The sequence below is a fragment of the Rosa rugosa genome, chromosome 5 (assembly GCF_958449725.1).
Source record: "Rosa rugosa chromosome 5, drRosRugo1.1, whole genome shotgun sequence".
NCBI lineage: Eukaryota > Viridiplantae > Streptophyta > Magnoliopsida > Rosales > Rosaceae > Rosa > Rosa rugosa.
The window spans coordinates 34,998,365-35,070,453 of NC_084824.1; the positions used below are offsets into that span (position 1 = coordinate 34,998,365).

The following is a 72,089-nucleotide window of genomic DNA, read 5'->3' on the forward strand; positions in this document are numbered from 1 at the left end:
TCTACGGCACCCCCGAGCTTCCCACTCATGAGCTCTCACGCTCACTCCTCCACGGCACCCACGAGCTTTGCGCTCATGCCTTCCTGGCACCCCCGAGCTTCCCGCTCACGCCTCCGCGGCACCCACGAGCTTCGCGCTCATGCCTTCACGGCATCCCCGAGCTTCCCGCTCACGAGCTCTAATGCTCACGCCTCTAAAGCACCCCCGAGCTTCGTGCTCATGCCTTCCCGGCTACCATCGAGCTTCCCGCTCATGAGCTCTCACGCTCACGCCTCCTCGACACCCACGAGCTTTTCGCTCATGCCTTCACGGCACCCCGAGCTTCCCGCTCACGAGCTCTAACTCTCATACCTCTACGGCACCCCCGAGCTTCGCGCTCATGCCTTCCCGGCAACCATCGAGCTTCCCGCTCACGCCTTCCCGGCACCCCCGAGCTTCCCGCTCACGCCTCCGCGGCACCCACGAACTTTGCGCTCATGCCTTCACGGCATCCCCGAGCTTCCGGCCCACGAACTCTAACGCTCACGCCTCTATGACACCTCCGAGCTTCGCGCTCATGCCTTCCTGGCAACCCCCGAGCTTCACACTCATGTCTTCCCTGCAACCATCGAGCTTCCCGCTCATGCCTTCCCGGCAACCATCGAGCTTCCCGCTCATGCCTTCCCGGCAACCCCCGAGCTTCCCGCTCACTCCTTCCCGGCAACCATCGAGCTTCCCGCTCACACCTTCCCGGCAACCCTCGAGCTTCCCGTTCACGCCTTCCCGACACCCCCGAGCTTCCCGCTCACGCCTTCCCGGCACCCCCGAGTTTTCACGCTCTGGCCTTCCGGCATTCCTAAGCTTTACACTCACATCCTCTCGACATAATACACATTAATGGAACATTGAATTCTTCTACCATTTGTCGTTTGCGACAAATCGAATTCTTTTCGTGTTCCATTAATACGAGCGAAAACCAAACAAACACATGCATTCGCGTATTCATAGTTCACGAATTACAAACGCTTGCCTTCATGGCACTCATGTAACTTACACCGAGCGTAACCTCGTCAACTCGGCCTCGTTCGTTCTCTTGCGAGCACCACGCGCATCATATGCAATCGGTATATTCATTCTTAGTATGCTCAAACAACCATATGCGTTCTCGAGCCTATACGTCATATATGATCATACTCGACGGCATTCTCATGTATACATCAATATGTATCATGCACCTCGTTCATTCATATATGCCAATGCATATCAATGCAACTCACATACGTTGCCCAATACAACAAGCATTCTACATATGCGCGCTTTTGTCTTTGTTGTGCAGGTTAACGAGTCCCTTCTTGCTTACGAAGTTCGGGGACTTGTAGGGGCTAGGCGCCTCTCGGACGTCACTTATGCTTGATGACATCATGTTTATAACTCCCCAACCAAGAAGCTCCTCTTAATTGGGGACTTCGGGGACTTGTAGATACCTCTACTAGCAAGCTAGTTTGCTATCTCACCAAGCATAAGTAACACTCTCTTAGGGGGGCCCACAAGCCATGGTGGGCCCAACCGCGACATGCATACCGTAGCCTGACATACGACCTATCCCGTGGTAGTCGGAAGTGGCCAAGACCTCGCCGGGAAGCAACCTTTTTGGCCTTGCCAATATGCCTCCATAATATGTATTTCTAAACTAGAATGAGACTTCTTGTCCCACATTGAAGAACATGTAAAGGAATGAGCCTCCCTCCCCTATAAAGGGAGACTCCTTCCCACTTACTCAACACCCCATTACATCTCATGTAATCCTCTTGGGCCGCAAGGCCCAACACACATAGTTAAGCTTGCAAGTGGACGTAGTCTCCAGCTAAGGCGGGAGACGAACCACTATACTTCTTGTGTCTTCTCTCTCTCACTCTCTCTCTATCTAAAGCTAACTAGAGCCTTCGGTTCTAACGTTAACAGGTGGGTAGGTGTAGACGTGAAAATCATCATCAAAATCCAAAATCAATTTCGAAATACCTCCCCTTTACTCTCAAAGTTTCGGCACCTCTCCATTGTTCAAGACTTGAAGCCGTGAAACAAGTTCCATCTTCTCCATTCTATTCCTTGCCGTGAGCCTCATCATCCTCCACCACCTTTGAAGATCTTCCTGCATCCTTGAAGCTTCTTTAAAAGTGTAATGATGACCATCACTCTTGTATTTTTGGTTTTATGTTCTTGTGACGTTAAAAACAATTTCAATAGCGTTCTATGTTTTAATGGATGTTTCAAAAATTTGTTAGAATAAAGAGTATGTGTTGATGTTTAGTTTTAGTAAACCTTGAAGGATGAAAACGTTTTAGGAACTTTAGATAATAATTTGCGATTTCCATATGTGTTCTTGGATGTTTGTTGATTTTCTTCTTGAATCCCAACTTTCATGTTTTTGATTTCTATGATGGCCAACTTAGGTTTCGAATTACATGATTCAATCCAAATTAAGATTACTAGCGTTGTAGGTCGTAGTTGTTATGTGGAAAACCTATAATTTTTTAGGTAAATCAACGAAGAGATTTGCATGCTTGATTAGCGTTCTAACTTATGTGTTTTTCTTAAATCAATCAAACTTTCTAGGTGCTTATTGCATTGAATATGTTTTGTTAATGGATTGATTATTCACTAGCATTGCATGTTTAACAGAGTTAACTATGATGCGTTCATTTAGTTAATTTAACTAAGGAAAGTAAAAAGAACAACTTTGTATGCGTTCATTTCTACTCTTGATTGATTTCTTCCAAGTACATGTTTGATACGTGATTTGTTATTTGATATTCTGTTTTCATGTTAATGGTTGTTGACTACATCATACATCTTAGCCGTCCATCTTATCTCCTTGATTCATGGTTTGATTGATCATTGTAATTAGTTTAATTAGAATAAAAATAAAAACTTTTTGAATTTCCCTTAATATTTTGTAATTTTCGTAAATATTGTACACATGTCACTACTACAAAAAGTTAATCACACAACACTAATCACACAACGGAACAGAAATCGTCTGTTGTGTGTTTAAGTAAACTCTATTGTACAACGGTATTAATGATGTTCTGTTGTGTGAATGTCAACAAAGTGATAACTTTTTTCTCAGAACTACATTGCACAACGGAATTAAGCATTGTCCGTCGTCTGAGTCTTAAAAAATTTAGCGGCAGATTTCCTTCCACTTTGGAGGCTTGGTTGCCGCTTGAAACACTTAAATTTGGGCTACTAGGTACAACAGGTTTCACTATTTCCGTTGTGTGATTGAAAAACTGAGCAGCAAAGTTTGAGGAAGTTTGCTTAAATGTGCAAGCTGTAGAAATTATACAACAGATTTAACATTTTTTGTCGTGTGAACTAGAAACATTGGCGACAAGATTTTGAGCCAAAATACACTAGGCGGCATGATTCCCTCCACGTTTTGGCATTTTGAATTTATGTAATACACTCGTACAACAGTTAGTTATGTTTCTGTTGTGGGAGTGGCTCGAGAATTTATCGAGGTTTATAGACCTAACAAGACTTGGCCAAAGAAAAAATAAAACAAAACCTCTCGACCCTCCGCGAAACCTCTCTCTCTTTCAGGGAGCAGCATTGAATATATTGTTCTTTATTTTTATTTTTATTGTGGGTACTTTGCGAAAAATTCAGGAAGGAGTTGGGGTTCTCTGGACTGGAATTGGACCTAACATTGCACGTAATGCTATGATTAATGCTGCTGAACTAGCCAGATATGATCAAGTGAAGCAGGTTAACTCATCCTGAATATGGTCATCATTCCCTTTTGAAGTAAAACTCTTGTTACTCCATTTTAATGTGCAAAATTTCTATGCAGACACTTCTGAAAATTCTCGGGTTAAAGGCAATGTTGTCACTCATCTTTTTGCTGGTATGGGGATAAGTTTCTATGCCAATGATTTTATTTTATTTTACTTATTCATTTTCGACTATGCATATATTTGATCCTCTATTTTCTTTTTTATCGTAGATTATATGGTTGAAAAGCTTGGCATAGAGTTTGTTTTTGCAGGTCAGTGTGGATTAAAGATGGGCAGATCTGGTACCTCTCCCTTAACAATAATGCAGGTAAAAAGGATTGAAACTTTGAATATCAATAATTTCAAAGATTAGTTTCCAGTTTCATTGCTAAATCAAGTAGCTATTATTGAATAGGGTATAGTAGCAAGTAAGGGATTTTTAATCTTAGATTATGGCTTTCTTGGGCTGCACTTGCTGTTGTAGGATGGTGGTGACAATTGACTGCTCATACAAGGAAACCAAATTGGCAGGGTGCCTGCTTTGCAGTACTTAAATGCTTTGTATATTTAACAATTGCATCTGAGGTCTAGTAGTTCAGTATATCTATGGAGATTCTATGACAATATATTGCGTGTTTTGGCTCATTGACTGCAATAGCATGATTATCTATTCTCTGCATTCTTTTCAATTTTCATAAAACTGATATATCGTTGTTAATATATTGATATCTTTCTATTCTCTGACAGAATGGTTGCCCTTGCTTTTCATTGTTTTCTTTTTCTTGTATGGGGCTAAGGGGTTTTATAACTACTCCTTCCCATTTAGAAGGTTTGTAAAAATGTGCACCTGCCCCCTGCCCCCCACCAAAATTACCTCTATTTATTTATTGGTTCTTTGTGTTCTCTTTGATTCTTCTTTTCACCCTCTGTCTTTGTGTTCTCTTTGATTGGTTTTTTTTTTTTTTTTTATAGCACATACTGATTTGGTAACCCATTTGATTGTCCAACTTGCAGGGTTATTCCTAGTCCTTTTTCATATGACACAAGGACTATGCTGATATATGATAGTGAAGACTGGGAGGAAGACTTTAGAACCTTAACCAAGGATGCCCGCTCTGGTGTAATGATCCAAAGCTCAAGAAGCAACATAAATGAGTTGGAGTGGGATTTTAGAGCTTGAGAAGCAAGTACTATGGATTACCTCCTTTCAGCATGTGAGCTACCAAGTTTGATTCATGGGTCTAGCTAGCAGCTAGGAATAGCTAGGGATGCTTTTGATTCATGTGTAGGTAGCAGCTAGGAATGCGTTCTTGTTTGATATATTATCTAGTAACTTGAATGTTTGGATGTTTGAAAAATGCTACTTGAATGATATGGATTAGAGTGTGGTTTTATATGGTAATATGGAGCATTATTTTTGGGTAGATATTCCAGGTATGAATTACATAATGAACAAACAGCACCTCAAAAACAATGTTGTGAGAACCATTCTCAGACAACAAACCTTATATTGCTCACACAATGTTTGATACAAAGAATTTGTTGTGTGAATTAACAACCAACAACAAAAGAAAACAAAATTATGTTGTATGAAATTCATAACACACAACATAAATAAAATCATCTCTGTTGTCTGAGTGAATCAACAGATAAGGGAGATAATTTCACTTCAGTTGTGTGTTACTTACCTCAGACAACAAAAAATGAGTTATATCTGTTGTCTGTTATTAATACCAGACAACTAAAAATGAGTTATATCTATTGTGTGTTATGAATCTCAGACAACAAAGAATGAGTTATACTTGTTGTGTGTTATGAATCTCAGACAACAATTAATAAGTCATCGCTGTTGTGTGTATTGAGTCTCAGACAACAAGAAGAAAATTCTAGTTGTTGTGTGTGATGGATTTCAAACAACAAAGGATGAGTCATAGCTATTGTGTCTTACGAATCTCACACAACAAAGAAAGAATTATAGCTGTTGTGTGTTATGAATCTCAGACGACAGCAGAAATTATCTTCTGTTGTCTGGATGGCTCGACACATCCCTGCGCATGCCATGGCAGGCACCTGCTGCGCAGAATTCACACAACAGAAAAATAGCTATTTTGTTGAGCCAACTACTATCAGACAACGGTGGAATTACCGTTGTGTGATTTTTCAATCACACAACACCGACTTAGATAACGGTGGACTTCTTCATCAGACAACAGAAATCCACCGTTGTCTGATGAACTTTTTGTAGTAGTGTGTAATTAATATTTCTTTCTTTGATGTTTTAAATGACAGGAGCACCCTCAATCTTCGGATAGAACGATCCCCACTTGCTTATATACTAACAATTGTCAACAAGGTTAATTTTGAGAACTGAATTCGAGTCTATCAATGTCGGCAAGGCCAAACATTGTGCGCCGACAAACAAGCGCAATCACACAAAACTCGACCCCTTTTCCGACTCTAGAAGAAGGACGGCTAGGTCCTGCTCTTCAAAAAATAATAAGAATTAATCATTAGAACAACTCATAGGAAAGATATGTCCTTTGTCCAGAAGCTAGATATTTTTCAAAACTAGACAAAAAGACAAGGAAGTCAAAATCATTAAAAAGAGAAGAAGAAGAAACTACTACATATTGGAAAGAGTAGTGATCTACAGATATGTCATTTGTATAGAAGGCTGGAAGCTAGATATTATTCAAAATTACAAAAAGACAAGTCAGTCACGTCCTTGGTGCCCTATTTGATCTGCGGCTTGGATTGTCACCAAGGCTGCCCAGTAGCAAGGCTGGGCCTATTAAATGCCATGCATAGGACTTCACCTCAGACTCTCAAACCGAATCTTAGGAGATAAACTTTCAAGAAAGGGATGAGACTCTTTGAAATTCGCTCTCTCACACCAATAATTTATACACAACTTATAATTTTCACTTGGACTAATGATAAAGGTAATGTTGCAGATATTAAGATGTTCTAGATAGGTGCTTTTGCACACTTCTATCGTTATTGAGATATCTGCTTATTTTACTTATTTTATTATGTTGGCTTGTTGTTTGCAGACTTTGTTTGTTTTTGATAGTATAAGACATATATATTTTTTTTTAATGAGCTTCTTAAGAGATGTTTTCTTGTTGAAGCATCTTATTATTTTAGGAGACTTTAATTTATTTTTAGATTTACCAATAAGGTTAGTTAGTCGGTGCAGTAATAAGAAAGTGGTTGAGTTTACTTAGGAGTCCGAAACTTATCAGATATTTTGTGCTAACTTAATTGAACATAGAGTTTTGAGAGAGAAGGGAAGTTTGTTGATGTGTTTAAAGTGGGAGAAAAAAAAAGGATATAGGTTTGCGTGCAAGGAGGGAGAAATGAGAGAATAAGTTATACTACGTTGCTAGAGGAATTTTGTGAGGTTAAGGAGAGGTTTCAAACTAAGTTTCAAAGTAAAGTCATTTCTTTTCAGGGTTTAACATTCAAATGAGCTCATTAGTCGTCTCATAGGGAGGTTTCATCTTTTTGAAAGAAAAGGAAGAAACTAATTTTGTATTCAGATTGTTGTTACAATTGTGAGGTCAGGTGATTGTGTTTCAAGTTTGACTAGGTATTTCCCCATCATCGAATTTGGTTCTTTTAATATGTAAAAGTAGACTAATCAAGTGTTGTTTTGCCGTTAGTTTTTATTGTGGTTTTCAAAGCTAAAACAAAAACCTTATTGTTTTTCTGATAGATTTTAGCAATAATTTAAAGTTAGTGAACGAAGAACCAAACAACTTTTCTATTCTTGAAACTTTCTAGGTTGAGTATCATTGTGTCTAGTATTTGTGTAAAAATATTGGGGAGTTTTTATGTTGTGTAAAATTATTTAAAAATCTGTGACCAGTTGAACCTTGCTATACTGTCGAGATAGTCAGTTTTGGACTTTGTATTGGGGTGCCTTTTGGAGTAGAAGGAGAAATGTTCTTATTCTAAGTTTTTATTGTGGGAAATATATAGAAGTTTTGGAAGAGTCTTTGGCCATGAGGGTTATTTTTTCTACAACAATAGTTGGCGGATTTAGAAAATTCTTTGGATGAGTTTTTGACCTTCTTTTGACATGTAATTTTTACAGTAGGTATTTTAGGATCTCTTGTTATATTCTTGTTAATTTTCAAGGTCTTTAACTAAGGTGTTTAACAAATGAAATTTCTATTTTGGACAAAGGTTCTACTAGGTTCATTTTACCCCAAGTTTGAAGGTTATTGTTTGTGTCTCAGTTTGAGTATTTGTATGCTTTAGGCCTAGAAACTAAGACTTAGGACGCTCTACCAATTGCTTATGTACCTTGTTGACCTTGAGGTAAGTAACTTTTGTTTGCCCTCAAACCATAATAAATATATTATCGATGATATGTTACTATATATTAAATACACATGATTTTGAATGCATCGATCATTTTGTTTTTGTTATGATCATTATTAGGAGTTATCTTTGTACATTTGCATCATGCTAAATTTGATAATTTTTGAAATAAATTACGGCTAGGTGCTTCCTAGGCACATCAATACCAGTACACTGCGTGGGGAGACATGTTTTGCGAGTACAAGTTATGCACTAATCTGCATTTGTAGGTTCTGCATTGTTTGGTATATAACCTACACCGTGGGTGTCACTGACTGGTGACATAGAAAATTTAGTTTGATTTGCTTTGTGTGCACTTCATCTATCATGCATTACTATATCATTTATAAGTATGAAATTATTTCTTGCTTTGTGTGCACTTCATCTATCATGCATTCTACTATATCATTTATAAGTATGAAATTATTTCTTATTTATTATTTCTGATGTATTATAATTACTTACTGAGTTTATCTCAAAAGTAATTTGTTGTAGTTTCAGGTATTGAAATGGAATTAGATGCTAAAAAGCATCTAGCGGTTGTGTCAGAGTCCCCTAAGATAGAAGTTTAAGTATCTCATTGTGGCTTGTTACATCATTTTGTCAATTGGGGCATAACTTGTTGACCTAACTGCCACTTTAAATGATGAGATTATGTTAACTTATAAACAATTGTTCAATTTTAAGTTAACCACTGTGGGAAAAGAAGGAAATAGTGGGAGAGCCACAGTGCTTTGGAGAAGTAAGACCTCACAAGAAGGTTTTTAAATCCACTTCTACGAGAAGTTCAAGTGTGCACTGATAAGAGAAGAGAAGTCACATTATCCATTGCTAAATGGTATATTTGGGAAAGACAGACATGACTGGAGAGGCATAAGAACATCTCCAATTAATGGAAATGTCAAAAGGAGTGTGGCAATTTTGTTTTTGAAGGCTAGCATGGCCATTGAACATTTTGTTATGCTTCGTGCCATTCATAATGTCATTTAAATGTCCCCTTTAAAAAAAATGTCATTTAAATGTTTCATTTACCCATTATTTTATTAATTTGTTAAAAAAATTTACATGCATAAAGGAAGGATAAAATATAACAAAATTGTTTAAGGACACCTAGATTGTGTATCTGACCCAAACTCTAGTTACTTATCTGAGTTATAGTAGAGTTAGTCTTACAGATATTTTCGGATACATCTCAATAGATATCCAAATTATTGTACGATTATGTTTCATTGTAAGACTCTGATTCTATGCTTGTAATCCTCTATATAAAGAGACCCTTATTATCAATGAAAGCACAATTCATTCTCTCTCAATTCTCTCTACTATTCTCTCTGCATCTCTTTTTCTAAAACAGGTTATCAGCACGAAGCCCTAACCTTGAAACAAATTGTTGCGTCCCGAACCTAAATTTATCGGTTTACTAGTCATTTGGAAGGTAAACGACAATTACTTTCACTTTTTACTCTGTTTCGATACTTTTATTGGCCCTAAAAGTTGACATTTTGTTCGGGTCAAAATTTGAGAAAATGTTCTCCATGAAAGTTGTAGAGGACGTTAAACCGAGCGCGTGCATATGTGGTACGTAAAAATCAGAGTTCGTATGTGAAAGTTATAAGCGAAATACTAAAGTTACTGTTCATGTGGTAAGTTTCTATAAATAGTCAAGTTACTGTGGTAAGTTTCCATTTTTGGAAAACTTACACTATGCCAATAATGCCTTCAGACGACACACTTCAGACGACATAATTCTTGTTTTCTGTTGTCTGACATGTTTCAAGTTTTTTAGACAACATAATAAACTAATTCTGTTGTCTGAATAGCATGAAAACCCATACTAGTTCATTTTTGCCAGCTTTGAATAATTCAGACAACAGATAATTGTTGTATGAATAAGCCAAGAAATTCTCACTTTCAGTTGAAAAAATAAGACAACAAATTTATGTTGTCTGAGTGAAACAGGGAAATTAGTACTCCTTGTGTGTCCAAAAATTATTTTTTGTTACAACGTAAACTTATCAAATTATTGATGCCCTAACAAGCCGGTGTTTTTCCCACACTTCGCCAAAACTCAAAACATCAAGCACACATTCTCTCGCGCCTAGCTCTATCTCGACCCAGCAGCAACCCTAAGCTACCCAGAGCAGCAAACCCAGCAGCAACCCAGAGTAATATCCCATCCATTACCAACAACCCAACCCAGATTCCCTTGATTCCTCTCCATCAGAATAGACAGAAGATTCCTTTGCATTCCCCGAACTAGGTTTTCCCAGAACTGGAGTTCTTCGATTTCAAGAGCTGGAGTCCAAAGTATTCAGTATTGTTAATTGCATGGTAAGCTCGTTCTTTCTCTTAGGGTTTTAACCTCGATTCGATTTGGGGGTTTTGCTAATTTCCTTTGAAATTAGATTGGGATGTTAGGGTTTTTGTTGATTTCCTGATTGGGGGTGACTGAAATGGAATTGGATGTTACTCAGGGAATTGGTGACGGTAGAGTCCATCAGGGAAGGGTTTCTGCAATTTCAAAACGACCCGTCGCAGAGTCGGTGGAATGTCGAAGTCGGAAACACTACCGTTTCGGGTCCGTCCTGGCGAAATTGAGCTTGGGCGACCAGGCTTTCTTTCTCATGGCCTTCATCGCCTGCACGGTATGAGCTCAATTAATGGAACTTATGGATTATATCGCTCATCTTCGTTTTTGTCGCTATAACTTGTTTCGTGAAAGCAACAATATATCCAACTACTAACTGACCCTAACACACAGGACACAGTAATGACACTCTGTAATTTTCTTTGTCCGTGAATCAAGTTGGGTTGGCGGTACCTTTCTTTCCCCCCCCCCCCCCCCCCCCTTGTAATATCAATCTCTTTCCTTGGTTTATCCGTACTCCTATTCAACCTCAACATGTTCTATATATTATATATATAATATGCTTGTATGTCTCTTGCTGTAATTCCAACTAGGTTGAGGAGTGAGGAGGATCATTTGGCGTATATGAATGGCAGGACCATAAGTTTGATTTTGAATCAATTACTAGGGCAGTAAGTGTGTTTATGTTATGTTGTTGTTTTACTAGTGTTGAACGCGTCTGTAGTTGTTCTAGTCTTGCTGCAATGAGAATTCTGTAGTGCATTATTGCAGCCTGATTTTGGTTTGAGTGGGGATTCCATAAGCAAGTTGATGCTATTGAAATCAAATGCACACCATCTAGAATATCACATACTCGCAAGGTCTGATCTCGGTCAATTAGTTTAGATGCTCGATTTAATCTTCATTATTGCTTCTGTGTGCATGAGATCATCATTGAAATTAATCTTTGCTTCATTTTCTTTTATCTTGGTTTTGTTACTTTGTTGTTAGATGATTGATCTCATTCACACATTAATATTCATCTTAAACTTTTCAGTGATCTGTGCATTCATCAATCTTGCAGTACTGGAAGTAGCAGTTTATTTGTCTCTTCCTCATCAAAAGTGAAGTTGAAGGCACATGCTTATCGAGCTTCATGAAGGAGTGGAACAGATGTTCCATCCTGGTTCTCTGTTGCTTATGGAATCACTGTGGTGAGTAGATATCCATCTTAGATTGTGCCTCCATTGCAAATTAATTAGGATATATCCACTGGGGCATCACAAATGTTGAAAGAGCAAGTACTTCTAGTAACACAAGGTTTAGTAGCATGCACATTAGTATACAGGAGCAAGGGATTTCGATCTTAATGTAGTTTTCCATGGATATATGGTGGCATTTCTAATTTTCTGATGTTTTCTTGAAATGTCTGACATGCATATCCTTTTTTCAGTTTTTGTTAGTCTACTTAAATAAAGTCTAGTGTTATTTTCGAATAAAGTCTAGTGTTATTCTCGGTAATGGTTAGATTTCCCAGGCCCAAAAAACCTGCTATAATCTTAACTATATAAGCTCATTTCTCAGGTTGTGATTGAGTTGCAGACATTCTCGTTAGGACATACCTTAAATATTCCAGTTCCTCCATACTTGCTAGTCTAGTTTATTAAAGTATTTTCTGTTTCCTTGAGATCAAAGTCTTTAAAATATACTTGTCAGATGTCTTGCTTTGTATAAGATATTTGATCTGCCATTTTGCAATTTGACCCGATCTCTGAAGTTTCTCAAGCTGCAAAGCGATCATTTCAGGTTAGTTTGCAAATATATCCTCATCTAGTGTTTTTGTGCTTAATGTTAGAAACTGCCCTAAGAAAATCCCTACATTGCCACAATAACTTTAATCTTAGCTGTTAGAAATTTGTGAGTTCTATCCCTATCTCAACAAAAGAGCAGAAACTTAAGTGTAGCTCTTATATAAACAAAGTTCAGAATCTTTAAGTATTTGGCATTGTATCGGATGGAATCCAATTATTTTGAATGTAGAAGAGTCAAATCAACTAGGGAGCTTTTGTATGGCCCATGGTAAGATCAATTCTTCCAGCTACTGTTTATTATTTTTCAGAGTGAATTTGTGCTGATTTAATTCAAAAATATAACATCAGAGCTTACTTGTCCAATTTTATGTTTTTGTTTTCATACCCTCATCTGCATTTTTGTTTTCTTTTACTTCTGCAGGTTGCAGAGCGTCTTATAGTTGCAATTCATGAATCCTCCAATCCACCATTAAGTTCTTTATTAATTACAATACTGAAGACATTCTAAAGCAAGCAACCGAATCAACTCTTCGGTATGAAAAAGGTACATGCAGACATAGAAACTGAACATATTCTCAAAAACTAAAACAATATGCCAGCATTTGAGATTAAATTAACAATATTGTAATGCTTTACTTGCTCTGGTAATAGTAAAATAGAGTTAGAACTGCCATGTCTTTATGTAGCACTTAATATTTTCAGTCTCACGATGATTTGATCCATAATATAATGCATCTATTATTTCTATTTTTGGAACTTATGGAGAGATGTTACTTGTAGGATCCACGGCAATGTAGATTTCGGAATGCGGATTCTGAACGAGCTTCTGTACATTCTAAAAAAAACCATATTCTTAAGTGCAAACCTGCCAATAATCTCTTTGCAACGTCCTGCCGTAATTGGAGCAGCAAAGAAGACTTCTCATGTTGTTGGCCAAGTGACTAAGAAGTTCATGAATATAATCTCTCAAAGGATTATATAGCTAGCTTTGCTTCTGTTTCTGGTAGGTTCTGAGTAGCAGCATTTAAGAACTGCTTTTGTGCATTTTGACATAACTGATGGAAAATGTTGAACAATATTATGCATGCAGTTGCTCTATGTACTTATAGATGCCTACAAGGTTTGTCTCAGTTAAATTAGGATCAAGATATTATGCTGATGACAACAATGCTAGTTTAGTATTGTGGTACTGATGGGATTGTATTCTGGTAGGTTAATTGATGCAATGAGAAATTTTCTGATTTTAGGTCCTATAATATTCCTTTGATGACTGTTCAGAATGAATGAGGTTTGATATGGTTCAAATCCAACACATGCAGGTTTATGATATGTTGTACCACAAATACAGTAACAATAAAAAGGAACAACTGTCTGTCGTTTCTACATACTTGTAACAACATAAAACTGAAGTTCAATTCATTATCAAACAACAGAAATACTTCTAACAAACAACAGAAAAGCAAAGTCCATTTAATTATCACACAACAGAAAAGCTTGATACAAACAACAGAAGAGTGAGTTTCTAACCTCAATCAAACGACATAATTCGATTTCGTAATAACGTTGATCTCAGCTTATATCAACAATTATATGTCTTTGAAAATGCATTCAGACAACAGATTGTTAAACAAGCCTTTATTTTGTTAACTTCAGACAACATATAAATGTGTTCTTATTACATGTCAGACAACAGCAGTTTTATTAAAACTGTAGTTTGTAGTTCATTTGAACAACATTAATCTGTCGTTGTATGTGATTATTAACGACAGAAAGTCCCAAATCCTTCAGTGTTGGGTTGTTCAGACGACAGAGCCTTGTGAAAGTTCTGTTGTCTGAGTGAGGAAGAGACGACGGAGGATATCTGTCGTCTGATGCCGTAAGAGACGGCAGCTGGATACATAACAGATAATTTCCATATCAGACGACAGATCTGATCTGTCGTCTGAAGGGTTTATTGGCATAGTGTTACCCAGCTTTTCTCTCTCCTCTCCCCCGATCCTTTCTCTTCTTCGGCTCGATTTCTTCTTCCTCCAGCCACCCCACAATGGAATCCGGGCACAGGCAAGCTCGCCTCTTCATCCTTGTCACACCTGTGGTGGTGTTTAGCGGTGACTCGACCGGTGGAGCTTGGAATTGAGCCGTGAAGTTCACTGTAGCAGTTTGGGAGTTTGTAGATTTCCGGTGATTTCGGCCGCCTCCGGCCACCAAACCTGCGTCGAAGGTGGGGTTTTCGTCAAGGATCATTTTCCCCCTAGCCTCGAGCCACGTGTCGCAGTGGAGAGGAAGAATTGATCAAAACCCGATCCTTGGGTTCTTGAAATTTCTGGAAATTTTTGCACCGGCCTGTTTCGACTGTTTAAAGGTAAATTGGGATGTGTTGTAGTTGAGAAAAATGATCAGTGTGTTGAGTAGGTGCTGCTATCAAATTTTGGTGTCCATTGGAGTTGGTGGCAGTGGCGGCGGCGCCGCCACTGTGGGCGGCTAGGGTAGGTTTTTAATTTCAATTTCTGGCTAGTTAAATTCTATAATTATCATAGAGCTTGTATGTGAAGTTTGGTGAATTTTGGAGGAGTTTGGAATTATTTGTGAATTTCCGAAGTTTGAAGTTTTGTGATTGAATTGTGGGAAATCCGGCCGTCGGATTTCCCTCGTTTTCGTTGTGGAATATGTAAATTGAGGAATTGGTGTTGTGGAAGAGATTTGGGTTGAATTTGAGAAGTAATGGAGATAGGGATTTTCGGGTTTCGTTTAGGTTCGTAATTATTTTATCGGATTGCCGTTTACGGAAATATAATTGTGTACAGGGCAATGTCGCGAGCTACGGCTAAATGAAGGAACTCGTTGCGTGGTCGCCCAATAGTACTGTGAGTGGACTTTTGTTTTTAAATAATGATGCATGCATTTATTTCTTAAAGTTTGCTCTATTTAATTATCATATTACATTTCGAGCATATGATTTAATTTCGGAGATTGATTTCACTTTATCTCATATAATTTCTTTCGATAATGATTTGTTTCCGAAGTTGGTTATGATTTATAATCCTATTTGATGAATTATTTATTTCCGAGGTGATTTCCGGAATTATACTATTTATATTATGTTTCTATTCGTCGATTTGAGATTTTATAAGAGATTTTCGAAATGAGATTTCGATGGAGTTAGTTTTCATATTTATTTATCGACCTTCGGTTTTGGCTTTGGGAATGCCTTGATGATGATCTAATTATTCTTTTAGCGTGTGGGACACGCTGTTGATTTATGTGACTTTTTATCGAGAATTTCCGGGTACGGTTGGAAATCATACTCGTGTTTTTGTTTTATTCGTGGGACTTATGGGGAAGCCTTACTGATTTTCGATTTTCGTATGATTTTAACCCACCATACTTGGGTCGTCATATTTATTGCTAGCTAGCCTATTAGTACTCCTCCCTGCTTACTATGTCTTCGTGGGTGAGTAAGAGCAGAGCATGAGATGCGCCAGAGTGTGGGACACTCCGACCCGAGCCTGGGAGGCTCCCATCTTTCGTATGGTGATACCACTTCCCCATATCTTATAGTTGCTTGACTAGCGGGGCTAGTCCGATTTTCACTGTAGCCAGCAGGGCTGGTCTTATTTTCTTGAGAAACGAGATTTCGGTTTTACGATATATTTTTCGAATGTTGTGACTAGCGAGGCTAGTCGGTTTATCGTTTTGAAATTCTTGGATTTAAAGCTAAATGTGTTTTGTAATTGTTGCATGCATCGGTTTTTAAAGAGAATAAATGTGGGAAAGTATGAAATCCTTTTTCTTTTAAATTGTTTATTTTTGTCCACTCACGCTAACGTTTTTCGTCTACTTTCCCCTGGGCCTTTCGGTTTCTAATGCCCAGTTTGCAGGCGAATTAGTGGAGGTCGGGCGTACATGACATTTGAGGCATAGTTGTCACTACTTCCGCAGTGTAGGATCCCTTGATCCTTTACTCTTCTTTTTATATCCCTGTGTATAGTAGTATTGCTCTGATAACCTTTGAGATTAGTATTGTTGAGTTTTGTGTTTTGTGAAAGTGGAGTTGTTGGTAATTGGGAGCAGGGTGGCTCCAAGAGTATAAGATTGGTTTGCTTGAAGTGTTTTTGTGTGTTTTACAGGTTTTTGGGTAGTCCATTTTAGGGGTGACTCTGCCGAATTTTTTGTAGAGCTATCCCTAAGGTGGGCCCCACAGGGCCACCTCGGATTTCAAGGTGAAATTCGGGGGCGGGTCCTGTCACAAATAACCAAACCCTGAAAACAAATAGCCAAAACCTAAATCTGAAAAAAAAAACCTTGAAACCATTTTTGCCTCCGCCGCATACCTTGAAGATCATGACCCCAGGAGTCCAGAACCTACGGCGTAATCCTAAGAACCGGCCAGAAAAGTACCAAACTGGCCCCTTGAAGCAGAAGTAAGTTCTCCCCCGGTTCGCCGCCTTCCAGACCACCTCTTACCACCAAATTTTGTCAGCAGCAGCACTTAGATCCCAAGATTCAAGAACCGCAAGCAAAAAAATAGGACAGAAGCCATTTAGGGCAGTTCTGGCCAATTCCGACCACCGCTGGCCAAAAGCACCTTTTTTCGGCCAACTTCCTGCCAAAAGTTCCGGCAACCCCCGTTTGCCCTTTTCAAGGTAATTTTTCATTAAAGTTCCCGCTTTTGTGTACTTTTCTTTAAGATTCCAATTCTTTTCTTTTCCTCGAGGACTTGCAACCTCCCTTCTTCTACCCCACTTTCTTCTTCATAGGGGAGACCTAAGCCAAACTGTGGGTTGTTCATGCTATCTCCAAGCTTGGACCATGTTGAGACGTCCAAACTTAGAGTTTGTTGAGCATATACGATTGACCACACACATCATTGTTTCGATCTAATCCAATACCTCTTGGAATCGAATTTTTTGGGAGCGACTACGCTAAGAAATTCCTTATTTCTTGGGAGCGATTACGCTCATAAATTTCTTTTGTTCCGTGGTAGCCTTTTTGCTCCGAAACTAACCCCTTTTCTTGTTCTCTTTCAGGATGAGTAACCTGAACACACTGGATTTTGCTCCATTAGGAACAACTAGCTATGGATATCACAAGTGGGTTCGTGATGTCCGCCAGCATCTTAAGACCCAAGGAATCCTGGGTATGATTCTTAATCCTAGCTAGGACGTGCTATCTATTGAGCAAGCTCAAGTTTTGGAAGCAAATAGAGCAGCCTTGGAGGCAAATAAGGTGAAAGTCATCATCCTAATGACTCGTCATATAGATAATTCGCTCCAGTACGAGTATCCGAAATGCTTTGGCAACGTCCATGACTCCCTACTTCCTAACCTAAAAGTGAGATGGCATAATCTCTGCTTTTATGATTTCAAGTCAGTTATTGACTACAACTTGAAAGCACTTCGCATTAAATCCTTGATGGAATTCTGTGGAAAAGATATCACAGATGCGATGTTGATTGAGAGGACTCTCTCTACCTTCCATGTCTCTGCTTTGATGGTTGATATGAACTATCGAATTGATGTTACTGTGGGATGGATCACAAGGTTTCATGAGCTCATTGGAGCCATGAATGTTGCTGAAAAGTATGACAACATCCTTGTCAAGAAATATAATTCGAGACCCGTGGGAACATAGCATATTCCGGAGCCCCTAAGAGAGGGCGCCAAGAGCGAAACCCTAAATCTAGGGACAATTATGGACGTTCTGGTCCATATTCCTACTCTATTGAGAAAGGTATCCGCCATAATAGGCGGACACGGAATCGAAGAAGTCAGCGTGGAAAGAGAGAGGGCAGCAACTCCTCTGGCCATTTTAATGGCGCCACCAATACTAAGGGCCATCCTAATGACGCTTTCAAAGTGCCTCGATCATGGGAGTCTAAGCAAAGAGATCTATGTTCTCGATGTGGAGCATCTAGTCATTGGGCACACATTTGTAGAGCTCGTGAGGATATTGCCACCGTCTACAAAGAATATTGTGAAGCAAGAGAAGCTTATTATGTGGAACACGAAGATCAAGAAGGGGATCTCGAAGTAAGGGTTGAAGACTTCAAATCTGGTTGGGATCAATAGATCGCCGATTTTGAATAAGTCTTTATTTTCCAAGAGATGTAATAGGCAATTGCCATATATTTCATAGTAAATGCCATTGGTTTAGTTTCTCTCCAAGTAGGCTCATCCAAAAGGAGTATGATGTCTAGGAAGGTTTTGAGATAAGTGGTACTTACACGAGCTTTGCTCCACCGACATATAGACTCACCTGGTCATATTTATTTTGGAGTTACCAAAAGAAGTCAAACGACTACCATTGTTTTGCATTAGCTAGTAGTTGGATTAGATTCTCTTAAAGATTAAGAAACAATGATGTACTCCATTGGCTTATGAATAAAATTTTGAGTTCTTTTCATTATGACTCCATTTTAATTCTGAGCATATTCCTCTGTGGCCACGATGGCTGGGCCATAGGGATTAGTTCAAGGATATGGAATAGCCCAAATTCCCTTGCCAAATGGCACCTTGATCACAGAAACTCTCTACGCTCCTGGGGCGAATCGAACCCTATTCAGCTATTCGAGCCAACAGATTCCATGCAAAAATGTATGTACAAAACAAAAATGAGTTCCTTTGCAATACCTCTAATTATTACGAATAAAGGCGCATCTTAGAGAAACTTATGTGTCTCACTATTTGAGTTATTAAATCCAATAAAGTTATGAGAGAAGATCTTTTAGATTTAGACACATATTGGCTTTGTCATGATAGGATAGGTCATCCTAGTCATGATATGATGTTCCGTCTACTAAAGACTTCACACAAACATCCATTCTTTCGAGCGAAACGGAGCATGAATCAAAGGTTGATTCTTGGACTAAGTGTGACCGCCGTCACTACCTCTAGCGCCGTCGCCATCCACCACCAACCTAGGGCTAGCGCAGTCTATATCCATGACGCCATGGATGGCGTCCATCATGGTGATGATGCCCCAGGTGATGATGTAATCACCAACTTTGCTTCCAGTAGTTTTACAGACGTTCGGGCCCAACCAAAATCCTCATTGGTTGCTTCTAAGGCCCTTCGCTCTTTCTACAAAGCCTTTTCCTTAGGGAATGACTGAGATTGTCCTATTCAAAGGATACGAGAATACTCATTCTGTTCTTACATAGAATCCGAAGGGATTCAGTGGACCGATTCAATTAACTTGTGGATGTTTAAATATTTCATGATGTTGGTTGACACGTAAACACGCTGGTCACGTGTTGTGCCATTGTCCACTTGTAATGCTGCTTACGCTACACTCCTAGCACAGATCATATGGCGACGGGCTCACTCCCCAGATCATCTCATTCAATCAATTGGACTTGACAATGCTAGAGAGTTTACATCGAAGACTTTTGATGATCATTGGATATCACTGAGACTGATGTTGGACATCATATTCCTATGTACACACCCAAATGGTCTCGCGGAAACGACTATGATGGTAGCTCATACATTGGTAATGCGCACCAATCTCCCTATATTTGCTTGGGGTGATGCAATATCGTATGCAGCTATGCTAATTCGTCTACGACCCACAGCCACTCAATCTATTTCTGTGTTACAGCTAGTGACTGGGTATAAGTATCTCATACTTACGGATAATGTGTGAGCCATTTATGTGCCTATTGCGCCGCCATAGCGCACTACGATGGGTCCTCATTGACGAATGGGTAAATACTTTAGATATGAGACTCCAACAATCGTCTGCCACTTAATACCCTTGCTAAGCTATCTCTTTACCGCTAGATTTGTGGATTGTTACTTTGATAAGACAGTCTTCCCATCGTTAGGGGGAGATAAGAACACAGATGTTTAGCAAGAATGACAGGAATTGTCGTGGTCTATCCCCACTATGTCTCATATCAATCCCCGTTAAAGTAACGAGATCACACATATCTGCTGCAAACATGCCTGCAAGGATGGACGTCCCTACGAGTGGGCGTAACGCCACCCTACACGGAGGTAGGCATGGCACCAACGCCATAAAGAGTGGCACTCTGGCGTTATAAGCCATGGCCCCAGCTAGGATGTGTGGGAGGCCAGTGGGTTCGAAGGGTACTTTGGCACAATCTAATCCTTTGATCATTGACACTTAAAATCCGTCTCAAGAGAATGTTCCGGATTATGGTTATCGTTGGGGGACGCCTCAATGTCAGAACCTATTCCTGATAATATAGAGCTCTCTGAAAATTACACTAGTGTACATGAGACATGGGATAAAAGCTCCATCATGATTGATGATCTATTCGTGCATTTTATTGCACATGAGTTTGTTTAGTCCGATGATATCGAACCACGCTCCTTTGATGAATGAATGTCAACGTAGAGAAAATTGGCCTAAATGGAAAGATGCGATCCAGGTTAAGCTTGATTTCTAACGAAGAGGAAGGTTTTTTGAGCTAGTGATGCCGACACCTCCTAACATAAAACCTATTGACTAATGAGTCTTCATAAGAAAGCGTGATGAGAAAAAGATATGGTAATCTCACCTTATGGCGTAAGGTTTCTCACAAAATGCTCTAGAATCGACTACGATGAGACATATTCTCTTGTAATGGATGTTATTGCACTCCACTACCTTGTCAGTTTGGTAGTTTCTGAATAACTGAACATGCAGCATACGAATGTGGTCACTACGTATCTCTATGAGGATCTAGAATGGAATATACATGAAGGTTCTTGGTGAACTTCATTTACCTAAGTCAAGTGGCTCTAGACCACTGAGCCCGTTTGCAAAGAGGTTGAAACGCTCACTAAGTGACTACATGATTGGGAAGGGATATGTAAATGCCCGCACGTTTTCATAACAAGTTCCAGATTCTATCGCAGTATATGTTGGTGACATGATCTTCATTGGAAGCCCTTAAAGAGTTAAGGGAAACTGCTGAACACTTGAAATCCGAGTTTGAGATGAAAGATCTTGGGAGAACACGATTTTATCTCGGTTTGGAACTTGAGCACCGTGTTTATGGATGCTTAGGCATTTTGACAAGGTCAAGCCTTCAAGTACGCCCATGATCGTCGGTAGTCTTGATCCTAAAAATGATCCTCTTCATTCGAAGGATGATGACGAAGATGTGCTAGAGGCAGAAGTGCCCTACTTAAGTACAATAGGCTCATTATTATACTTAGCTCAATGCACAAGACTGGACATCTCATTTGCAATGAACTTGTTAGCTAGATATAGCTCTACGCCAACACGACGCCATTAAACTGGTGTAAAAGATATCTTTCCATACTTGAGATGTACGATTGATATGAGCTTGTTCCATCCATACAGAGAGAAGATGGATTCGAACCCATCACACACCAGGAACACCACCAACACTAGCCTGTGTCCTTTATCCCTATCCCAAAACAACATTAGTGTTTTGGAAGATTTTGCTGATGCTGAGTATCTCTCTGACCCACAAAGGTCATTCCCAAACTAGTTATGTATTCACTATGGGTAAGACCACGATACCTTGGAGGTCTACAGAACAGACCCTAGTTGCTTCTTCAAACCATGCACAGATTATTGCTCTTCACAAAGCGGTTCGTGAATGTATATGGATTGGATCCATAGGTACGCATGTTCGAAGCAATTGTGGTTTGAAGTCTAACACAAATGATCCTACAAGCATTTATGAGAATAATGCTGCTTGTATTGAACGAATGAAGTAAGGTTACATCAAAAGCGACAACACCAAGCGTAATCAGCAACAACAGACTCTCCTCAAGATCAGAGTGAACTAGATTCGATCTGAGAACAGTGTGGCAAGCTTGTTTACTAAGTCATTGCCCAATTCCACTTTCGAGAAACATGTTGGTAGCATCGTTTACGGAAGTTATCCGAACTCTCATGACCGTAGTCATCAGGGGGGAGATGCAGACATCAGGGGGAGATGTCTACATGTATGGTCTCGAAATATGAAGGGTGTGTTGTACTATTTTTCTCATTTGACCGAGGTTATTTTTGTCCCACTGGATTTTTGTTACTTGACAAGGTTTTTGACGAGGCGACGAGAGGAGCACCGCATTTGGGCGACACAAGGGGGAGTGTTTAAGGACACCTAGATTGTGTGTCTGGCCCAAAATCTAGTTACTTATCTGAGTTGTAATATGGTTAGTCTTACATATATTCTCGAAGATATTTTCGAAGATATCTAAATCATTATACGATTATGTTTCCTTGTAAGACTCTGATTCTATGTTTGTAATCCTCTATATGTAAAAGGTCCTCTATTATCAATAAAAGCACAATTCATTCTCTCTTAATTCTCTGTATTATTCTCTCTGGATCTCTTTTCCTAAAACAAAAACTTATATATTATTGTGGGACCCATTATTAATCTAACAAGAGAAATAAATGATCATGCTAAAGTTGGGTGTCAAATTTGATATGAAGACTTCAATTTGTTATTGTGCATCGCCATATCAACTTTGACAAATGGGATGGAATTATGATCAGCCAAATACATGTCCACCAGGCAAGTAATAACTCTAGTGGAGTTGCTCTTAACAGTTTGGAGGTGGAGTTCATTCTCCATGTTCTTGAACAAAAATAAGGAGGTATTGCGCGTACACTGATATTGATGAATAGTTAATACCAAGTTAACCACCTTGCTTGAGGTAAAGATGATCATGATGACATAATAGACAACTCATTAATCATTTTTTTCCCTTCCTGGTAAATTCTGAGATATTGTCAATACTGGCTTTGGTACAGTTTTCAACCATGGTTGGAATACATCAACCACTTTCCCTCTCTCTCTGGTTGGATATTAGCTGTCAAATAAACCTCAAAATATAAAACAACAAAAAAGAATTAACTTTTTTGATTTTATTTCGAAAAACGTTTTCTTTCGACTTTATAAAAACACTTTGAAAGGTATAGTTTTTCCTTCTCTCTCCCGTCTTCCCCCCCCCCTCCTCCCAGCTTTCATTTCAGACTCTCTCCCAAACTTCCGTCCTTCCTTCGGCTCCGATCTCTCTCTCTCTCTCTGTCTCTCTCTCTTAATGTTCATTCAATTTAAGTCCTGCAAGTGAAATCCCATGTTTCTTTGTAATTCACTGATTGAGAGAAGTTTCCGGTACGAATAGTTTGACTTTTGTGTAAAGTTTCACACTTTATAAAGTAAAATCCAAGAGTGTGAGCCATAAAGTTTCACTCTTTAAGGAGAAGAGAAGACACTGAAATAGCTACAGAAGGAAGGAGTACCTTTTGGATGTGGGTTTTCAGGGACTCTCTCTGCCTTATGCTTTAAACCCAATATGATTGCTAGCTCTCTCTGCAATGCAACCTCCAGGTTCTCGGTGAGTTTCACACAACTTTCTTTTCAACTTGTTCATTTTTTTGAGAAAAAAGAAAACAGACGCTACTTGTTTAGCATACAAATTGTTGTAATTGTCTGTATCAAATAAATTCTGCAAATAATGAAGAAGCTTCTTTGTGATGTACTGGATCAATGAGCTTGGTTTTGTTGCGTTATTGTTATTCTAAAATTTCATCTTGCTTTTTCTGCAATATGTGTGTATTTGGTATTAGTAGAGATACTCTTTGATATTAAATAGGTAGGAAGATTGTGTACGCCAATTAAAACTATGTTCATCGTTCAATTCATGCACAGTATATAAGTCTGTTGTCTGGACCCACACCAAAAATATCATTTGATTGTTTCAGTTTGTTTTCAATAATCCAAATCCACTCACAGGAGCTAATCTATGATTCTGATCTTGTGTTTTTTTTTTTTTTTTTTGGTATTATATACTAAAACCCCATTCAATTTAGCGTTTGGTTGGTTAATGTCTGTGGATTAATGAAATCATGGATCTTTGGTCCATTGTAAAAGACTTTGAGTTTTCAAATATAAAATACCCTGCATTATTCTTCACCTAAAAAAGCATGGTATTAGTTTATTATGAGTAGGTGACTGTGTTTTTCATTCTACGATAGAGCTGTTGTCTGTTTGTTAGTCTACTAGTTTTTAATTGGTGATTTCAATTTTTTTTAATATGCTAGCTTCAATGGTCTATGTATTTTATATTACATCCCGAGTATGGAATAGAGGGTAAACCTCTGACCAAAATAGTGAATGTCTTGTTTATAATATAAACATTAATAATGGAGTGATAGCTTGCATGCCGTCGTCGTGTATAGTTTGTATAAAACTTAGCTATCTTTGGGGGAAGATTTAATTTGATTAATTTAAAGAAGACAGAGAATGACATTAAGCTTGTTAATAGACTAATTACGGTATTCCTGGATTCTTCGTTTATCAAGATCAAACTTATCAGAGGGTCGACTGTTATCTTCTATTCCTCTAGGCAATGCCACACGGGTGCCTTCCTGCAGGTTGTACCCATGTGCGAGACGATTTTCTTGTGTTATGTACGACTTTTATTGAACCTTTTGCATTAATAAGCCACATTGGAAGTGAAGGATGAACCGTCATGCACAACACCCTCATGCATATCCTTCCTAACAAACTGAAAGATGTGTTCCTTCACCATTATGCACAACACCCTCATGCATATCCTTCCTAACAAACTGAAAGATGTGTTCTAAATGTGAAACGTTATGATAAAAATGTTAGATAGTTATGTATACCCAAATTACAGATTGCTTGCTACACTCTTTAGTATTTTACTGGCATTAGAAGGACCTTGATGACTTGTTTTCTTCTGGAGACTGTCATGTTGTATTGGAACTGGGAAAAGTGTCAGGTTAACAATGATTGTTTGGATGTGAGCTTTTGTTTATACTATTCTACTCTTAGGCATAGTGATTTATCTTTCTGCTGTTAAACTAGGGAGAAGAAGGGATTGATGTAAGAAAGATGACAGAACACAAAAGAAGCCCCTGCTCTGTTGACCAAAGCAGTGTTACTGCTCTTGCATCTAAGCGACATAAGACTGATTTATCCATGTCAACAAAGGTTTATTTTCCTTCCTTTCCCTCCTTTTAATCTCTGTTCTTGAGTTGTGGACCTTGTAAATTTATTTGATATCTGTGTTTTTATGTCTAGAAAAAAAAATTGTTGTAGAAATTTATTGATGTGCAAAACTTTCGTTACTCTTTTGCAACTTTTTTCTTGTTCCTTTTTTTCTCTGTGTAATGGGTGTTTGGGAGCCATTCTGGCTTCAGACAGCCACCAGTTTAAGCTTTTGAAGTTCAAGGTTTCACCTTGAGGCATCAGAATTGTCTTTAATATGTCAAATACAGTTTCAATTACTACATTTGATTTTGGTTTAGATCCATGCTAAGTTGCTTATCATTGCTGCTGTTGATTAGAAACTGCTCTACTTTTTATGTAATTTCTTAGATGCTTCAGACGTTATTTTTGAAACTGCAATAGTAGAGAACAGGGGACAACCTTTAGCAACCAATGTAGTGAGTTATTTTGAAAAGAATATCTCAAGGCAATTTCCCCAATGTTAATACTTTGATGTAGATCAATGGGGCGGAAAGAAAAAGAACTTGAAATGTCACTTCTTTTTCTTTTAAATATTACATTCTACCTACGTTTCAGCACTTATCCCCACGCTACTTGTCTTTTGATGCTTTTTCTTTTTGTTCTGCTTTTAGGAGAGAAAAGAGAAGTTTGGTGAACGAATTGTGGCTCTACAACAGCTTGTTTCTCCATATGGAAAGGTACATAGAATAAATGAATCATTCACTTTAGTGCATGAAACTGTTGAAGCATAATTCAGAATTGTGGCATCACGGCATTAATCGTTTCCTATCAACTCATCTCTTGGAATTAATATTTTACATTTCTTGGGTCCATGAGATTTCCGGTATAACTACAAAAGTACAAAGTGATACAGAATGTTCATGCTATATTTCTTCTCATTTAGTTTCCAATACTAAAATGTTATTTTTATATATCTGTGCCTAAACTCCAAAGTTGCCTTCATTTTATTGCAGACAGATACAGCTTCTGTCTTACTGGAGGCAATGGATTATATACGCTTCCTTCATGAACAAGTCAAGGTTAGTTAGCCTCAGTTCCTAACTTCCTAACTGGTATAAACTTGTGTAAACACGCGCCGTATTATGAGATTGTTTATGTCAACTTTTGATGGTATTAAAATCAACCTTATATCCTTTTCTTTGTCCAAAGAAAAATGTAAATGATTTCACCTACAAATTTCAGATTTGAGCAGTTAGGTCAATTGGATTTTGCCTTAGTTTCTAATGCATAATGCCATTTCATGAGTCTAAAATTTGCAGGATTGATTGCTGCTATAGGACAATCTTGCTTCATATCTGCCAGAAATCACAAGGAATGATTTTTACACGTCTTCACTTGTTGTGCTATTTCCGCACAATGTGAACATAGATAAATACATAACTCCATATGGTTGATTACACGGTAAAAACAATCATGTAAGATTGGCTGAGACATGTCCTTTTTATATAGACGGCTTGATTCATAAGTCAAAGTAAAAACAATCAAGATGAGAGTAACTTCAATTTTGTGTTATTTTCAGTGTTTGGGTCTGTAACTATATGTAGTGATAGGGTTTGCATTTTAAAATTAGTGATTATTTTACTTTGCGAAGCGTGTCTTCAGTACCTACTGTGTGAATGGTAAGAGATTTGACTTTCTTCTTAATGGATATAGGTGTTGAGCGCTCCATACCTCCAAAGCACGCCAACAGCTAAGATGCAGGTGAGCTTGAGTGGGACATTATAGCAAGAATTGCCAATTATATTTTGAAATTTTCTTTGGGTTATATAACATTAATTGAATGTCATATGCTGTGATTAGGAGACTTCCTAATCATCAGTGATGGTATTGGACTAAAATCAAAGTGGTGTGAAGCTCATGGATCAAACATGCTGCTCTTTTCTTCACACTTTTTGTGTTTACTTTATGGTCAGTACCTAATAGGTTTAATTTTGATTTTCATTTATCAGGAATTACATCCATACAGCTTGAGAAGCAGAGGTCTTTGCCTTGTTCCGGTCGATTGCACAGTTGGAGTTGCTCAAAGTAATGGTGCAGATATCTGGGCTCCCATTAAGACTACTTCCCCCAAATTTGAGAATGTGACCTCAAATTTCCATTGATAGATAATGTCGAGCTCAACCATTCAAAAATCAAAAGGATATTGAAGAAGCTGAACTGAGGCAGTGTAAAGGGTAACCAATCGTTTCTAAAGGACAACTAATTTCCTGAGACAGATGAGGATTCATAACTGAAATTTTTAGCATGACGCCCTTCAAATGTAGTCATGCGGGAACTTCATCTAATGCTTTCCCCAACCATTCTAGTTTTATGATTGGTCGTAGGATGAGCTTCTAGTACTCCTAGGTCTACAAAATGTATATTTATAAACCTTGGGTTATTATAAACGTATTTTTTATTTGGGGTAAATTCCTTTTATGGTACATGAGGTATGACTAATTGGACAATTTGGTACCTATTAATTTGATACTTGAACTTGGGGTCTGTTTGACCTTTTAGTATTTCTGTTAATTTTTCAGTTAAATAAAAGAACAAAATTGACATTAAGAATCTATTAATAAAAATGAAATAAAAAACATGAGTTTTGTGGGTTGATGACCATCAGCTAGGCCTCATCAAAAAGTCCGTGGATCAAGTGGGTCGATGGAGGTCCGCCGGCCCGGAGGGCCAAAAGCCTGGCCCGACCAGTCAAAAAGCCCGCCATAGGCCCGGCCCGGTGGGTAGAGGGTCGGGCTTGGTTTAGGGGTTTGAAACCCAGCCCGCCAAAAGCCTGTTAGGCCCGGCCCGGCCCGTAAAAGCCCGTTAGGTCAGGCCCGTAAAAGCCCGCAAACAAAAAATATTATATAAATAACACAGAAACTGTTGTGTAGAACACCTGACTTCGCTGAATTACTGGGAACTGCTCGGATGGAATTAGGAGCTGTACTCTATATGTACGGATAGCCCCATGTGTCTAGTTTCTGAAGAATTTTACGGTTTGCGATTCTGACTTTTCTAGGAGTTATGGCAATTTAAGTGAAGACAGTTCAGCTTGAATGAGAATCTGCAACACAGAAACTGTTGTGTAGAATACCTAACTTCGCTGAATTACTGGGAACTGCTAGGATGGAATTAAGAGCTGTACCCTATATGCACGGAAAGCCCCATGTGTCTAGTTTCTGAAGAATTTTACGGTTTGCGATTCCGACTTTTCTAGAAAGAGTTATGGTAATTTAAGTGAAGGCAGTTCTGCTTGGACGGGAATCTGCAACATCTTTTACAAGTTCATGTCTAGAACCGAACTTCGCTGAATTACTGGCAACTGTTTGGATAGAATTAGGAGCTGTACCCTATATTCATGGAAAGCCCCATGTGTCTAGTTTCTGAAGAATCTTACGGTTTGCGATTCCGACTTTTCTAGAAAGAGTTATGGCAATTTAAGTGAAGACAGTTCAGCTTGGACGGGAATCTGCAACATCTTTTACAAGTTTATGTCTAGAAGGCCCAACACATATATTTGGAAATCTTCAGTGTGCCACATCATCATTATATGTGTGTGTGTGTCTCTTTGTGTGAGTGTGAATTTGTTGTAATTTGGCTTATGGTGAAATTGGACGTTCTCATACTTCTATATAGAATATGTGCATATATATTTTACATGTCATGACTACGGTTCACCAATTCGATCGGATTCGAAAATATGGTGAAATTAGCTAAATTTTTTACCACACTGATAATTTATTATAATAATCTCATCTAACGGTCGGTTTTTCTATTTTATTTGAATTGATAGAGGTTGCCGGCCATTTGGAGTGTATGATATATAAATATAGGTTTATAAGAGTAACTAAGTTTGACCTAGCTGATCGAATTCAAAACGAGAACCAAATTGGCTGGATTTTCTACAACCACCATAAAACATTACAATCTCTCCATTGAGCGGTTGGTTTCTCCAAATTCATTTTCCACTTTGCTTTAGAATGAACCTCAACAATTTAAATGTAATGTATAAGTTATACAACTTTAGGAGGAAAATTGGTATAGACCAACGTATTTGTAATTAAAATTGAAATTTTTATCTTATGTCCACGCACATCCATTAATGAAATATTTACAAATGTGATGTAAAAAAATAAGCACGTTTCGCGGTCATCACGCCATCGGTTAACCAAGAAAACATACAAATGACTACGGTTGACCAATCCGATCGCCTTCAAAACTATGGTGAAATTGACTAAATTTTTAACCACACGCATAATTTATTGTAATAATCACATCCAACGGTCAGTTTTCCCATTTTCTTTGAATTGATAGAGGTTGCTCTTTGGAATGTATGATATATAAATATAGATTTATAAAAAAAATTAGTGTCTTTAAATATTTATTATAAGTAAAGCCCACAAGGCCCGTCCCGAAAAAGCCCGTAAGGCCCTTCCCGAAAAAGCCCGCAAGGCCCTCTTTAAATTGACGGGCTTGGATCATTCGATTTACAATAAAGCCCGGCCCAGCTTAGCCCGCCATTATTTAAAAATATAGTAAGGCCCGGCCTGACCCAAATCCGCTATGAATGGGCCGAGCCGAGCCCGCCCCCGCCCGTTGACGAGGCCTACCATCAGCCCTTGTCTTCATCATTTTTTGAGTCCTGGAAGCAAATGAACATGTTAATACTTTTAGGTTATGTTGAAGATGACATAATTGAATTTTATGTTTAAAAAATTTAGTCGTAGTGACGAGACTAATTTATGTGGATTAGACATAGCTCGGTGAAGTAGTCTCATGGGTGTTCAAATAATGATGACTAGAATTCTTAAACATAAAAGTTGATTATTTCATATTTAACATAATCCAAAGGCCTTACCTATAAAATAACGAAGAACAACCATCAACCCAACAAACTCATGTTTTTTATTTTGTCTTTATACATGTATTTTAAATATCAATTTTATCCTTACAATTAACTGATAGGAGCACAAAGTGTGATGTTTTAATATGTATTTTCCCTCATTTGGCTAAGTTATTCTCTCTTAAAATTACTAACTCTAACATAGTTTTTGGTTTTAGGTACTTTGAGGTCAAAAATGGAGAAAAGGGGCGAAAAAGAGCATAAATGAGCGTAAATGAAGGATGAGTCATTTTAGAATCTTTCCTATTTCATTTTAGGAAATATTTCCTATTTTGTTTTAGGGAAACTTTCTTCATTTGGACTTTCCTATTTCTGATTTTCTTGTTTTAAAGAGAGAATTTAGGAGTCCATCACTTTAAGAACTCTTGACTGATGAAATCAAGGAAAACTTAAAAGAGAAGAAGACTTACATAAATAAGGAAGAATTCAAGGAGATAAAAGGGAGTGTTTATAGTTAATATTTATTCCTAATTATCTTATTTTCTATTGATTATAGACACTAATTAATTTCTGATTTTTCTTGATTATAGGAATTCGTTGTGTGCACAATTCTTGGAAGAAGAAATTAGTGCAATTCAAAGGAGAGGAATAAGGGATGTATCTGGTCACTATTCAAGGGAAAGAGAAGGAGCATTGCATGATTAACTCTAGAGATATCCAAGGAATATAGTAAGGGAAAAAGAGATATAAAAATTCAAGACTCTGTCATGAGAAAATCAAGGAAATTTGGAGGAGAAATCACCTCTAGATGAATGACCATGATTGCATCACAAGAGAGGAGGATTCCACTATAAATAACAGCAATTCTTGAAGCCAAAACCATCACTTCTTCACGCAAAATTCAGTTCATTAGCCAAGCTCTCTTCTCTCCAAAACCCTCTCCAAAATTCAGGAAAAGCCTCTTGTCGTGAAGAGCTTTAGGACTTCTCCAAGGCTGTTCGTGTTCTTGAAGGCCTAGCCCTGTGTTCTCTTGACGTTCTCCAAGCTTCCTTGAAGATCAAAAAGTGTAATCCATGACCCTTATTTCTGTTTTCGTACTCTTTAGTATTGAATTTCAGATTTTGATTATGAACTTTGTTATTGGAGTTGGATTTTTGTTAAGAACGAGTTTATGTTAGTAATTTTCAGATTCATTTCTTTATGTTTTTGAGTTGTTTATGATGTCTCTACAATCTGATTTCGTGCCATCCTTTTATATCTTTAAGCATATGATTTTGGTTGAATAATGATGTTAATCTGCAGGTTAATAAAGCCAAATTTGTGTTCTAATTCACCTAATCGTTTTAGGGCAGAAATTAAAGTGGTAAAGGCCATGTACAATGGTCGAGATTATATTATTTAATGTTGACGGATGCTCTTCAGTATTAACGTAATGTTTTATATGAAATATTTTAAGTTATGGACTTTTCCTAACTTAATTAGGAGTTTAAAAAGAAGAGTTAAAGTGGTACTCGATCTCTTCAGACTTGTACTTCGAATTCATTTTTGATATTTAGTGTTGGCTTGAATTTAGGTTGTATAGATTGAAACAACTAGTTGCATGTTGATATGGTTTGAAAATTCTGATTTGAGTGTGAAGAAGTCGATCACATGTATATAATTATCTCTTTGTTTTATTTCGTAGGAACTTCTGAATCCCCCTTTTTGTCTCTTGTGTAAATTTGTAGATAAATACTTGGTAATACTTGTTTTAATAAGTACTAATTTAAATTGACCCATCTTTGCAGGAGTACCCTCAATCATCGGTTAGAACGATCCCTACTTGCTTATATACTAACGAATGACAACATGGTTTTAAATTGAGTGCCTATTTTGGCCCCATCATTAACTGGAAAATTAATAGAAGTACAAAAAGGTCAAACAGAGCCTAAGTTCAGGTATCAAGTTGTCTTCTTTTGAAGACTAGGTACCAAAGTGTCCAATTGGCTATACCTCAGGTACCATAGAAAAGAATTTACTTTTGCAAATACTTGTGTAACTATTCATGTGAGGTGTTGCATGATAGATGCCAATCAGGATTGATTGGTGATTGGTGATTGACAAACTTATAATTAGTGATTGATTGAATCGTAATTGTCCTATATAAACCTTATGGTAAGATGAATAGAAACACACTCTATTCTCTGCATCCAAACTCTCTCTTTGAAATTGTTTTACTTTCGTTTTACAGCACTAATAGCTCTGAGATTTGGATCAAATAGCTATGGGATTCAGATTACCTACCAGAAGAGGCAAATAGCTTTTAGATTGCAGATTGCCAACGAGAAGAGGTGAATCATCATTCAATCAACGTCACCCTATTAGCTTACAACAAAGTAGGTTTTATAAATCTTGAATCGTGTATTTACATGCTTATTAAACGATGATTGCATGTAAAAGTCCCCCATGATATTTGTTGTTTTAATGATCTGCATAGCCCTGCCGACCAAGGAATAAACTCTAATATTTTGTTCTCAAATCAAGCCCAAAAATTAGCCCAACAAGCCTTTGACATGCTTCTGTCCCCTCCAGAACTTGGACTGAGCCCGCTGACCTAGCCTAGTAGACTCCTAAGTCCTCAGTAGGCCATTAGGCAGCAAATGGAGCCCCAGCAGAGCCCAACTGACTACTAGGTTGAACATGCCCACAGATAGAGTGCATCTAAGCCGAGCCAGAAGCTCAAGCTCACATCGTGAGGCCCGCCTCCAGTGCACCATGTGTCACCTCGTTAGAGATGCCAATGCACCAGAATTTGGACCGAATTCAGTAGGCCAAGCCCTAGTCCAGTAGACTGCCTAGGCCTTATATTTTGAAGCACTTGTCCTTATGGGGGCCAAGCTGTTCAAATCCAGATCCAGAAGATTACTACACTGCCAGTATCAACACTGCTAGCTCACTATTACTTTGGAGCTATGCATGCCTAAGTTTCAGGCTTCTCCTTCTTTTCTTTGGCAGCCCAAACCAAACCCTTAATCGAGTTGGGCCTAGCCCAATTGGCTAAGTGTATCCAAGTCCAGCAGCTTGCCAGGCTGCTGCTTATTCGGTTGATCATGTCAGGCCCAATCTCTTGTTGGCCCAAGCAGAATCAAAATTAAAAACAAAATATTTCTATCTTTCTTGCCACTATTGGGATTTGAACCACGGTCTGTGTATGTGGAGAGGTGGCAAACTGACCACTCTACTGCCGTGGTAGATGTGAATATATCCACACTGTTTAATATATGATTAACTATCCGAAGCATTTATTTAAACGATTGTATGAGCTATTTTTATGATATTATTAGGCATGTTAAATTAGTAGCATACGATTAATATCATAAATTGATTTGTGAGATATTATTCCAATTTGCTTTGTTCATGATTGTTTTGCTACTTGTTTAAAATTTTTGAAATAGAATATGTGTAGAAAATGCAGGTACTATAAACCACAAGTTCATAAATGAACTAGTTGTCTATACTTAAATATCGAACCTGTAGTTTCGATAAAGCCATATCTCTACTACTATAAAACCAGGCGTGGTTTTTGGTGTCAAATGCTTCACCAATTTTTGAAGTCCCGAAAATGTCCATGCTAGAGACAAAATTGACTGAAAGAAATAACATCTATAACGGTTAATATGGTAAACTACAAAAAAGAAGAGAAAAATAAAATTTAGAAAACGATGTGAACGTGGGAGATCATAAACTCGAGTGGAGTAGGGAGATGGCTTCACGCCTTGACCCACGTTTCAATTTTAACTGCCCATTGCGGTTTCGTAAAAAAAATGAAAACCGCAATGGGCAGTTATAAAATACCCACTTCCTTACCAAAAAAAAGAAAACACTCATGGAATGTGGGCACATGTTAGGTTTTTTTTTTTAAATTTTTTTTTTTTTTTTTTTAAAGAAGTATGCCAATAGAACGATACAATGAAATACTACAATATTAAGTTAATATGTTAGTTTTGATTTATTAAAATACTACAATATCCCAATAGAACGATACAATGAACTACAAATGCAATTGATGTCCTATTCAAACAAATTATAGAAGATGTCGTTTATTGGTAAGAGACATACAAATGTCTTTAATTAAAGTATTAAACCAAATAAAACCAATTTCCAACGAGCTACAAAATCATGAACCCATTGAACATCAAAACTTTACCCAAACAAAATTCATCTGACCATATCAAATTAGTTCATACTTTCAAACGTGATGCGATCATATCAAAAATATGTGTGTAGTTAATTAAAATAAACTTTTAACCAAGATTAATTATGATCAATGAGCCCCAGAATTCTTTTCACCAAGCTCAGAGGTGGTACAGAAAGATTTTGGGGTCATCAAAATTACTCTCGGTCAAAACTTATTTCATCAAAACTTTATTTAAATTAATTGCACACATATCATTGATATAGTCACATAACGTGGATACCAATTGGAAATTTATGACTTGTGCTAGATTTAAAGGGAGGTGTGTGCAACATGATGAGACCAAAGAAAAGTTTTTTAGCAATATGTATTATTGTACATTTTGAGATATTAGAAGAAATTAAACTGTTTGACATTCATTCTTGTCAATCTTGTTTATTTTATTATTTTAAGAATTTTATTATTTAATCTAACAAAAGAAAAAAGAAGAATACAAAAAAGGACTTTAAGAGTCCGCTTAGGAGTGTGTACTTAAATCGTAATTTGGGTAATTACCCTTGCTATATATATTTTACTAATCGTAATTTGACTTGAACGGTCTGCTTCTCAAAAAAAAAAAAAAAATATTGACTACGCTCTCTCTCTCTCCCCCTTTCTTGTACCTGAAGCTTCAGTCATGGACTCACCACCTCTACAAAGACCCCCCACCCTGGTTCCAGTACCGTTCATCAGACAGAAGAATAATTCAATTCTTGTATAATGAACTTGAAGTTTCCTTCATAAATTCACCATTCATTAAGTCACAAAATGTTATAAATATTCTCTAACTAGGTTCATCCAATTAGATGCGATGTCTAGGTAAGGTTTGGGTGAGACTGTGTACTTAAGTGAGCCTCGCTCCACCTAAACCTCATCATTCTTTACCTGATCTTATTCAATTGGAGTTACCGAAAGGGCTAGTAATATCCACGATTTAATGTTGAATTTCAGCAATTGAAAGTTTATGGAAGAAATTATCTAAAGTTGACATGTTTTCTTGCCTGATGCAAGAGCTTCTTTACCTGAAGCAAATATTATTGCTCATCGCAAATGTAATCGCGAAAGGAGAAATTGGGGCCGTGGAAGGGATGAGAGATTCAATTGTCCAAGACGTGAAAAGGTAGGCCTAGAAATGGCCCATATGACTGTGAACCACGTAGCCAAGGCCCAAGGAGTTAAGGCGCATGTAATCCGGCCCCATATGACCATGGCCCACATGGTGGGAACCATGGTGCCCCTGCCCAACAAGCTCGAGTGGAAGGGCACACTGGTCCAGCCCTTCGCCACCAAAATTAGCATGATCTCTATTATTGATGTGGAAGAACTGACTACTGGTCCCGTACCTGCTGTGCGACAGCGGAAGCTGTAAATGAGTATCACGCCGGTAGCGGAACTTGAAAGACTAACTTTGTTAAAGGGTCATTTCCTATAGATACCATACTAGAGTTTATGAATTTTCAAGCAGTTACTAGATACACCAAGGATTAGAAACTCAAAGACATGGATATGATTGACCCCTTGCGCCATATCTATTACATCTTAATGAATGATGTTTCAGTCTTCGGATTTTGGTGATTTATGTTTTGGATTATTTTGGATTATGGAAATGTGGTTATGTTCGAATATATTTAATTCAATATATTTATTTATACATGTGATCCATTGAATTAAATAAATGAATAGGCATGTTCTGTGAAGAAGTTTATTGTCTAGCTAACAGTGCTACTACGCATACCATACTCCGAGATTGAAAATATTTTTCATACTTATTGCCTACTCATACCTGATGTGCTCATATTTTCCTATTTTGTTATGCCTCTTGATCTTGATATTTATGTTTAGTTCTCCTTGTTTATGGTTCATTTACTTAGTTTAGTGTGTTTATAGGTATGAAGAGCAAGGATGAGAAAAAGAAGGAAAAAGAGAAGAAAAGGATTGAAGGTGCTTTGCAATCCTAAAAATTGAAGCAGCCTCTGCAGAATGGCTAACTTTGAGGATTAAACTGTACTGATCCAGAGATAACCAGAAAACTAGCCTTATATGCACGGAAATCCCTGAATGTCTAGTTTCTGGAGAATTTTACGGTTTGTGATTTCGATATCCCTAGAGAGAGATATGGCCATTGAAGTACAGGCAGTTCAGTTGATACGCGAATCTGTGATGTGTTTCTAAGAGCTCGAGTTTTCAAGGCCTGAATGACTTAGCAAAATTCTGGGAAAATTGATATAGCATTATGGACCGTCTGAGAGCCCAACATATGTTTCCTTGGAATTTTAGAGTGCCACATCACCTTTCTTTTGTGCTAAATGATTAAGGAGTTCCAGAGGCCTAAAGCAAGAAGGAAAAGTTGCATCTTATAAAAGGAGAATGTGTCAAGATGGAGGAGGGGGATTCACCATCAGATTCTCATCAAAGAAAGCTGCTGCCATCACGTGTTCACCTTCCATCTCCATTCAACAAGTTCTTTTATGTTTTTAAGATTTTCTATTATGTTTTCTTTGAACATGAGTAGCTAAACCTCTTTTCTAGGGCTAGGATGAGGCCCTAGCATGATTGTTTACATGTTTTGATATTCAAATGATGGATTATTAGTTTCTTTTCAGATGAATTCTTAATCTCTGCTTGAATTGTTGCTTATGTTAAAGTTCTATTGATTCGCGACCTTTAGGGCTTTGTATCTAGTTATCAGAAGATGAATTTGAGGCATAGCTGCAATATAATTCATATTAGCTTCATGTGATTAAGAATTGTAAATTACATTATACTTGAGAAAGAATAATGATTTCCTTGATTTCCTTGTTTTCTAAAACGTAATGAGTCCTGCATGTTAAATTTATACCTGAGAAGGATAAACTGCATAGTTAGGATATACAACCTTTACCCGAGAGGGAGAGAATCATGCACTTAAGGAAAACTATGGTCTAGAGTACCTGAGAAGGACTTAGATACGGAATTATCATATGGAGAAACGAAAGAATCCATTGGTTGGTTCAAAACGTAGATAAGATTGCTTGTGGTTGATTCCGACACCCTAGGCTCATCATCATCACGTTCTTACTTCTAATCATTAGAAACTCTTTTCAATTTCAATTTATTTAGATTTACTTTCTAAGTTTCTGTTTTCAAGAAATTTTTCCATTATCATAATCTCTTTCAAAACTGTGAAAATCATAAGTCCTAGTTTGAGTCATTGTTTGTTTTAGTCGATTTGTGTTTCTTGTTTTGTGTATTTGTTAGTTTAGTTAACTTAATTAGGTTTTCATATTGTGAGTTGAACTAATATCCTCGTGGGAACGACAACCCCTCTTCTTCCATACACTATATTACATCCACCCTGTATACTTGCAGGAATTCCATCAAGTTTTTGGCGCCGTTGCCGGGGATAATTTAGTTTAATTCAAAATATTGGATTCCTAATTTAATTCTAGTTGTGTTATTTTGATTTGTTTTTCAAAATTTTATTTAGTTTTTGGAGTCGAAAAAAAAAAAAGAAAAAGGTTTTGATAAAATAAGTCAGACCAGCTTTTATTTCTTTTACGTTCTGGAACTGTTTTACAAAGCTGATTACGAACTGATATTTTCATATTTTTCTAGGAGTGTGATACATCACTGGAAAGCTACACGAGTCTAGTTTCCAATGCTCCAAGCAGATCATCATTCTGAGCTGCGAGCTAAGAAATATTTGAGAAATACTAAACAGTACTCAATCTGCGAGGAAATCAGAGAATTTTTTGTTTCAAGCTGCAAAGAGTAAATTTTCATGGCTTTCCCTGGGTATTATTCCGAGCAAGTATACCACTCCAACACATATTCAATGTCCGAAAATAATTCATATTCATGGGATGATCCTTCATGGCCACAACAAGAACCATCTAATAGCAATTTGGGATGGGGAGATCATTCTAACAACTCATGGTCTGAAAATCCATATTATGAAACCACACAATGGTCATATCCATCTAGCAATTTCCCATCATATTATCAAGCTCCAATTTATTAACAAGAAGATCCTACTGTTAAGGAGACGGTGGTTGAGCTATTCAAGAGATCAGAAAAATTTGATCACGAGGTTGAAAGGCTTAAACATGATCAATCAAAGCTTGAAGAAAGGCAATCCAAGCTTGCACAAGCACTATTGGAAATTGAACTTCATATATCACAGCTTGCTAATGCTTGGGAGTTAGAGGACGAAAGGCATGCTAGTGGAAGAGAAGAAAATTTTGATCGTAAGCCCGATGAGGAAGATGACTATTTTGAGCTACATATTATTGATGATCAAGCTACCATGAGCACCTATCTTCCTTCTTCTACAAAAGTTCCTATGGAGCTATGTGCTAACAAGCCAAAGAATGAAGAACCTGAATTCAGAGACGTGAGATCTCATACATTGGATGCTCTTGATGAAGTCACCACTGTGGTGGTTGATGCACCAAATTTTCAAGCATCTGCGGAGTACCAAATTTGCGAAGTTTTCCCTTCTTTACCCTCCAAGCTCATTCTTCCCATTATTCCAGCTCCAAGACTTGAGCTCATCTGTGTTTTCAAGCCTCCCTCAAATTCTAAGGATGAGTTCCTCCCACAATCACTTCAACCTCCATGGCCACCTCCTCTGCAATTGATGATGCTCTACTTAAAGTCGAATGCAAGAAATAGGGAACGGCCGCAAAAGAAAAAGATAAAAAGGAGGGAGCGTTGCAGATTTGAGAAAAGCAATTGGAGAATTGGAAATTCTCATATAAGTAGGCTGTTTGCTGCTGGGATCTCATGGAAGCTATTATTTTGGATATTTCGGGTATCTCGGATAAAGAAATCAGTTTTCACAGTGAAATTTGGGTTCTGCTAACTTGCAGCAGAAGTGTCCGTTTTTGACATGTAATATGTCGATTTTATGTGATTCGACGACAGCTACAAGACTCATTGAATTTTGGCCAAATAACTCTGTCTTCAGTGTCCGATCTGGGAGTTAAACTTCAACAACCATGGAGATTTCTACTTGGAGCATGTCTTGGCCTTTCTTCCTCTTCGTCTACATCCAGGGAGCTCTAATCTCAATCTTTGCTCTTTACTTTTCTTTACTTTTTGTGCTTCTTCCCTTACTTGTTTGATGCATTACTGCTAGCTAAAATTTTCAACATTGAGGACAATGTCTCACCTAAGTTTGGGGGGAGGAATTTAGATTCTTGTTTTTATATTTTTTTTTAACTTCACATGTGGTAGAATAGCTTAGTAGAAAATACTGGAAATAAAAAAAAAAATAATAAAAAAAAAATAGTTCTGCTTCGTTGTTAGTTTGTGTGTCTTTTGCTTTAGTTTCTTCCAACACCTAGGATGAGAACTTGTGAATTTAATCTTTTGTTAGAGCTGATGAATATGATAAGCATCAATTTAGGTCTGGACATCAATATTTTATTAATATTCTCTTATGATGATCATGCATGCTTGAAACACAACAGCCATTGTTAATATGAAAATTTGTGATCTGGAGAAGCATGTGACGGTTAGTGTAGACTTGTATAACCTATGTGAGTTTTGAGCCTATTGCCTATTCTTGAGAGTGCTTTACATAGTTCTGTCTTTCTTGTTAGATAGGTTGTACATGATCTCATTATTTTGTCCTAGAACTTGCTTCAATGACTCTCGAGACTTTATATTGATTCACATGATTTTTGGGAAGGGATTAAGGAAATTACGATCATCACCATTATGGCCAAATAGCCTCCATTCCTTATTACATTATCCCTTAGTTAGCCTTTTGAGCCAAAATAAGCCTTTTCTTTCATAAAACACATATTCCCAACCCTTCACCCTTAAACACATATCCTACCTATGTTTTGAGAAATTAATGGAGCATTACCGAGATGCATATGAGGAATTTTGAAGTAAAGAATGTGTACTAAAGAAAACAAGTTTGGGGGTTGTGATGTGTACTTGCAGGCAAAGTGGAATTTGCAGGTCATACTTCTAAATTTCAGTTAAGGATTGTCGAAGTAGTTTTGAATGCAAGGTGTGTCTGAATAGTTACAACAAGGAAAAAAAAAGAGAGAATGAAAAAAAAAAGTTTGGACACATCTTAATCTTTTCGAAGGAAGTTAAGTGCTATTGTCTAGAGCATGAACCTGCAGCAGCAGCTTGGATATGGGATGTTTCAGCGCAAAACAGAGCTAATGTAAAGAAAAGAAAAAAAAAAAAAAAAGAAGAAGAAAGGAACAATTTTGACATTACAATGGAAGAGCTCGGAAAGATGGTTGCCAAGCTTGGAATGTGAAAGCAAGAATGAAAGCTGCTTTGGGAAAGTGACAGAAAGAAAAAGAGAAAAGAATGAGGCTATGTGTTAGGAACAGAGGAGTAAGTTGACGTGAAACCAACTACCAAGAAACAAGAATTGAAACTTGGAGTTTATGGTGCAGATTTTGTCTTCATTGTTCTATGGTTAGAAAGCAGATGAAAAAGAAGAAAAAAAAAGAATTGAGAACCACAAACCGTAGAGCCATGTCTTGAAGATTTCTTGGAGTGTTATTTGGAGTATGAGAAGATTAAAGTGAAGTCAAGGCCCAACACAATGAAATTTGGCCTTCCATGTTCATTATTTGAGAAGTGAAAGTGTGACACCTATGAGGATTTGGCGATCTTGAGCATTGACTTATTTTTGCTCTATTGATTTCTTAGAACCTTTGAATTCCTTTATCTTTCGTTTCTTTTAGCCAAAACCCTTAGCTCCATTACAACTGGAACAAAGACCTTTATGATCCTAGGAAAAGTGTGAGGCAATTTGTGGAGATGAGTCAAAGAGGTGAGCCTTTGGGGCAATTCTATAATTCAGCCTTCAGGTGATAGATATTCTTGCATATGAGATCATTCTTTATTTTTATTTTCTAGAAAAAGCCTTTCCATCTTAACATTTATGTGAGCTATTTTGCTTTTATATATCCTTCGTCTCACATAAACATGAGTGAGTAGAATTACCCAGAAAATCTGAGCGCTTTATTCTGAGTGAAATCCTTGGTGAGATTTGAAGTTGAAGCTGATTTTCATGTGTCTATTTGGATTGTGGAAATTTGTATTGATTTATGGCTGTCTATACAAGCATGGTTGTTATCGGAATTTATTAGCACTTGATTGAAAGTTTTATGGACCTGTTTTGATAATTGTTATTATTTGGATGCTATAAGTTTGAGATTGATTCTCTGAGATGATTGGAAGGATTATCTACAAGGATAATGTCGCTTGCATCGAGCAGATGAAGACGAGTCCATAAAAGGAGACAACACCAAACATATTGCACCAAAGTTTTTCAATTGGTAACAACATGAGCATCAAAAGATTAAAATTAGGCAGATTCGATCTGAAGACAATCGCGCAGATCTCTTCACCAAGTCACTACCAAGGTCTACATTCTAGAAGCATGTTCAAGGTATTGGTTTATATATATAATCTGAATTACCTAACATGTAATTTTTAGGGGAGTCAAAATCTGGGGGAGTATCTTGAAGTATACCCATTTGACTATTGTGTACTCTTTTTGTCCTTTGTGTAGGGTTATTTTGTCCCACTGGGTTTTGTTACCTGGAAAGGTTTTAACGAGGCATATCTTTGACACAGTCATCCTACTTATACTGCATCTTGAAGATGTTTTAATTTGACATATACGCATTTGCTCATCTTTTCCCTTCGACCACTGGTTTTTCCCATTGGATTTACTAGGTAAGGTCTTGATGCAGCAACTCTAATGCATCCCTCTTGTAGACATACTACCTACTTATGATCTTGATGAGGAGACTTCACCTATTTCTGAATTCTGATGCAACTGCTCCACAATCACGCGTGTTGTATTCTTTTTCTCTTTTAACCAAGGTTGTTTTTTTTTCCCACATGGTTTTTATTACTTGGCAAAGTTTTTGACGAAGAAACTTAGAAACGCATAGCAGAGGCCACACTATTGACATGTAATATCCAAGGGGGAGTGTTGTAAATACTTGTGTGGCTATTCATGTAAGGTGTTGCATGATATATGCCAATCAGGATTGATTGGTGATTAACAGACTTATAATTAGTGATTGATTGAATCACAATTGTATGTAATTGATAATCATAATTGTATGTAATTGATTTGTAATCATATGAGTGATTGGTGCAACCTTAAAATATTTACCTTTTTGTATACATGAGGTAGTCCTATATAAACTTCATGGTGAGATGAATAGAAATGCACTCCATTCTCTGCATCCAAACTCAATCTTTGAAATTGTTTTAGTTTCAGGTCCCTTTATTTTCATTTTACAACATTTACCTAAATCCCGTACATAAAACTTGAGCCCCGTATAATTTTATAATAATCCTCACAGAGCATGTCCTGAATAATAGGCGGCTCCTCTAACCATAAATCATCAACATGATCTAAGCTACCAAGGTGTGCTAATCTGTAAGCAACACCATTTGCATTGCGGTACATATGTCAAAAATAAACAAAAGAAAAGCTATTGCCATACTACTTACAATCGTCGACCATCCTACCTTTGCAAGAGTAGACATCTTCCACTATAATGATAACATAAAGTAGTGATGCGAAATCGGTTTCCACTTAATCTCAGCCCAACCTTGGTGAATAGCAATTAATAAGCCCGCATTGAGAGCCTCCACCTCCATATGTAAAGCAGATTGAACATAGATGAAAGGTCTTGCTAATCCAGCAATACACTACCCCTATCATCTCTCAGCACAATACCCACTCCTCCTAAATCATATGTTGGGCTATATGCCCGGTCAACATAATTTTCACTCTGCCTTTTGAAGGTACAGACCATGTAGCTGGCTGTCTGTCTATTGTTTTGTGGCTTACTGCCAGGTTGCAATGTTCTACATTCATGGAGCCAACATGTAGCACATTCTAACATGGAAATGGGGTTGAAGTAGCCCCTTCTCCACAACACATCATTTCAAAAGTCCAGATTACCGACAGTAAAGTTAAGAGTAACTCAATAAAAGGCCCAAATAATTCAAGGAATGCTAAGCTAACCCATTCATGCAATGAAAGACTTTGATGATCAGTTGGCTTGAAAGTGAGTTGACAAGGTTGCCACAGCAGTTCCAGACCTTTACATTCCATGCAAACGCGCCTCCCATCTTCCAATTTATTATTGCAGAAAACACACTTGAGACTACGTAGTCGTACCCTTATTGACAAGGCAACCTTCGTAGGCAAAATCCCTTTAACCAACCTCCAAGCATGCCTCTTTAATTTAGGAGGAACATTTACACTCCAAAGTTTGTTCCAAATAGTGTGAGGTCTACACCATGGTATTTGTCAATCTGGCCACGTGATACCCTCCCTTGACACTATATCTTCCCTATTTGTTAGACTGCCAAACCTATCTATCAATAGTAGAGCTCATTCCCAATGGAATAGCAGTAATCACATCAACATCCTCCTTTGAAAAGAGCTCCATTAATCCTTCTTCAAACCAATTTCTAGTCTTACCATCTATCAAATCAGACACTGTGAAGTAATCTGTACTCAGTACCATAGGCACAGGAGAGAAAGGTTTGAAAGTGTAAGGCCGAGGCAGCTAGGGGTTCGTAGAGATAGATGCCCCATCCCCCACCTGATATCTGAGTCCCTGACGAAGTAATTCCTAACCATGTATATTGCTTCTCCAAGTGTAAGAAGCTCATTTTGGAACAATAGCCTGCATGAAGTCAGTGTTGGGGAAGTAGCGAGCTTTAAGAAGCTGAGCAATAGGAGAATTTGGTCTACACAATAATCGCTAACCTTGTTTAGCCAACAGAGCCTGATTGAATATAACCATATTGCAAAATCCCAAACCACCCTCAATTTAGGCTCACATAATTTATCCCATGCTAGTTAGTGAATCTTCTTGTCAAAGATATTTTCTCCCCACCAAAACTTGGCCATTAATCGATGCATTTCGTGACATAGATGCTTTGGAATCTTGAAGCAGCTCATTGCATAATTTGGAATAGCCTGTGCAGTTGATTTAGTTAGAACTTCTTTACCAGCAGTACTAAGTAGCTTGCCCCTCCAACCTTGAGTTTTCTTTCGCAATTTCTCATTAAAGTAATGTTACGTCCCATAACTCAACTTACCGATTTACTAGTCATTCGGACGGCAAACGACAATTACTCTCACTTTTAACTTTGTTTCAGTACTTTTAGAGGCTCCAAAAAATTGACTTTTTGATTCGTTCGTCATTTGAGAAAATTTTCTTCACAAAAGTTGTAGAGGACATTAAACCGAGTTAGTGGACATGTGGTAGGCTTAAATCGGAGTTCATATGAAGAATTTATGGTCAAAAATGTTAAGGGAAGGTTTCTATAAAGAGAAATTACTTTGACTTACCCTATAATTCCACCGAGTTTTTCTCTTGGCTGACTCGGAAGACTCGACCCTACCAGAAAGATTGACCCTGTCAATTCGCTGCTTTCTGGCAATTCCAGCTGCCGCACTGGCACCATCTAGGGCGTCTCATCCTCCTTTTTTGCTTTCCAGCATTGTGATGAGCTCGGATTGAGTTCTCAAAATTAATCCTGTTGATAATTGTTAGTACATAGCAAGTAGGGATCGTTCCATCCGGGGATTGAGGGTGCTCATGTCATTTAAACTTCAAATAAAAATTATTAATTACATGTATACAATATATACGAAAATTACAAAGAAAATTAAAGGGGTTTTGAAAAGTGTTTGTTTTCTAATCCAATTAAACTAACTACAATGATCAATTTAAACTATGAATTAAAATAGAGATAAGGGGGAACGAAATATGCATGATGAAGTTAACAATCATTAACACAAAAACAAGTAATCTAAACATAAACCATGGAATGGAGAAATCAATCAAGAACAGAGATGAACGCATACAAAGTTCTTTTTAGTTAACAATCATTAATTGATAGGAGCAAAAAGTGTGACGATATTATTGAGTATGTGCCCCATTTTAGCCTTGTTTCTCCTTTAGTTTCGTGTTTTGAGTCATTGAGTAGTTTTCAGAGTCTTGTAGAGTGTTTGGCGTGAAATAGGTGGAAAACACAAAATTAATGAAATATCCTAGCTGGATCAGGATTCCTCACCGTCGGCGTTTTTGCGGTCTTTACATTTTAATTCCCTTTATTTTCTCTAAAAAAATTCTGATAGTTTCCTCGTTATTGTAGGAAACCTTGCTTGGTGGAACTCTTGGAAATAGCAATGATGGAATCAGAAAATAAAGCATTTAAGACGTTTGACCAAGCAATGAAGAAGGGAAATAAAGGAGAAAGACGTTTTCAGTTGGGAAATAAAGGAGAAAAACGTTTTCAGTTGGGGGAATAAAGGAGAAAGACGTTTTCAGTTGGGGAATAAAGGAGAAAGATGTTTTCAGTTGGGGAATAAAGGAGAAAGACGTTTCAGCTGGAAAATAAATAAGAGAGAGACGTTTCAGCTTGGAAATTAAAGGAATTGCCCCATTATGAAAGGAATTAAGGCCATAAAGGAGACGTTTCAATTGGGAAATTAAAAGAAGGGCTAAATACTAGTTACTACCTTGTATTTAGTTCCTAAATCAATTTAGTCCCTGAACTTCTAATTTCATCATAAACACCCCTGCACTATTTTATTCTCATCCAATTAATCACTCTGTCAATAGTCCGTTAACTTGAGGCGTTAATTCGCTGATGTGGCATGCCAATTCAGCTCATGTGGGGCTCACATGCAAGTAAAATGCCCAAATTAGCCCTAGCTCACTTTTACCCTTTTTTTTTCGTCTTCTTTCTAGAACTTAATTGTTTCAGAAACAGTTGATCCATCATCCAAAAATTTTAACAAACCCAGAAAAGAATGAAATTACTCTAGTTCCATACAAGCTTCAACACTGATGACTCTACGAAAATTTCCTTAATCCCAATCACTAGCGACTAGCACCAGTGCAGCACCCTCAAGGATGGGAGCGGTAACCGATGGTGCTGGACCAAAATCCCAACTATCTCACGCAACTGGTCGTCGAATTTCTCGTCGTCGTCTCAAATTTTAGATTTCTTGTCGACCGTTCTCCTTCCTTCTCGACTGTGCTGAATCGGTTTTCCTTCGAATCAATCAACCTCTTTCACTTCTCCAACGAATTCAACCCTCCTTTGGTTCTGTTAAAACTCTTCGACTTTCAGCCTCTCTTCGAATTGCACCTCCTCATAACGACTCCATCGCCGACACTCTCACTAACTTTGAAGTCCTACGATTCCCATTCGTGGTTTTCCATGGCCATAGCGATGAGCTTGGCGATGAAGAAACAAAGGATAAGCGCCATCAACACTGTCCAAAACAAGTCCTGAACGAGTTCCATATCCGATCACCGCAAGTCCAAAATACTCGCTTAGATAGGACCCGTTGCAATTTCTCTATGAATTGGTATGGTTTAAGTGATTGGTACTTTGATTTGATGGTGTTTTGGTTGGTTGGATGATATGAGAGACCAATTTGATATGAAAGATTTGTTCTTTCACATTTTTGCAGGCTTGGGTTTTCTCACTGTTTAAGAAATTTTGTGAAAGATGTGAATTGATGGTCTAAATTTGTGGTAGAAAGGGCTTTCAGGTTCAATTTTTTGGTTTGGATAGAGAAATTAGAAAAACTGAGAGCAAAAATGGCTCGTCTGTTCCGATCCAAATCTTGCGGACTCGTCGGACTCACCAAGTTCACCGTCGCTCCTCCGACTCGGTTTTGCCAAAACTATGAAGACGAAACAGAGAGAAAAGAAGAAGATGACGAGGAAGACGAAAAAGGGTCTGAATTTGATGAAGAAGACGAACAAGAATCGTGTGAAGTGTCGACCCCATTTATCAGTCTGGTGAGCAGAGCCAATGGGACTCATAAAGGTCAAGACTTTTACACTGGGCAAAACAACCAATTTGCGATTATGGATATTTTGGGTTTCTGGGTTTGCCTATTGAGCTTGAGCCTGAGGTTCCCAGGAAGACACCTAGTATAACTGGGTCCGGATGAGTTCGACGACTCGACGTACGTGGATGACGATTTTAAGGTCAATGAGACTGGCGGAGGATGTAGATTTGGGGGGTTTTTGGTGAAATCAGGGGGAAGAGAGAGTCAAGGTTAATTTGAGGATTTTCCCTTGCATGTGGGCTCCACAAGAGCTGAGTTGGCATGCCATATCATCGAGTTAACGCCTCAAGTTGACGGACTGATCTATTGGAAGATAATTAATAGTGCAGGGGTGTTTTTGATGAAATTAGAAGTTCAGGGACTGAATTGATTTTGGACCTAGAGTACAAGGTAGTAACCAGTATTTAGCCCTTTTAAGAATTATGATGCAATCTCATCCGTCCAAATGATGAAGGGTATGATCGACAAAAGCTAACCAATGCTCCCCTATAAATAGGCAACGTCCAGAACAGAATTTGTATCACTTCCTGGCCAAAAACTATTCTAAGACTCTGCCTAATTCACTCATCAAACCTCCAACACCTACAAGATCGTGACCACCATCCATCCATCAATCTACGAAGTTCTTAGGCGCTGAGTCAAGGACGCTCCATTACCATAGTAGAGACGAGTTCATCACCTTATTGCCAAGCCGCTGAGGAAACTTCAAAGTGTAACTATGACTCTACTTACAATTTTTGTTTCGGTTTTGTGTGTTTGGAGTTGCAAGTTGTGTAAATGGAGACATGAAATTTTCAGAATATTTTTATTAATATTTTTGTGATTTTCAGTTTATTATTGAGTTTATTTCGAGAATTCTTTTATGATGCATGTTACAATCTTGTGCCCTTTTACGTGTTTAGGTAATTTCCACAGTTAGGTTAATAAGTTTGCATGCTAGAATAACGGTGAGAGTTCTTGTGTGTTTGCTTAATTTGCCAAGAGTAATTGTTATTTGTTAAGGTGCTAAGTTAAACAAGTAGCAATTAGTTCTAAAAAGTGGTAAAAACCATGTGCAATGGTTAAACGATTCTGGAAATTACGTGTTAAATTCTATGTGTGATGGTTAATTTGCACGTGTGAGTTGATTCGAGGGTTAGATAATACTACTAGTTAAGAGAATTACGCTAAGTGTTTTTGAAAATTAGTAGTATTGGGCTTGGTAAGGACTTTTCTGATCCAAGACCACATTAGAACGAATTAGATAAATGGATTGATCCGCTAATGCTTTTCATTTGGGCTCTTATCTAGGCATTTAAGATGGGCACATTTTTGTAGCATGTTGAAATGGATTTTCTGCTTTTACACTTAGTAATTTTCGAGTGGTATTGGTCTAGGTTAGGGAAGTCGATCATTGTAGATAGTTTTATTTGTTTCGCTTTTATTTTAAGTAGATTACAAACCAAATTTAAAAACCCCCATTTTATTCTTTTATTTGTTAATTGACCTTTTTGTGTAGGTGTGTACCCTACAATCCCCGGATTGAACGATCCCTACTTATCCTATACTGACAACTACTGATACGCTAAAAGTAAGTGCATAATTTAACCCTAAAAATATCATCAATAGTATAAACAAGTAGGGATCGATCTAATTCAGGGATTGAGGGTACACCTGTCATTTTAAAACAATTAAACAATTAATTAAGACACAAAATAAATTATTTACAAAAATAAATTAAAGTATACACATATTTACGAAATAAAGGGGGATTTTTAGATTTTGGTTTTCGAAAATTAAAAGGAATAAAACAAAGAAAATGTATAAACACAAGTACAAGAATGAAATGAAAGAAACAAAGATTAAAACTAAAGTCATAATCAAATTCGATCCAACCCTAATATTGTTCATCTAAGTCATGAGAAAGCTAGAATTGATCATGTGAAACATTTGAAGCAAACGTTTTCCCATTTTTTATTTTCCATCACTAATTAACCTAAGTGAAAGCACAAAGATTAATCCTATCAAACATGCAATCAAATTCTAGAAAGCTAGATCATCAACACATGTTTAACGCATGAAGAACACAAGAAATGATATCAACTCAAGTGTACAACTTAGTATGAAAAAGTTCATCTAATTGCAATCCTTTTCAATTAAATTCGGTTTTTGTCCAAAACCTTAACTATCTTTGATTCAAGTTCACAAAACGATTAGGTGAATCATGTTCTTAAATCTAGCAACAATTATATATTAACCCTATATGTTTCGAACCACATAAAATTAACACATAAAGGATCTCAATCAAACAAATTTAATTGAACAATCTCACAAAAGCAACTTTGGAATCACAATATTGGAATCAAAAATCTCATTCAATCATAAAAATTTCAGAATTAAACTTTGTTCAAACATCAATGTCAACTAGAAACAAATCCAACGGAATTCAAACAAGGTTACAAAGAGAGAGGTCGAATTACACCGTGGATGGAAGATGGAGATGGATGCTTGACGTTTGGATCCTTGAAGCATGAAAGCAAGTCTTCAATGGTGGATGATGGATGAATTGCTCACGGCTCCTTCTTCTCTTCTTCGGCCTTGCTTGAAATCGGTGGGATGCACTAGAGGATGGAGGAGGAGAGAGACTTGGACGTGATGAGAGTAATTTTCTGAATTGTGGAGTGTGGGAACCCTTGACGTCAAGAATAGGGGAGTTTATATAGGGGACGGCAAGAGTGCTCTCCAAGTTCTTGATTCTTCTTTTATTTTCCAAGGATTTATCAAAAAATTCCACGTAGCTTTGACCAATTGTAGAGTGCCATGTCACCTTTGTTGTGTCATCCAACCAATCATAAAGCTTCAAAATAAGTCCATAATTTTCTGAATATATCTTTGCCGAAATATCTATGAATTAAATCTGATTTATTTCCTTATTTTCGGCCAAAATTCCTTTAGGGAATGTAGGGATGAACCTAGACTTGTTTTGAGCGTTCACCCTTCCTTAAAACTCTCCAAACCTTATTTCCAACGTCACCCTTTATTTCCTCTTGAGATTTTCACGTTAACTTCCTCATCTCCACGGCAAAATCAGTTTTAATTCTCCAAGAATATCTTTTATTTGTTGCACACACTCCTCCTTTCCTTAAAACTCTCCCTTGAATATCTCTTTGTGTAATCTTCCTTGTGTGGCGTCAATCCCCTTGCTTTCTCTCTCTCTTTTCACGGAAATCCATCACAATTAACTCCTCCAAGAATATCTCTTTCATTAAAAATCTCCCTTGAATCTCTCCAATTGAAATCTCCTTTATATTTTCTAATTTTCACGTTGGCTCCTTGTTTCTCTCTCTCTTTTCACGGCAACAACACCCCAAAAATATCTCCTTGCGTCTCAAAACCCTAATTCCATGGGCCTTTATCATTCTTGCCGAAATCCATAGTCTCTTGAGAGTTCTTGGGCCCTTATGCGTCACCTTCAAGCCTGATAGTCTCCTAGTGCTTCCAGGAATCTTCCTCCAACGTCAACTTCTTTTATTTTTCTGCTCATGCTTCCTTGTTTGCTCAGGAGTCTTGCTTTGACAAAGTTTCCTTTTCTGAACAGGTTTCCTGGTTGAAACAGGAAAACATTATTTCTTTGTTTCAGCTCATTTATGCAGTCTTTGAGCTCCTTCCAACGTTCTCCAGCTTTTCTTTCCCTTTTTGAATTTATTCCAGCTTGTTTGCTCCTAGGACCTGAAAATACAAACTATTACTAAAAATGGAAACTTTCTAAAAATAGTAACTTTCCTAAACAAGAAAGATTCATTTAAGGAAATAACTAAGTAAATATGAGGAAATAATAATTAAAACGTCGCATTAAAATGCTCCTATCAACTACATTTTGCAGGGTTAATGTGAGGCTATTTCAGCCGTATCATTAACACGAAAATAAGTAATCTAAACATAAACCATGGATCAAAATATGTGAATGGAAAAATCAATCAAGAATAGAGATGAACGCATACAAAGTTCTTTTTACTTTCCTTAATGCATTAAGCACTTAGAGATCGAGTTTGATCGATTTAAGCCAAGAACACAAGTTGGAACGTCATACAAGGATGCAAGACTCTTCATTGATTTACCTAAGGAATTATAGGTTTTCCCCTTAGCAATTAAGATTTAGAAAGCTAGCATATCTTAATTTGGATTCAGTTACATGCTCAATATCCTAAGTTTGCAACCAAAGAACACAAAACACATAAAAGGTGGGTTATTCGCACAAAATCAACAAACTCAAATCATCACATGTAGAAATCGTAATTTATGTATTCTAGAAACCTAAAACGTTTTCATGCTTCATGACTATTGGAAACTAAACATCAAAACATAATCTCAAAGCATCGAAATTTCCAATAGAACAAACAAAACATTCAAATTGTTTTACAAGAACAAGAAACTGAAAACAAAGAGTTTATGGTCATGGTTACACTTTTAAAGAAGCTCAAAGAACGCAAGAAGATCTTCAAAGGTGGTGGATGATGATGAGGCTCATGGCAAGGATGGATGGAGGATGATGGAACTTGCTTCACTGCTTCAGGGCTTGCACAAAGGAAAAAGGCCGAAACTTTGAGAGAGAGAGAGAGAGGGGAGGTATACGAATTTAATTTTGGGTCTTGAATGATGATTGAAACGTCTCCAAGGCTCCCTTGTATATGTAGAGGACAGAATAGCTTGGTGTCAAAGTTTTCTCTACTTGTTCTGCATCATCTGACCAATAGAAATATTCCAAAGGAAGTAGAGATCAACCTTGAATCTAGAAAGTAGGAGTCATTGCCGAAATTCCCATGTATTTAGCTCCTACCAAATTGTACACTTGTTTTAAAAAGAAAAATTTCCCTGATATTTAGGGTTGTTGTCCGAATTATCACGCCCGGTGTATTTATGGTTGTTTCTTTGGCTTATCAATTGTGCTTGAAAATTGGGGCGTGACAGTGGGTCCCACAGGACCACCTCATGTTTTAGGATGAAATCTGGAGCGGGTCCTATCAAGTAACCAAATGCCTCCTCCTTAGAGTAGCTTATTTCGTAGGTAGAGTAGCTTATTTCGTAGGTAGAGTAGCTTATTTCGTAGGCATACCCAGATATTTATCATGCTCATCCACCCTCTAAACCCCTAACACCAGCACCAAATTGTTTTGAAAAATGCTAGGCACATTACAAACGTATTTATAAACCTTGGGTTTACAAATTCTCCCCATATCTTTTGCTCAGCTTTTTTGTGGCTTTAGATAACTAGTGACTATTGTAGTCTGGCAAAAGCATGGAGCTAGAGAATGGACATTTTTTTTTTATCGAGTATGAGTAGTGCAGTGATTTTTGTTTTTGTTTTTTCGTACAATGGAGGCCCAAAGGCCAAATAATTAAAGGAAAAACTACAAACTATTCTCAGTTGAATTGAAATGTGTAAGCCAAAATATGCTTTCATTGTCATCTAGTACAACTTTCGGAATCGAAGGTAGTCTGAAGATCTTGATCAATGCTTCTTTTAGCGTTTCTCGCTTGATGTATAGTGGATTCAAAGGATGCAGATCAAGTTCACGACTAAACAGTAACCAAAATAATGAATCTAAACTACGAACGAAACAATAAATAAATAAACAAAAAGACAATAACATTATGGCCTGTCTTTAGAATAAACACGTTGTAGTGAATCATATGTTCAAATCTCACAGGCATTATGGAATGGGTGGAGTGGAAAAAAAAAATTATCGTTTCTACTCAAAAAGGTTAACTTCGTTATTTTTTATTTTTATATTTAAAAAGCGGGAGACTAAGTGACCAACAACCAAACAAACTCGGATCTTCTACTAATGGAGACGTCCTCATATTGCCTATCGCTTTAATCGCGACCGTTCATTTTGATCTTGCGGCAGAGATTCACTCAGCCTTTTTTTTTTTTAATTTTTAAAATATTTTTTTCTCTTACTCTTTCCTAAACGTTGCCTCCTTGTTTTTTCTGTACCTCTTCTTATCTCCAATTGTTGTTTTACATGATCATTCTATTACATAATTTCTGAAAAGATTGGGGTAAAAGTGGAAGTTTAGGACAATTTTTAATGCAGGAACAGGACTTCCACCCATCTCTAATAAATGCAGCATCCAAAACCGAAGAAAGACTATCTCTCTGTTCATTTCAATATCCAGCATCCAACCACCAGAATAAATTTTGAGGCAATATGAGGACCTCTCCATGAGGAGAAGATTCTAGTCCCAACAAACATGATCCTTCAATTATTATGATTATTATTATTATCCTAGTCCCAAACAAACATGATCCTTCTATCATCATCATCATCGTTCTAGTCCCAAACAAACATGTCTTCACACTTTCTAGTCTTATTATAGCTTAGTTCGGTCTTGTCGGTTTCTTCAGATCGAAACAATTAAATCTCTTAGGTCTTGCTAACTTTTTTCTTTGGTCTGAGGGTCTTGCTAACAAAATCAAGCAAATATCTTAGTATAATAGGCAAAAAAAAAAAAAATTGTCCTAAACTTCCACTTTTACCCCAATCTTTTCAGAAATTGTCGAACTCTTTAAATCATACCCAATGTCTTCCCTACCTCCAACTCTATCTTGTCATTAACCTTTTCTTGAGGATCCCTGTCCTTCAAGAAAGACTCATGTTTCATGTTGATCTGGTTTCAAGTTTTTAACTGATTATTGAATTTCCATTGGATAGTCGCGAATTTTCATCACGTGGAATATTGGGGCTTTGAGTTTCTTGTTCAATAGTATTGTAAATAAACATGGTTGAGTGAAGTTGTCTATTACATACCTAGTAGCAAAGCAATATCTAATGCTTCTTTCATGTCTTATCGCCTCTGTATTAAAGAAATCCATGTCAAGGAGGAGAAAAAGAACAATCAAAGGTTCAAGTTATCCAAGTAATAAACCAAAATATCATGATCCATTAGTTGCAGTAATAAGAAGATAAACATCTAGATGCAACGAAGAAGGGTTCTATGGTATATTGATGTAATAGAGAAGGGTTATAACAAAATTTGAAGGGACTCGAGGCTGTAGGTTACTGTGTGTGGTTAGACATTTGTTAGAGTTAAGGGGGTAAAGTAGGAAATAAAGGATAATTTTTGTTGTTGATGTGTATACTTTGACATTTTATGGGTTCATTGAGTAAGATCCAACCTTTTTGTTTTTCAAGATAGCGTCTTGATTTTTTACCTTGATGATAACAGTCACAAATCTCATGTCTTGCTTGTTGAAATTGGTGAACATGTCATCATCCTCGGAAAATGATTCTAATATGCATGATCGTGATCATCCATTAGTCAGCATTTCTTATCCATAAAGTGTTGGAGATCCTCCTGGTTCTTGTTGTGCTAGTACTTGCGAGCATATTCTTCATTTAGTTTTGATGTCAAACATCCTCGTAGTCTGAAGGGACGCATGCTTAAGTGTCATATGTCATTGCCCCCCGCCCCCTTCAAAATCTCCTTAAGAGGATGGATGATGGCCTCTTATGTAATAGAAGATCTTGCTCAAGATTAATGCCTAATCAGAGTTCTTGCAACAGAGGCATTAGAACCCTAGCGGCCGAGACGGTTCCTTCTTTGGCCTATAATCATTTGATATAAGTCAGAAACAAACGCTATTCATAACAAACCTCACGTAGCTATCTAGCTGCGAGTTGGCACGCCCGCGCAATCCAGAAAGACGATTCAACCTCAAGTCCCTTAGCTAGCCCTCATTTCAGCAGAGACAATTTTGAGGCAAAAATCTTTTGGCACATGCAAATCACGGTGAAGACAAAACAAGCGGGATAGCAGGAGGTACCATAGTAGCGAGGGTTGTAGTCGAGAAAGCTATAACTATGATGGAAACCCTCGGTCACTAAGAAACTTTAAGCCACCATTGGTTTGATAATCGTTGGTATAGGTGAGAGACCAGCCGATTGCTCTCATGACAAAAACACTACTGAGAAGACAACAAAAGCAGGTAGCAGAAGCTAGGAATACTCGTTTGAGTAAGGCAACCTGAACTACACCTCTTTTACCCACTCAAGGGTCTAGGTATGAAACGACATCGAGAAGAATCATATCATATGAGAGGAGAAAACCTCGATTCGCCTTTGGATAAGACGACGGCTCAAGATATCCAAGACATGGAAATCGACTAGTAGAAAATGACTGTTGAAGGTTCACTTCAATGAAACCTCTCGTCCAACACCATTGGTCATAGTGGATAAGAGTCGAGACCTCCCTTTACGGCCGAAGGACTCGTAACGGTGTTGAACTATCATCTGTTGCATTCAGCTATTGACTTATATTGGTTTACTAAAGAAGAAAATAGGTTTTTGGAGGAGGTGTGTGAGAATTGCAACATACACTAAGAGCTCATGGGATCTGACGTCAGAATAGGCCTGAGAGCCAAATATTAAGATATTGTGGAGGATCAGGAATTAAGGGTTGAATATAGTTTTGTCCCTATTTCGAAGGACGACTTATGGTATTTAAGACAGTACTTCAGTGACCATTTGGCTAAAGAACTGTTCAGCCTAACAATTGAGAAACAAAAGCTTGCGCACAGATTTGAGGAATGCATGGAGAAAATGGAGGAAGAAAAACGACAGATTATCCACGCTCCGTCTTCACTCACACCTCTATCAGAGGAGGACGAAAGAAAAGTTTACGAGTCGAGTAGAGACGAAGAACCCATGGTAAAGCTTTACAAGGATCTGAACCCGCCATTTTTAGTGAAGAAATTCTTGAGAAAGAAAGGAAGGATACCATCGAAGAAATTCTGCTCTTCCATCGAAGAAAGGAGTTGATGGATACATTATGTATGCACGCTGAATGCCTAAAGTCAGCAACCTTTTTATTGAACTTAGATTCTAGTCTTGGTTTGAAAGTTGCGTACTAGGCTGTCCAAGAAGGTATAGAGCTCAAAGTCGATATCGAAGAAATTCCGATCTCAGATAGAGATTTGAAGAAATTCTATAAAATCAAATATGCAGTTGAAATATATGGGATGACCCCTCAAGAAAGAGGATTTCATGAACTACTTTGACTACCATGCTTCAGAAGAGGAGAGCAGTAAGCAAGTTTAAGAAAACCAAGACCTGGCTAGTTGGTTAGACAATGTTGACAAAGATGATAAGCAAGACTAGCATTTGAGTGATGCAGATCCTGAAGACGACGGTCATGATGAAGATATGGGAGATTATGATGATCAGGTTGACTACAACAGACAAGGTTTTTGACGACATCCTTACCTCTAATTCACCGGCTGACTTCACCATGAATACTTTGACCGAATCAAGTATATATACATCCCTCAACCAGGGAGGCTAAGGAAACCGTCGTTCCAATGACCTAGATCATAAGTGAATTTTTAGTATATGATTAGCGTTTAGCCATCGGCCATTAACTATGACCAAGTTCAGATCAGAAGGGATTCGACTGGAATATGTTTCTCTCGGCCGAGCAAGTCCATGACCCAAGTTAAAGACCCTAGCTATTCTTATTAGTGCTTACTAGGTGGATATCGATTTTCCAAACTTTTGGTGGATGGAGGATCGGTAGTCAAGGATGAATACGCAATGCCTGTGGCCAATCTGCTAGTGGATGGTGCATCCAAACATAAAATTCTTTCATTCATGGATAGGCACGCTAGGTACAACCAAATTTTCATAGCTGAAGCAGATGTTCACAAAAAGGCGTTCAAATGCTCAGGCGTAATAGGATCATTTGAATTAGGGCTGGGCATTTAGCCCGAAAATAAAAAAACAGGCCCGGAACGGGCCCAAACGATCCTGGCTTTTGAAAAAAATTTCACAGTTTTGCAAGGCTGGCCTGAAAGCAATATAAAACGGTCCGGGCCCAGTCCTAAGAAATCAAAAAAAGAAAGCCCGAAAGCCCGTTTTCTGACTATTTATTAACTATATAATTCTAACCTATTTACTCTACTCTCTCTCTCTTCCTCTTTTCACTGCCGCACGTTTCATTTCTCCTCCTCCTCCTCTTCTTCTTCTTCTTCAGTTCTTCTTCTCTCATCTCCTCTCTTATTCTCTCATTTCTTTTCTCCTTCTCTTCTTCTTCTTCGTCTTCTTTTCACTACTGCACATTTTCCTCTTCTTCTTCTTCTTCTTCTTCTTCTTCTTCTTCTTCTCTCATCTCCTCTGTTATTCTTTTCTCTTCCCTTTCTTCTAGCTATGATTTTCGTCATCTTAGACACCCAAGATTTTCATTTCTATTCCTCCATTCCTCAAATTTCAGTTCATGTGTTGATGTAAACAGAGTTGCAGAGAGGGGTCAATTTCGGTTCAGTTTCCAGATCCATGCCATGTTGGGGAGAGGGCCAAGAGAATCAGGAGTGAGAGGGGTCAATTACTTCATGTCCTCAAGCAATTTAGCATGTTTTCTCCATCTATGTAAAGGGGATTTACTAATTGAGGGGTTAATTGGTGGACCTGGGATTTTGATTTTTTTTTTTAGGGATTTTGGATTTTGATCAGTAGCTTAAAGGCTTTTATATTTCGATTTCATTTCGATTTCGATTGCAATATTCTTCAATATCTTGTGTTGATCTTCTATTTTCTTCAATATCTTGTGTTGATCTTCAATTCGTGAGAAGTAAAACCAGAGCATAAACCAAATCTCAAGAAGATGCAAAAGGCCCGAAAACCCGAGAAACCCGACCCGAAAACTTCAGTCCGGGCTCTCTCCGGTCCCGACCACCGGAAAGCTTGATTTGAGACCGACCCGAAAACTTCGGGCTCGGTCCCGGTCCCTGTAAATATGGTGCCGGTCTGGGACCATGCCCAGCCCTAATTTGAATGGCTCGTTATGTCATCTAGACTCAAAAATGTCGGAGCGACCTACTAAAGGGCAATGAATATGATATTTCGCGACCTTATCAGCCACACAGTAGAAGTATACATAGATGACATTATGGTAAAGTTGGCCAAGATGCAAAATCATTTGGCCTACCTTAAACAGACTTTCGTTCGGATACGAGCCGACAAATGCCTTTTTGGAGTGTCAATCAGGATGTTTCTTGGTTTTTTAGTTCCTAAAATGGGGATTGAAATGTACAAAAACAAAACCAAGGCAATTATGGATGCACCCGCTCCCAGCACAAAGAATAAACTCCAATCATTCCTAGGGAAGGTGAATTTCTTAAGACAATTCATCTCTAATTCGGCTGGAGAAATTCATCCATTCTCTTCGCTCTTGAAGATAAAGGTCGAAGATGAATTTCTTCAGAGGGCAGAGCACCAAGTGGCATTTTACTGACTCAAGCAATACTTATCAGACCCACCAATCGTAGTACGTCCAGTACGAGGAAGGCCTTTGAAGTTGTACATATCGGCATCAGATAATTCCATATGAAGTCTATTCGCACATGACAATGATAGCTTCAAGGGCAAGGAATGCGCCATGCACTACCTAAGCCGAATTCTCACCAATGTAGAGACTCAGTACACATCTATTGAAAAGTTTTGTCTTCCGTTATTCTTCTCAACAATCAGGTTTCGACACTACATTCTACCATCGGCCATCGAAGTCATATCCAAAACTGATCTGGAGAAGTAAATGCTTACTTGTTCCATCATACATGGCTGAATTGGAAAATGGACCATGGCTTTATCCGAGTTTACGTTTCAGTATATCACTTAGAAATTGGTAAAAGGACAAGCCTTAGCCAATTTTTTAGTGCTACAACCCATAGCCGAGATTGAAGGAGTTTATGAAGCTGATAGTGGAATGGTATACGTGGCCTCTATGACCAACAATCATTGGACCATGTATTTTGATGGGTCTAGTATTGAGTACTCGACTTGTGGTGACCCGAGAGGGGGGTCCCACAGCGCCGCGACTTCGAGCCAATGAGAAACCGACATGTCACGAATAACATCCCGATAGCTCATTAACCCGAAATCGCAAGGCCTTTTGGGTTTAGATTCTTGGTTCACAAAACACTTTCTTGGACAAAAGTCACAAAACATTCTAGCAACCGAACAACATATTTTCGCAAGCGGAATTTAAAGTGAGCTAAAAGATTTGGGCTTACAATAGGAACCAAATTTGGAAAATACCAAATCACGAAGTAAGAACAAGTATGAGAGACGCGCCCCAGGGTTACGGGTCTCTTGAAATTTTGTAAAGGACCGAATAGAAAACAAATAAACAAATAAATTAGTAAGAAAATAAATAACGAAGTTACTTCAAAATTCGATAAGGGACCAAAACCTTCCTTTTGATAAAACTAAAGAGAAATGCGCCAAGCCGTGCCATGTGCCTCCCCTGTACGCTTCCCGACCACATGCTCGAAACCTGCACACTATAGTAGGGGTGAGCTTTCGTCCTCGCATGCCCAATAGGGGCCGACCCAACCATGCTAGGTTTGAAAATAATATACTTGAAAATATTTACTACATAATATTGTGCACGTTTATCGAAAATGCTATAAGAAAATTGGCAACCACAAACATTTGTTTTCTTTCATAAAACATATGCAGTATGCTTCACACACTTGGAGATCCGAGATACTTACCTGCCGGCTAAAATAAAACAAATCAGTGACCGACCTGGTTCGTCCTGAATTCGAGAACCAGCCAACTACTCTGTAGTACTTCCGACTACAAGTAGCGAAAGTGTCCATTTCCTGGCCCTGAGTCTCCTATGACTGGTTCACTGTCTATACTCACTCTTTCTCGACAAACATAGGAGCACGGCCCCCTCCGGAGGTTCACGGTTATCAACACCGTGGGATCCCTAGGAATCAACGCGTCTAGGTCCCATTCACTTTTAGGTCACAAGTACACACATACAAGGGTACAGTATCTCAACATGCATGTCTAGCCTCGGTTTTCACAATTAGCAATTATCAGTTCTGAAAACACATGTATCATGAGGCATCGACTAATGAACAACCAAAAACGTTCTTACTGGCAACATACTATCTTAGTATAGCATTCCACATATACTGAAAAGCCTCTAACAAGGAAGGGACAGCTCACCCTACCTGGATATGGAGTGCTTGCCCAAACTTAGTGTCGTTTCTAATTTTCGATACTTCTTCCAATTTCATGTGCACACGCTCGAGTCCTTTAACAAAAATTATATCCGATAAGTAATTAATTCATAACTCACTTTAAAATTCACCAAATAACCCATGATCGAAAATTATCAAAAACCATTCCCGAACAACTCACTTAGAATAGTAAGCCCATTTGGGATATGGTGATCATACCCCATTCAATAATATAGTCCGGGTTAAATATACTGTCTACCATTCCTTTGTTTTAGTAACAATTACGCTTACCATTCCCAAATAATCCAAATGATCGATGTAGCATTTGAATCACTCGGGATATGGTAATCATACTTGACACTTTCACCTTCTTTTGTTTAGCACTTTTACTTTAAGAAAATAAATCACAACTACCATTCCCGAATGATTTTGTTTACTAAGTTCATTCTGGGATATGATAACTACGAGAATACTTTCATTGTTTTTGTTTCATTAACTTTAATCCAATATCCTAATTTAACTCAATCAAGCAAAATCCACCATTTTCATTTCCGAACCCCATTCAACATTGATAATTATTCAAGCTCCTTATTTTCTTTTACAACAACCATTTACTTTACAACATGACAAATCAAACTCCGTCATCGTTTTAACTAACAACACTAATCTTCTCCACACATTTAGCCATTTCATGCTTGTCCACAGTATACTTTTGTTGTAATCGATAACTTTAAGAGGCATTAATCAATCCAGCAATTAACCGGGTTCCAACCATTTAATCAACAACAATTCAAACTCAATGCTTTCAATCGATAAGCCACAGTTACAACCATTTGAACATCACCACACCAACAGTACTCGGTAACTAGAGACCCAGACCCTTACCAATTCTTCTTCTCCAAATTGAGGGCTAATTCCAATTGCTGCAACCTACCACCAACAGTCGTGAAAACACCTAACAAACACCAAATCATTAGTAACCAACCCTTGACCATTTCGGTGTCCCAAAACAGAACCTGTACATGGTTCTTACCTTCTCCAGTTTCAACTGAAATTAAGCCAACAGCTCCTTCTCCTCCAAAACTCCAAATTCCCGAACTCCACATACCCGAAGTTCTCCAAAAATGCAGAACTCCTCCAACCTCAATTCTCAAATCAAACAGCAGTTGATTAGGGCTTCTCAATCCACATCGAAAATCAGGGTTTTAACCAAGAGAGGGTAACATAATTACCTAATCGAAACTATCTGGAAATCCGGCATCCATGAGCGGTGGAGCTGGGGTGGCTCTCTTGCTGGCGGTGGTGCGTGTAGCGCGTGCGGAGGCTCTGGTCGGAATCGGAGGTCGGAACCATGGGGTTTTGGATAACAGATAGTCTGTGATACCATTTATGGTGGTGGTTTGATCTAATTCAGACTGGAAGTTGGAGGATAGAGACATGCAAAGCCACGGGCTCTGGCGTTGAGCGTTCGGCCTTGTTCGACGTCGGCTAGTGCCAGGACTTTGAGGGATTATGACCGGCATGTCTAGATCGATTGGTGGGACGCTCAGATGATGGCCAGAAGTGGAAGCTTTAGCTGGGTAACACGGCGGGACTGTGGTGGTCGTCGATGGAGGTGAACGACGATGCTTGGTGGTGATGTCGGTTGGGCTTTGGTCTGATTTGTACTCTGGATCGATTGGTGGAGGTGGTGTGTTGAGATGGTGGCCGGAGCTGGAGTCTCCGGTGGTGGCAGAGGGAAGAAGAACAGAGAGAGAGGTCGGGGTTGATGCATGGTCTCAATTTCTCTTGGGTTTGGGTCAGATTCAGGTACTGCATTGATGGGTGGTGGCGGCTTTGCTAGGTAGTGGCCGGAGTTGGAGTTTTCCAGTGATGGCAGAGAGGACGAAAGAGAGAGAGGTCGGGGGAGAGAGGAGAGCGCGCGGCTGAGAAGAGAAAGGGAAGAATTTGGGATTTTAGGGTTTTCTACTTGTAACTTTCTATTTATACTAATGCTCGCGAAATACCCATTTTGCCCTTGCGACTAATTACAAAACTCTTCTAGCTAATTGCTTTCAGTTTTGGGCTCGTGACTTTTCTTTTGTTCGTTTTTCGTCGAAAACTTCCTAAGTTACTTTTCAACTTCGTCCTAGGCCCAAAACTCGATTTCGTAAAAACTCAAAATCCAAAATTTTGTTATAACTCCATGTGTCGTATTCGAAACTTCGACAAACGGTCGCCTCACTAAACTTCGGTAACCTTCTAGGCCCAAATGAAAGAATCTCGGCCCAAACTTAAATCATAAGGCCCAATAGGTGGTCTCGACACTAAAATAATCTCCAAGGTCAATTTCTTCACTTAAATCGCCTTGCGAAAAATCTTATTGGCGAAAAATTACCTTCGAAAATTAACTAAAATTTTTCAGGGGCTCACACGACTGGAGCTGGTATTGTTATTGAAATGCATGAAGGTCAAAAGTTTCAATTTGCCTTCCAAATAGATTTTACATGCACAAACAATCAGGCAGAGTACGAAGCTCTTGTTGTTGGTCTGGAGCATCACGATCAGATTTTCAAGCACAAATAATAAACAAAATAAAGAATCAAAAATACACTGGGCATGATGGTTTAGATATCAACACAAAATACATGAAATTTTTTTGTTTTAAAATAAGTACAAGATGATGCACTCAACCCACAATACCAATCAACGGTATTGCATCAGATAATATTCTTCACCTTATCAAAAGTATCCCAATAATATTGGAATGCTTTGTGAGGTCTTGAATTCTGAAGTTGCTCGAATTTTATTTTTGAGCTTGGAAATGGAAAGTAGAGGTAGCCACGAGTTCGCAGCATTTTTTGGTGAATTTTTTAGGTTCGCGAGATATTTTAAAAGAATTTTTGATGTTTAAAGCATGACTTGGTGACCACGGAGCAGCAGCCTTGTTGTTGTAATCCTAAAAGGCTAGTCATCTGCCACTTGTCAAAGAAAGGTATTATCGCGATCCGAATGGGTATACCATAGTGCCGTAATATTAAGCCAATAAGAGCTCGATACGTCGTAGACATATCGTAGACCTACCAACTTAATACTACAAGGCCTTTTTGAAATACGATTTTTAGAAAAAAAGAAACAATTAAAAATTTTAAGAAAGGACTTTCGATCAACAACCCAATATTCAAATTAACAAGTCTAGAAATACTTCAAAATAAAGTAGGCAAGTGCACTGTGACGCCTTAGGGCTTACATCATAACCGAAATAAATGGAGTTCAACAACAACAATAAAACATAGAGTGAGGCATGCTCCTAGGTAGGCGGACCTCACAGATTTCAACTGAGTTCAACATTGAAAGGAAAGCGAGTAAATTGATAGAGTACCCAAAGGGAAGGACTTCAAGCAACAGAGACAGCAACACACGGACTCCGCCAATGACCCACTTCTAGTCCAGATCGTCCGAAGTGACCTTGTTCTAACCTGAAATGTAGGGGTGAGCATTTCGTCCTCGCTAGCCCAATAAAGGCCGACCCAACCTTAGTTAGGTTTGAAAACTAATAAGTAAAACATAGCTACTAGGATATAGATTGTGCGCATTTGTAAAATCGAGTAAAACAAATGCAAGCAAAAACAATCATCGTTGTCTTTTTGAGAAAATCATATGCAGCATGCTTCACACAACTTGGAGCGCCGAGATACGTACCTGCCGGCTAATCTAAAATAATCGGTGACCGACGGTTCGTCATCCTTCAAGAACCGGCCAACTACACTGTAGTCCTTGTGACTACGTGTAGCGAAAGTGTCCATTTCTTGGCCCTGAGTGTCCTATGACTGGTTCACCATCGGTACTTACCTTTCCTCGATGCATATAGGAGCACGGCCCCCTCCGGAGGTTCACGGTTATCGACACCGTGGGATGACTAGGAATCAACGCGTATAGGTCCCCTTTACTTTCAGGTCACAAGTACAAACATACAATGGAGTACAGTATCTCAACATACAAGTCTAGCCTCGGTTTTCACAATCAGCAATTATCAGTTATGAAAACCCAGGTATCACGAGGCATCGACTAATGAACAACCAAAAACGTACTTACAGGCAACATACTATTACACTAGAGCATTCCACGTATATAGAAAAGCCTCTAACAAGGAACGGATAGCTCCACCTACCTGAAAATATCGGCGTATTCCAGACGCCGGTGCTTTTCGCTTAAGCTTCCTTAACGATCGTGTTTCCTGAACCATTACTTAGTTTGTAACTAATTATCCGGGTAAACATCGTGACTAACTCTAAGTAATCACGCATACTAAATCTTTTTTATTTTAATGAGGCTATTTACTATTTCTTTCAACTTTTACCAATTTGGGAAATTAACTTCTTTCTTAAGGAAAACATCCTTATCGCTCCATTAAACTATCACCAATCCGACCAACCAAAGTTGAGTCGATCCTATCGTTTTACAGGGTCGGTCAACCTTGGTCAACCCTCAGAGTTGACTTTTGACATTTGACTTCGACTTCTGACTTTTGACCAAGTACCCATTTATTTACCATTATTTCTAATTATAAATATGTAAAAGTAAAATGGGGAAATTAGTCTACTCATTTCATTAGATAGTCCCTTTATATAAGGTGAAGATTACAATGGTAATAGTAATTACAATAATGACAATAATGGATGATTGAGCTGTAACCGCTAATTCCCTAATTCCCTATTCGTCAGTTACTTTGACGAAGGCACATAATGTGTTTTTCCTTTAACACTCCCTCTTGTGCCAAGTCAAAGACGAAATGGTGCATGAATTGTTGCCACTAAAAACCTTGCCAAGTAACAATAAAAATCCTGTGGGAAAATACACCTTGGTCAAAGAAAAAGATCGGCACAACGCACCTATTACAATTGATAATGACATGTGTGTGTTAGACCCCCTCTGAAGTCTACTCCTCCCCTTAATCCTTATATCAGTCAAGGGAGTTTGGAAAGTCTTCGCATTCCTATGTTTTTCACATGTTTCTCAAATATGGCCTTACGCAATGATTTGGTAAACAAATCTGCCACATTCTTGACCTTACTTGATTCACTTGAATCTTGAGAAGAGCCTGTTATTGCTGATTGTAGAAAAACTTTGGCGATACGTGTTTTGTATTATCACTCTTGATATATCGTAGCTTTATCTGTTCGATGCAAGCTACATTATCTTCATAAATGTAAGTAGGCTCTTCAGTGGTAGAACTCAAACTACTAGTCCCTTGAATATGTGTAATGATAGCCCTTAACCATATACACTCACGAACTGCCTCATGTAGAGTAATGATCTCAGATTGGTTCGAGGAGGTAGCCACAAGGGTTTGCTTGGTTGATCTCCAAGATATCACCATGTTGCCAATGGTAAATACATAACCAGTATGGGAACGACCTTTATGTGGGTACCCAGCATAAGCAAAACCAACCAAAACATTATTTGGGGTTACAGTGTAATGGGTGGCGCTTTTGCCATCAACATTTCCTTTAGGGATTGCAGTTCCATCTGCGGTCCCTCTTGTCTCTCTGTAGGGAAAGAACAGTCCCAAGTCAATAGTTCCTTTTAGGTATTGGAATAGTTCCTTGCTAACAAGTTCACTGAGAATGCAATGTCTGGTCGAGTGCACTGGGCTAAGTATAATAATGCGCCTATTGCACTTAGATAGGGAAATTTCAGCTCCCAACACCTCTTCGTCATCTTCCTTTGGACGAAATGGATATTTCCTTGCATCCAAACTTCGACCCATCATGGGAGTGCTAGCAGGATGCGTTTTGTCCATGTTAAATCACCTGAGCATCTTTTGGACATACACAGACTGGTGGATTAGTATTCCAGAAACTCGGTGTTCTAGTTCAAGGCCTAGACAGAATCGAGTTTTCCCAAGATCCTTCATCTCAAATTCGGATTTCAAGTAGCTCGCGATTTCTCTTATTTCATCAAGAGTATTATGTTCATATCATCGACATATACAGCTACAATTGCAAATCCGGAACTTGTTTTCTTTATGAATACGTAGGGGCACAATTCATCGTTCTTATATCCCTTCCCAATCAAGTAGTCACTTAGACGGGTATACCACATCCCCCCAGATTGTTTTAATCGTAAAGTGATCATTTCAACCTAATTGCAAACGCACTCCGTGGTTTAGAGTCACTTGACTTGGCTAATGTAAGGCCATCAAGCAACTTCATATATATATATATATATATATATATATATATGAATCAAGATCCCCATAGAGATATGCAGTAACCAAATCCATGAGCTACATCTCCAGTTCTTCGGAAACTACCAGGCTGATACGCTAAAAGCAAGCGCGCAATTTAACCATGTAAAATGTCATCGTTAGTATATGGTAAATAGGGATCGTTCTAGCCGGGGATTGAGGGTACACATGTCATTGTAAAATAAATAAAGAATTATTAGAAGTATAATTTACAAAAATAAAACAAGAATATATACAAGTTAACAAAAAGGGGGTTTTAGGATAAAGTAATCGAAAATTAAAATAAATAAGATAAAGAAAATGCAAAAACACATGTACAAGGGTGGAACGTAAGGATCAAAGATCAAAACCAAATCCATATGATTGAATTCAATTAAAATCCTATAGTTGATCATCTAAGTCATGAGAGAGAAGTTGATCATGTGAAACATTCAAAGGAAATGATTTCCCATATTTTACTTTCCTTAACTAATTAATCTAAATGAAAGCACCTAGATTAATCCTATTAAACATGCAATCAAAGTCTAGAAAGCTAGCTAATCAATACATGTCCAACGCAATAAGCATAGAGAAAGGTTATCAACTTGAGTGCTCAACCTAGTATGAATAAGTTCATCTATTTGCAATCCTCTTCAATTGATTTTGACTTTTGTCCAAAGCCTTTACTACTTTTGATTTAGGTTTACAAAACTATTAGCTAGGTGAATTGTTAACCTAAATCTAGCACCAATTACATGCAAATCCTATAAGTGTTGACCCAAATAAGATAAACATATAAGAGATATCAATCAAGCAAAATCAATCGAACAAACTCACAAAAGTAACTTACAATCACAACTTATAGGAATCGAAATCTTTATTCAAACATAGAATTGGGCTTAAACTTTGCCCTAAACGTTTATGTTAACTAGAATCAAGTTCATATGAATTCAAACAAAGAAACCAAAAGAGGCTACAAGGAAAAAGATTGAATTACACCGTGAATGGAGAAGGTGATGGAGAGCTTGAGACGTTGGATTTTGAATCTTGAAAGCAAGCTTCAAATCTTCACGGCTTCAAGGTGGATGATGGCGGCTAGGAGCTTCACGGCTTCTTTTTCTTCTTCCTCTGCTTGCTTGAAAACGCAGAGACTTGAAACTAGAGAATGGAGAGAAAGAGAGTTTGGACGTTGGGAATTTTTCTGAGGGGGAGGAGGTGTAGAAAACGTCTCAATGGGTGGAGTATATATAGGGGACGTGAACTTGGCCTCCAAGTCTTCATGAATCTTCTTTTAATTTCCCCAAAATTATTAAATCATGCCACACAGCTTCAACCAATCAAATAATGCCACATAAGCCCTGCTGCTTCATCCAACCAATCAGAGGCTTCCAAAATTAAGTGAATTAAGTCCGAAATTCTTCAAAATATATTATTGCCGAATTTTCTAAGATTTTATCTGATTTTTCTCTTAATTTTCGGCCAAAATACTCTTGAGTGAAAGTAGGAATGAATCTGGACTTGTTTTGGACATTTTCTCCCTTAAATTTCTCCATGGCGTCATTATCCTTGATCCTCTCTTGATTTTCACTGAAAAAATGCAGATTTTATTCCCAAAAATATATCTTTTTACGCCCACAAAACCCTAAACCAATTGGGCTTCTTCCTTTTGCCGAATTTCACATTTTATCTAGAAGGATCTTGGGCTTTCTTGCGTCATTTTCAAGTGGCCTTTCTTGTGTCATCTTCAAGCCATGTAGTCTCCTAGTGTCTTCAGGACTCCTCACATTTCACCATTTTTCTTCATTTTTCCGACAATGCTTCCTAGTTGGCTCAGGAGTCTTGCCTTCACAAAGTTTCCTCTTTTGAACAGGATTTCCTGGTTGAATCAGGATTTCCTGGTTGGACCAGAAAAACTTCATTTCTTCTTTTCAACTCATTCTTGTAGCCCTTGTGCCTTGCCTTAGCCATCTCCAACGTTTTCTGACTTCTTTTCCTTCTTTGAGCTCATTTCAGCTTCATTTGCTCCATGGGACCTAAAAATAGGAACTTTTATTAAAATTAGTAAAAATAGAAACTTTCTAAAAATAGAAACTTTTATTTAAGGAAATAACTAAGTAAATATGAGGAAATAACATTCAAAACGTCGCATTAAATGCTCCTATCGCAGGCTAACTAAGTAGCGGAACGTTATAACGTCCATTACGGGAGAGTATGTTTCCTCGTAGTCAATTCCAGGGCATTGTGAAAAACCGGCCTTGCACTACAAGGCAAGCCTTGTGCCTCAGGACTTCATTATTCTCATTACGCTTTCTAACAAAGACCAATTTATGTCCTACAGGCTTTACACTTTGTGGGGTTAGCACTACCTGACCAAATACCCGCCTCTTTGCTAGAGAATCTAGTTCTGCCTAGATTGCTTCTTTCCATTTAGGCCAATCTGCTCTTTGTTGACATTCTGCAACAAAGCGTGCTTCAATATCATTGTGCTCTATGATTTCTTAAGCAACAGTGTATGCAAATACATCATCAATGTGTATGGACGATCTTTCCATCAACTCATACACACTCTCATAATCCATTGAGATTTCTTTGTTCTCTGGAATCATTTCAAACATCAGAGCGTCCTCCAGTACTATTTCATGGACATAACTATAATCAGAGACAATCTCATGAGTGGGATTCTGTACATTGATGATTAATGGATCAGTTTGTGCCTCACTCTCCCTCTTCTTCCTTGGGTGAGTGTCAGTCGAACCAAGTGGCCTCCCCCTCTTCCTTTAGGGAGCCATGGCCTCAACCACACTTCCACTAAGTGTGGTTGCGGTGCCTCTATCTGAGGCTTCATGCCCCTTGTTGGGGACTTCTAACCTTACAGGCACATTTGCAGTTGGTATATGTGATCTCGTCACTTTTGCGATATCAGTAAACGCATCAGTTTGAGAGAAGGAGTGCCCATTAGGATTGTGAAAGACCTCATGGTCTGTTGGGATTGTCATGATGTAACAAAAATGATATCCAAGATTTTCAATAGAGAGATTGTAGTAAGAGATAGAAATAGGTTTCACCATTTTCAAAATGATGAGTGCTCTTGTAAGGGTTATTGGTGAAAAAAGAGAAGGAAAATAAAGCTGGATTTACTATTCTTTGATGCATCATTCTACTGAAGCAAGAAACAATGCCTAGACTTGATTTCATGCAAAATTCACCCTAACATAACCCAACATCAAAGTCTAACTAAAGTCAGAAAAATAACAACATACAATCCAATAATTACTTTTGGTTCCATAACTCAAATGGTCAAATTCATTGAAACCGAACCAACCGGTTTGGTCCGAGTTTGGCAAGTCTGGACCGGACCGCTCCATCCCCTAATGTATATATATGCTGCAACCAAAAAAAAAAAAACAAAGGAAAAAAAAAAGAGCTACTCTTGTTCCATGGATCCCCAAAACCCAATGCCCCCTGAAAACCCACTTGGTCTCCTCCACCGATTCTCCCGAGTTCACTCACCTGATATCCTCCCTGACTCGCTCCACCATCATTGCCCTCGACGCCGAGTGGAAGCCCCTCCGCTCCCACCACCCCACTTACCCAACCGTCTCTCTCCTCCAACTCGCCTGCCAACTCGCCGCCGGGGACGACTCTGTCGTTGTCTTCCTGCTCGACTTGGCCTCCGTCCCTCTGCCTTCAATCTGGGTTCTGCTGAGGGACGCGTTTGTTAACCCGGATGTTCTGAAACTGGGTTTCAGGTTTAAGCAGGATTTGGTTTACTTGTCGTCTACTTTCAGCTCTCAGGGTTGTGATCCTGGGTTTGATAGGGTAAGAGATTTTGGGTTTGTGAATGCAAAGTTGAATGCTTTGAGACTTACCCCGTTAAAATTTGTTACAACGTTCAATGCTTTTTACGTTGCTCTGTTTCGTAGCTGATGATTGTTTAGTCGAAATAATCACATGCTTGGTTTAAATTCGTTTGTGTGATAGATATGTATAACATGGGAACTTTGAAGAAGCAAAACAAGGCCATGTTGGTGATAGTGTGATGTGAGTTTTGGTTGAAAGTTGAGTTATTGTGCTCAATGTGGTTTGCTTATGGCTAGTTTCCGCTTTGAGCAGTTACCCTCGGCAGAGAGCTAGTTGACTGAAGGGTTGTATTGTAGAGTCTCAGTTGGTATTTTTCTATAGAGAGGATTTCAGTTATTGGCTTATGGTTTAAGCAGGATTTGGTTTACTTGTCATCCACTTTTAGCTCTCAGGGTTGTGATGCTGGGTTTGATAGGATAAGAGATTTGGGTTTGTTAAGGCAAAGTTGAACGCTTTAGAGCTTTTTTTCAAATTTTTTTTTTTTTTTTTACAAAGTTGGATGCTTTTTACCTTCCTCTGTTTCTTTGCTCTGTTTCATAACTGATGCTTATTTAATCGAAATAATCAGAAGCTTGCTTAAATTCTATGGTTTGTGTGATATATATGTATAATATGGGAACTTTGCTCTCTTTTTATGTAAGTGAAGAAACAAAACAAGGCCATTTTGGTGATAGTGTGATGTGAGTTTGGGTTGAGAGTTGAGTTATTGTGATCAATGTGATTTGTGTATGGCCTAGTTTCCGCTTTGTGCAAGTCATCATTCTTTTTTGTTTTTTGGGATTACAGATGAGAATATTAACTTTACTATTATGAAAAGTGTATTTTAGTGAATGGCTAAGATCTTGATTGCATATGTTTATGGCATTGATTAAACTTTTTCCTTGGAAAAAGTTTGTCTATCAGTTTGAGTGGATGATGCACTGATTCTTTTGATAATGCAAAATTCAATGATACATTCAAACTTTAGATAAGAAAGTAATCTTTTAATCTTTAGCTTATGGGCTATGCTACGAAGAAGAATTTGTCTACAGCTAGATTGAATTAGAAACAAAAACTTGGGAGTAGCTGACTTATATAATTTTAAGAAGCCAAAGCTAGAAAACAGAAAAACTTAGACTCCAAGTGTTTGGCGATCCTTTGAAAAAGTAGGATTCAAATTTTTCTATGCAGTTTTAACTTTTGAAACTATTGCTTTTAATGGGTTTTGTTACCCTTGAATAGGGAAGAGAAATTGTGTTCACTGAAACATTATGTCTTTAAATTGTAGAATGTTGATGTGTGTATGTGTGTTTTAATATTATTTCCCCCCTTTTCATGTTGTTCATTCCCCCTCAAAATTCCAGCTGCCATTATGGGACTACGGATCTCAACATTCTGTTGGCATGTTTCAAGTAATTGGTTTTGCGATTCATATAAAATTTTTCGGAAACAAATGATCGATAGACCTATAGAGAAATGACTATTTTGAAAGCAGAACCATAACATTATTGAGAATATGTTGTTCGAGCAAAGTATGGGATTAATGGATTATGTTTAGATCTTCAAGGACCATCCAATTTAATGGTTTTGTTCACTTTAGTTTATAACAGCTTTAGTTGTCTAAGCTGATAACCTTTTGAATTTGATTGATCTGAATGCACAATTCAGTGGGATTGCAATGACTTTGTGTTCTTTGTTTCCATGTTCAAATCACATGTATTGTAGATTTTGAGTGATAGGACCTGCACTTTGGTATTGGAAATTTAAACTGATGCTTTATGATGTTTCGGTTTATATAGTGCATATTGTTTCTGTTTTGTAATTGTTAGTTGATTAGATGGAATA

At 38.0% G+C, this 72,089-nt stretch overlaps 1 protein-coding gene and 1 long non-coding RNA gene across 3 annotated transcripts; both read left to right on the plus strand.

Annotated features, from left to right (window-relative positions):
• The first annotated feature begins 3,616 nt into the window (after window positions 1-3,616).
• On the plus strand, window positions 3,617-5,181 carry LOC133708150 (uncharacterized). Its single transcript, XR_009845612.1, has 3 exons — window positions 3,617-3,747; window positions 3,833-4,083; window positions 4,770-5,181. It is a non-coding gene; the product is annotated as an uncharacterized LOC133708150 (long non-coding RNA).
• An 18,034-nt stretch (window positions 5,182-23,215) lies between these two features.
• Window positions 23,216-27,695, plus strand: LOC133710718 (transcription factor bHLH153). Of its 2 annotated transcripts, XM_062136853.1 has the most exons (6): window positions 23,220-23,611; window positions 25,108-25,233; window positions 25,884-25,949; window positions 26,226-26,291; window positions 26,926-26,973; window positions 27,222-27,695. In XM_062136853.1, the coding sequence occupies exons 1-6, from the start codon at window positions 23,570-23,572 to the stop codon at window positions 27,372-27,374; spliced, it is 501 nt and encodes a 166-aa protein (XP_061992837.1). In that variant the 5' UTR covers window positions 23,220-23,569; the 3' UTR covers window positions 27,375-27,695. The 2 variants fall into 2 exon arrangements, with proteins under 2 accessions (XP_061992838.1, XP_061992837.1); XM_062136854.1 differs by lacking the exon at window positions 26,926-26,973 and having other exon boundaries at window positions 23,216-23,611.
• Window positions 27,696-72,089: the final 44,394 nt, after the last annotated feature.

Coding starts and splice junctions, on each gene's coding strand:
- LOC133710718 (XM_062136853.1), top strand. CDS start 23,570: ATGATTGCTAGCTCTCTCTGCAATGCAACCTCCAGGTTCTCG. Junction 25,234..25,883: donor ATTTATCCATGTCAACAAAG/GTTTATTTTCCT, acceptor TTCTGCTTTTAG/GAGAGAAAAGAGAAGTTTGG. Junction 26,292..26,925: donor TCCTTCATGAACAAGTCAAG/GTTAGTTAGCCT, acceptor TAATGGATATAG/GTGTTGAGCGCTCCATACCT.